The sequence below is a fragment of the Coturnix japonica genome, chromosome 2, assembly GCF_001577835.2.
Source record: "Coturnix japonica isolate 7356 chromosome 2, Coturnix japonica 2.1, whole genome shotgun sequence".
NCBI classification, from domain to species: domain Eukaryota; kingdom Metazoa; phylum Chordata; class Aves; order Galliformes; family Phasianidae; genus Coturnix; species Coturnix japonica.
In genome coordinates this window covers 59,904,665-59,976,753 of record NC_029517.1, presented here as the reverse complement: position 1 = coordinate 59,976,753, position 72,089 = coordinate 59,904,665, and the positions used below count along the sequence as shown (strand labels likewise).

The following is a 72,089-nucleotide window of genomic DNA, read 5'->3' as shown; positions in this document are numbered from 1 at the left end:
CAGTAGACCTCAGCAGTTAAATTATTTCTTGCTAGAGAAACAAAAACAAACAAAAACAAACAAAAACAAATGAATAGCCACCCCACCCCTGTTACTGCTTCCATGCCTGTGCAAATTTCTTGTTTCTAAAGAAAGAAAAAAGACACCTAAAAGAAGTATTCTGCTGAGGGAGATGCCTTCCAGATTTGAGGAGTGTCAAATAATTATGATAATTGGAATAATTATCATCTCATCTATGATGTAACAGACTACTTGCAATGGAAAGACAAGGAGCTTGGCAAGGAGAGTACAGCTGCATCTCTGAGGTCTTTTCTGGGGGCAGAGTGCACTGGGAATGCTTTCTGCAATCTGCAAGTTCTCAGGTATTAAGTCTGAAAGTAACAACCTGCCTTGCAAGGGCAGAGCAGAGGGAACTGTCTGGAAGATCTTCTACAAGTTTTCTGCTTCACTTCAACTACTCATTTTAATTTTCCATGGTGTAAGAATTCTGTTTTATTTTCTAATAAAACTAAGCTTTTTTGTAAGTTTTGTTTGTTTTGCTTTGCTTTGCTTTGTTTGTTTACATTTCCTTGGTCTTCTTCAAGGAAGTTCTTCTAAAGAGAAAGGTTATGAAGATAAATTCCAAACCTAGTTTAATCTGTCAGGACAATCTGTGATTATCAGTGTAAATTCTAAATTTACATTGAGTATGTCCAAATATCTTAACAACCTGTACATGTGTACAGTCAAAGTACTTCATTTGCACACATGGTCTCTGTAAGAATGTATACAATCATACTCGCTCTGTGCTAACACCTCTACAGATCTAGTTCTGAGAAGATCTTTAAATTTATCAGCTGAAGCATTTGCTTTTCTTATTTTAGATGTTCTCTTCTATCTTACTAGCTCACAGATTTGTTCAACATCAACATCAAAGGTTACAAATTTGGACTCTTACAGGTTACGTATATTCTAGCATACCAGTAGTTATTTTGTTCATGTAAAGTTTCAATGAATAATAAAATTATCATAATAATCAATTGTGTTAATGGAAAATCCATTTTCCAGTATATTTGCAAACAAAAATGTAATCACAGGACCAGACTGCTCAGTGTTTCATATGTTTTCCTCAAGAGTAACAGAGGGCACTTGTCTCAGTGAGGTAAACACATGCCATTCATTACACTTAAGCTTACCATTAGACACAGTCACATTTAAAATTGTTTCCTTTCTCCACCATATAAATTCTTTGAGTGATGCTAAGGTCACTTTATCAGTGTAGTGATCTAGGTTTGCTAGTCCCTGGATTTTACTTTACGAATTTCCAATCTTCTAATCTAATTGCTGTGGAATTAGCTGGATATGAGTTTGCTCATAAAAGTCATTGTGAAAAGGCCATGGTGACATCTAACTCAGAAATGTAAGATAGTGCAGTGAGTTTCATAAAAACATGGATTAAACATAATAATTTATTTATAGTTGCTCTTATTTGACTACTTTGGTATTATTTATGCAGCTACAGACATGTTTGTGAGGTAGAAGTTGACTGTATCAGCCAGATGCTTCCAAACATTGCAAAGACATGTATGAAGTTGTCCAGTTTGTATAGACAAAATTTTTCAGGGTCTCTGCTTCATGAATTCATGTTCAATTTGATATCAAACTCACCACTAACACTATTTAGCAAATTTTTTTATGAATTTGAAATATTTAATCAAAAGATGTCAGGAGTACAAAAAAATGTTTGCCTCCACTTCTAATGAAGTCTTCCAGTTTTTAAAGGAAGAAACTTCCTCTATTCCATCCCACTCCTTCCCTCATCTTAATCTCTTTTATTTACTTACACTTGCTTACCAAAGCTTTTACATGCAAAGAAGACTGAAAATGCCACTTAAAGAGACATTATTAATCAATACCATGTCAAAGTCTGCCACTCTTTTTGTAAAGCAGTCTTTTGCTCTATGGGTTAGAAAACATAAAGGTTAGATTTGGCTCCATATTTCTGAAGAAACAAAGTCTAAAAATGCTTAATGTAAATTCTAGTGAAGACGAAAATTATTAAGAAAATGGCAAAAATATCCATCTTGATTTCAATTCATTTTAGTTCTTTTCAAGTTATGTCAAATAAATAAAAAGATCAGGGAGAAAAAACCCACATGTTCTAAGTAGGAATAAGCACAGTTTAAAAGAAAAAAAAAAAGTCAGTTGTAACTCTTTGGTAGCTTCGGACAGATTTATACCAAGCTAATTCCTTTATTTATACAAGGATGTGAGCTGAATCCAACCAGTTGAATTGTACAGCCTACAATCCAAACATTTCAAATATCTCAGGTCTTCTTTCCAACCCCTAAAGGATTCTAGAATTTCCCTCTCTGCTCTGACAATTTCCAGGAGGAGAGGCATCTTTTGCTCCTTATTTAGCCTGGTATCTTACCTTCTTTCCACTCCTGACCTTTCAGTGTGCAGTGATTTATAGAGCAGAGAGATGGTAAGAAGAGAATGCCAAGCACAGTTCAAAAAACAGAAGCAAACTTTAGCTGACCTTTCCTGTAAGCAGACAAAATGGGGACAACTTCTTGTTTTCAGTTCACATCCAAAAAGATTGGTAAAAAACTAATTATTTAATAATCTATCCTCTCCACAGTGAAAAGAACAACATTTTGATAGCACTTTAAGAGAGTGCAAATAGCACATATCTCTGCCTGTGGTAAGATTTCACAACTACAGAAAATGTAGTTCAAGTTAGATAATGGAAGTTCCTTACTTTGTCAAATGCAAAAGTCTGGCATACTCTCTCCTGTCTCAGCCCATTACATCAGATGAAATGAGCAACATCATTATCTGTAGCTGTAATATTCTTTCCCAACAAATCTTTGTATGTGGAAGCTCTAGATGAACTTAATGCTAAAATGATCTGTAACTGTTACTACAATATTTTCCTGTATACTTTTAATGATACAGGAAAATATTTTGCCTGGAGCAGCGTATTCCTTACCCCCTTCCTTTCAATCCAGTTTCCCATGAGCTTCATTCCTGAGTTCTTTTGTTGCAGAAAAGAACCACACATGCAGACTACTGTGAGAATATAACTACGACAAACAGAATTCATGTTTTTGCTCTTCCTGTCTTTTACAATAACAATTACAGCAATAATAATACAGAAATAAAGAGAGGACTTACTGCTCCGTTTTACACTGTCACTAATTTTGCTCTCCTAAAAAACACAGAAATGCTGTGAAAACAACCTCACCAAATGAACCATTTTCCAGCAAGCAATAAATGGAAAATAAGTAAGAGATGGAAAAATCATAACAAAGAAGCAGACTCTGAAAATTTTTTAAAAAAAATAATTGTCTTTGATGATTTTTGTCCACTATAAGAGAACAAAGAAACTGCTGTGGAAAAAGAGGGAATGTCTTTGTTCTGTATTCCACTGATGAAAAACAGGAGCAATGGGGTGAGTGAGGAGCTTGTAGATATGAGGAGGGTTCACAGTAGTTCTAGAATTTATTGCTAACTTCTAAGGAGATATAATAACACAAACAGTGTTTTTCATATTATTCACACCATCAGTATTTTCTTTCACTTTCAGATGGTTCTCAGGTACACTAACAGATTTGCATACTCTGTACCCCAGGTTGCCTCTCTGGTGTCCTTTTTGTTTTATAATAGGGGAAAAACAGACAAGTCAGAATGATTTTCTTGGATCCATTTCTCTAGATTCACATGACCAATGGATCATTTGGGATCCAAATTCAAGCATTCTCAGAATGAATTTTATTATTATATCACCAAAGTTTCTTAAATTGAGTGCTGGAAATAGTTTGTTATTCATTCTTGCTACTTCACATTCCAGTGTTAAATATTTACAGCTACAGCAAAAACAACAAAAAATACCCCATGGAGTGAATGACATGATAGGACAACAATGCAAGAAACAATAAGCATTATCCTTGAAAGAAAATAGGGTAAATTTTGTTGCAATCCATTTTGGAACCAAAAGGGAAGCACAAATGTGAAAACCTGATTTTGATCAATAACCATAGTTATACTAAACATCAATCTTGTCTCCGAATTCACTGCGCAGAATTGCAGAACAGTGTAATTTCCTTGCCTTACATAAATTCTAATGAATTTGTTCTGATGGAAATTGTTAACTTAATACCTTAAACCCAATTCTCTATTTTCTGCCTGCGGTGGAAAGTTTTACAAAATGCATAAATATTTACAAAGTATACTTAAAAATTACGGCAGATTCGCAAAAGGACAAGATATTCAAGGAGAGTCACCAGTTTAAAATTTGTAAATTAGCCAGACTATGATTTTGAAACTGCTTGGCACTTCTTAGTCTCCCACTCCTCTCTGGGGCAGATGCCAGATATCATGGCTCTGCAGAGGGTTGCAGAATCCCTCTCACAGTTTAAAATTCACCCCTCTGAAAGTGTATCAAGGTTTAGGCTTGGGAACCTGACCCTTCTCACTGACATGACCCTGTTTGCCTGAAAAATGTCTTTTCTACTTTTTCTTCTAGATTTATTTTTTTTTTTTTTTCTTCAGAATTGTTCCTGTTTTGCCTGTCAGCTTTTATGGAGGAGTGAATGAATCATCTCAGAAAGCATGAAGGAGTAGGAAATTCTTTCCCAAAGTTGTCATATTATCTTCTGGCCACCTGGCCTGAAATTCAGACACATCAGAGAACATTTGAGTTTGGTATTTTAAACATAACACTATCATTGCTGCTTCAAGGTAATATAAAGACCTTTTCTGACTTTTGGGTGGGGTTGGAAAGAAGGAGTAAATTCATCATAGTTAAGACTAAAAAGACAGTATTACTCTGACCTTGACTACACATTTCATTAAACATGAACTATTTTCAGTTCAGATGCCTTTTCATATCAAAGCAGGAGGTCATTATGTATGTTTCTTCCCCCCTTCCCTTTCCTTGGAAAAAAAGACTCAGACTCAGACAGGAATTAGTTTTTGTTTGAAGGCAGATTAAAATAAAATATTTAGTCTAATTAATATCTGCATATCTTACTTTGATAAATCTCAGTTTTACCACTAGACATATACATCTGTAATTGCTCAGTTATACAAGTTGCCTGATGCTACTCCTGCTTTGGCTGGGCTGAAAAGACTACAGTAGTATAAATCCTGTTCCCCCCCAGTCCTCCCTTCCTTAATACAGCAATGGAGAATAACTGTGTAAATTTGCTGTTCCTCAGTTGGATGTGGAAACTTCAGTGGGGAGAGGGAGGGAGTGTATTTTCTACTAAGGTCAAATTAAGGCAGAATTGTATTTCATTCTTCAGGGCCTAGGTAAACAAAATATCTTCCTTAAATAAATCATGTAGGGGTCCCAACTGAGCTGTTATGCTGAAACATGCAAAATTAAGATTAAAAAGACAATAACTATTTTTATTGACTTACATGGATTTTTTTAAAAAGTCCTCATTCAAATAAAACCATTAGAACTATATAGGGTCCATAGAGTTTATAGTTGTCTTATAAACCTGTCTTATTCTTCAACAGACATTTTTTTCTGACTTTTGCTACTAAGATGAAAAGTGAGAAATGTATATAATTCTCATGATAATTCTTTATGTATATAGTATATATAAATCCATATCTATATAAATAAGACTTACTTTAACTAACTAACTAACTAAATATTTAAAAATTCTGACCTAAGAATATTTGAGAACTTTTCTACTGATGTCATAGATTCTTTATGTTTTTGTTTGTTGGTTTTGTTGTTTTGTTGTTGTTGTTTGTTTTGTTTTGTTTTTTAAGTAACTGTAATAGAATTAAAATTGGAAGCAAAAATACAAATTAATATAATCAAGTATTGATTCAGTACTGCTGTTGCTGCACACAAAACGTACTGGAAAATAAAAATTCATAACACTAATGAGGTTTCTAATGTAGCCTGATATAAATTGTATTTTACAGTTCTGAGGTCTCTGACAAAAAGAGCAGATTAGTCATTTAAATAATTATCTAAAAATATACAGGATCACTAAAATTCTATAGTATCAGTTTAGCAAATAGACCCAGGTAAAAATATAAATTACCTTAATAATTGGTTTCTTCAAATTTGAGGCATTACTGTATACAAGATAAATGTAACTAGCTAATTGCAAAGAGCTAGAAAAATGAGGGAGAGACTCTCCTTATTTGCCTTTTGCTGTTTCAAATATTGTTGTTAACATTCATGAAACTGCAGTGAGCTATTATATCTTTATAACAGTCAGAAACATAGCAAAACACATACAGATGTGAATTTAACTAGCACTTTTCATTAAGTACCCTGAAAATTAAGATGATGAAAAAAGTGTAGATTTGAAAAGACCTCTTTGTCAAGATGTACATTTTATTGAAGATTCCATACATTTTCATTCTTAGATTTGAGTATGCATGTCTTGTTCTTGTTTTTAGGACACTAGAGGAGGCTCAGGAGTCAGGACTGATTTTTGTTTGTTTGGTTGGTTGCTTTTTTTAACTAGGTTGAGCAAATTAGAATATAGTCAACTGGATGATGTGCTCTAAAAATGTACTTGTTTTTGATGCCTCAGCCTTCAGCTGTATTACACTGAATTTGATTCTGATCTTAGAGAACTAAACTTCTGGATATGTACATATTTAAGAATTTGAAGAAATGCTCTGTAATAATTCTTCTCCCCATGAAAACTTCACTAGCCTTTCCTCATCCTGCTCTAAAAGGAATAGGAAAGTGTTTGGGATTATTTTGAATTTAGTTGGTCTGTTTGTTTAACATTTTTCGTTATGGCTCTGTGTATAAGACTTCATTTATCATGCTAATTTATTTGCTATGGCAGCTGCTTGTAAATATTTTTACTGAAATATTATTTAAAACTAGATAGATCTAATTTCTCTCTTCTCTAAACTTAACTTTATTAACACTGAGTTTTTAGTGTATTTAGTAACACTTCATTATGAAATATAGTAAACAAGGTATTTTTAAAATGTATTCTACATAGAAACTAGCTTCTAGTATTAAAGATCCTGGCAGACCTTGATGCTATAAATATTTCATAAGACCTAGCAGTTAAAGGGCTTTCTGATCAAGACAATGATGTATATTTTCTACTAACAGTAAAATATATTGTACTTAAATTTTACAACAGAGCAATTTAGTATCTGACACTCTGAGCATATCTTCCCTTACCATTATCTTCTGTAAGTCTTTCTTCAGCATTACTACTGAATCATAGAAAAAAATACAGATGGGAAGGGTCTTCAGAGACTGTCCAGTACAATTTCCTACTCAAGGCATTCTCCACTCTGGTTAGGTTCTCTTCATGGCGTCCACCTGGGTTTAGGTATTGCCAAGAGCAGAGAACCCATAGCCTCTCCAGGCTCCTGCTCCACCTGTTTGATAGCTGGTAAAATGAAAAATTTTCTTTGCATCTTATCAGAATTTCTCATGTTCTAGCTTGCAACTATCGCATCTCCTTCTTCCCCTTTGCACCTCCATGAAAAGCCTGACTTCCTCTTGAGTATATTGTCACAGAATCAGGTCAGTTCAGTGCTGTTATACTGGAGACCTCAAGTGTGGACAAAAAACTTCATACGTGATCTTACAAAATTTGAGTTGGGGAAAAGTTTCTCTTCATTCAAAGTGCTGGTTGTCCTTTTGCTAATTCATCCAAGTATGTGGATGGTCTTCAATGCTGCAGAGGTGCATTACTGACTCCTATTCAGCTCGTTGTCCATCTGGACCTCCAGTCCTACATTCTGCAGAGTTGTTTTCTTGCCATCTGGCACCAGAACTGAAGTGCTGTATAGTTTTATTTCATCTCAGAAGGCTTTATTCACCAAAGTTGAACTTCATGTAGTTCTTGTCATCAGTTTTCTCTAGTCTTTGAAGCCTTTTGAATAGCATCCCTCCCTTGAGCCTTTCTTCAGGTCACCATAATCCAGAAACATACAGAAACTGTACTAATCAAATTTATTTAGTTTGTTTATGAAGACTTCCCAGGACATAAAATGAGGCCAAACACCCTGTAGACCCTGGATTCTTGTTCTTCCTCATCTTCAAGACATTAGCATCATTCCCTTTTTACAATGATCAACAAACTCACAAGGACTGTAGCTGGCTCTTTCAGAATCCTTGAATGCTTCCTCTATGGTATCTTAAGTGTACCCTTGCCAATTACAAGGGTACACTTGTAAAGGTAAATTGAAACTGAGTATTATGACTCTCTCCATGTCATTTGCCACTAGTTCTCCAGCTCCACTGAGCACTGGACCCAAATTTCCTTTGCCTTTCTTTGGTGCCAGTATATATAGAAGGTCTTATGGCTGTCCTTCACATCACTCATTGCTTCCAACTCCAGCTGAGCTTTGGATTTCCTAATTCCATCCCTGAACATTTGCACCATGGTCCTGTACTCCTCCTGGCTAACCTATACCTGCATTACAACTTCTGCGTTCTTACCTTAACTTTCTGCACTCAATCAGGAATTCCTTGCTTATCCATGCTGGCCTTCTGCCACATTTGCAATGATAGTGCTTGAAATATCAGTTCTCACACTGGACCAGATTCTCTGGCTTACTTTGAAATTTTAGCTTTTGAAGATCTGTTTTTGTTGTTGTTGTTTTGTTTTTTACATTTAAAAAAATCCTTTCATTTTAATTTAAGCTAATTTAATTTAGCTACTCTGATAGCTACAGGGAAACCAGTGAAGTTACACAATGGTGGAACAGGTGTGAAACATCAACAAAACAACTTAGCACAAACTCTTAACATTACCTGACTCTTCTTGTGGTCTACTGCTAAGTTAAAGAGAATTTTCACAAATCTCTAATATTTCAACCACTTGTGAAAGTTTTGGGGATGCTTCAGTTTTATGACAATAAAATTAATGAAAAAAAAAAAATCTAAATAAAAATTCAGGCAAACACCTTTTTCTAAAGCACATCCATATTTGACATGCAGTTTATTAGATGTCAGTTTTACTGTTTCTCTCAAAATCCATTCAGGTACTGAAAAAATTGATAAAACATGATTCCAGCCACTGAAGGGGAGTGGAAATGATAAGCAACAACATCTACTTCAAAGCAAATACTATCAGAGAGAATAGATTCCTATGAACTAATTGTCTCTGGGAGTGAGGCTTGAGCTACCGGTTCTGACAAGGGTGCCTCAAGAACCTGCTTCTCAAAGGTCCCCCCTTCCTACTTCACTGGCTTCACTCCACAGTGAGTGCCTTGTGAATCTCAGGAGGAGCACTTTTCTTCCCCTGTGCAAGGCAGAAGCTGTGGTTGAATTGCTCTTGGCATTTCAAATGTAATCATTTAATGGCAGAAATGAACGGAGCCTAACACTTGTATAGAAAAAAATAAAAATAAAAAAAAATACCAACACATAGTACCACTGATGCTGTTATAATGCATATCATAATTATATCACTGTCAAAATGTTTTCTTATAGGAAATTTTACTAATCTCAACACCTCATGATACAGTGTTTCTCGAATGTGGTAAAATTCATTTGACCAGGAACTACACAACCAGGAGAATTGGTAATGTCCTTCTGAAAGAAAATGGGAAGGTTCATCAAGTAACTCAGGTATTGGCATAGAAGAACACAAATAGCTAGGAATATTAGTGTAATGTAACAAAAATGAGTAACTTTACTGTAACATGCTTGAACCATGGCTCAGCATAAATGTGCACAGATTCAACATAACAAAGCATATTGCCAGTGTCGGTGAGATAGTGCTAAACTACTTCACCATACAGGTGGAGAGTGCAATTTTGATGACTACTGAACACTGTGAATCTCCCAGTGTATCACAATTACAGAAACACCTGTGTTAAATAAGTTTGAGCTGATTCACTATGAAAATGCATAGTGTTCAATAGTCCTTAGAATTAAATGCCTTGCCAACAAGCCACAGGTGTACACCACAGGAGCACATGATAATGTAATTGTGAAGGATGTGATGACAGCTCTCCATCCATAATACCACCTTCCCAAGATGCACTCATGCATTTGTTTTATATTTAGGTATTTTCTAACTATAGCTTCAGAGTCATCTAAGCATGCAGCAGCAATCCAAAAGGAGCACTAAACAGGAAGATAAATAAATAAATAAATAAAAATCAGACTTAAATTTGATTGAGCCCAGTCCAGAAAGGAAAAGGAAAAAGAAAACAACAACAACAACAACAAATCAAAAAGTAATACTTTAGACAGACTGGATAACTTGACATTTAATATTTGTAAAGTGAGGGCTTGCCAGATGCTTACCTTTTACCTTACAGAAAATGCTACAGAAACTAGACAAGATAAATACGTTGAATATGTTGATTAGCAGATTATTAATTCATCAAAATCAGGAGTTTAATTTTAAATTCTTTGGTCTCAATGATCTCCTGAGGTCCCTTCCAACCCTTGCAATCCTGTGTGATTCTATGGTTATTTTACCTTTCTATTGAACAAGAAAAAAAAAAAAAAAAAAGGTGATTTTTTAAAGGAATCTATTCCACCCTTCTTCTGGATGGTTTCAAAATTAATGAAAATACCAAAAACATAATATACATTATACCTGAGTTTTTTCAATCAGCAAAAGGAAAATTATGTTAGCGTTGTAAGAGATTCTGTAGGATGATAAAGCTATTTGTATCAGTTATCAAATCACACATCTATCCATATCCACAGAGACTTACTGCCCTTTGTTTTGATGCATTTTTGTGAAACCCAAGGTTAAGTCAGGAAGATTTAATTTTCTCATGATTACAGTTATAAGATCCTGCACAGCCAGCAAGAAGGACTAGAAGAATGTGAGCTCCATAAATATTTACAACTCAGGAATACATGTGAGTCTGGCAACAGTTAGTACAGAAAAGTGGTTAGCCAGATGGATTTGTTCTCCTTGTGTTTATCTGTGCTCTTGGCATGGCTTTTGATTTGAATATTTGCTATAAGTTTCATTTAGCTTAGAGCTACAAGTACAGGAACAGAAAAGTGTGTAGTATCAAAACTATTAAACATTTGCTCTAGTTGGTATGTTTTTACTATGTTTTAAATATAAAAATCCAGGGCAGTATCAACACAAGTAGGTACAGATTTGGGACTGTTTCAGTCCAAGTTGTTTCACAGTTAAGACTTTGTCTCCCCCTCCCTTGTGTTTGTCTGTTTACAGTAATAGTGACCCTCACTCACCTCTTATCCACAGCTAAATAATGAAAAAAATCAATAAAAATTCTGTGGGGTTAGAAATAAGCAAATCTGTCATTCCTCAGTCTGCAAATATGCTAAAGGACTGATGAAATGGAATCGTAGAAGAAAATCTTCCCCTCTTCTATAGCCACTGTCTGATTCATGTAATCGTATTACCATAAATGTGAGTCAGTAGCTTCTTCCATCAATTTTTAACTAATTGTCCATTTAAATCTGATGCAAGCTTTTTCCTCAAAACAATGAATATTTAGTAATACTGAGATTTTCCCTCATAATGCTGCTTTGTTAATTCCCCCTTTCTGCTTTTCTGGCTCTCATACATTAAGGATATCTAGACTGCCCTTTTAAAATCCCCTGTGGACATACGTGCATGCACACAGACTTACACCAGAGCATGCCATAGAAAAAAGCATTTAGCTTTTCCAAGCCTGGGGCACTCAGTGCAGGAGGTATTTGGAGTTGCTGGAGCAGGTCCAGAGAAGGGCCATTATGACGTTCAAAGGGCTGGAGCACCACTCCTATGAAGATAGGTCTGGAAGTTGGACTTGTTTATCTTGGAGAAGGCTCCAGGAAGGAAGGCTCATTGTGGCCTTCCAGTACTTGAAGACAGCTTACAACCAGATGAGGGGCTGACTTTTTGTACAGTCAGATAGTGAAAAGGGGGATTGGTTTTAAGTTAAAAGAAGGGAAATTCCAGTTAGATGTTAAGCAGAAGATCTTCAGTCAGAAGGCAGTGAGGCACTGAAATATGCTGCTCAGTGGCAGATGCCCTGTCCCTGGAGATGTTCAGTGTTTAGCAACCCTGCCCATGACATGGTGGTTAGAACTAGGACCCCTCCAACCTAAACTATTCTATGAATTTACGTCAAAGTTTTTAAAGTACTATTGTTTTAATAGACAGCAACTTGACTGATACCAAGGTTTAATAATGACAGACCTCAAGAGATAAAACTGTGAGACTGAAGTTGAAAAGCCAGGGTCTCTGAAATGGCTGCGGTCAATTGTGCTCACTGATTGATAGGCACTGTTGTATCACATAACTCACACTAACCAGGGTATTATGCAACTTCCTCTTAATTTCAGTAAATTTATTCATAAATCTTAAAAAGCACAACACATATTTGTTTTTTTTATTCAACTCCAAATACAGCTGATGCATCAACTCTGCTCTTTGTTTCTGTAGTATCGATATTTTCTTCAAATACTCTGCTTCTTTTCCCAGATTCTCCTTCTGCTTGATCTTCTGGTCAGTCCTTAATCCTGCTCTTTTCAACATCACAGCTGAAAATGATTTAGTATTATTCCTTCTTTTCTAATTCATAGAATAAGATAAGATAGGTCATGAGGAAACAAATCTTTCCTGACAAGTAAATATCTTTGATAACCTAACTGTCAAACATGACAAAAATCAAGAGACACTCAGAAATTGACTTAACTAAGTAATATTTCTTTTTTGCTTGCATGCTTCTGATCAGTGATTTCATTACGATATAGAACAAATTTTCCATTCTGGATTGGATGAAAAACAAGACTCAACTACAGGAACTAATATACCCAGGTTGAAATAGATCTATATTGCAGTCCAGCTTAACTGAAAGTCATAAAGGAGAAAGAAAGTTGGATGTGCATTTAAGTTTTGTGAGGATTGCAAACATAAACAACAACAACAACAACAATAACAAAACAAACAAATAAATAAACAAAACCCACAAAAATGGAACCTTGAAGTTAGTGAGACTGTGTTAATTTCTACTTATTGCCCAGAATATGGCAGTAAGATACTCCCAAAAGTGTGGTAAAGATTTTTAGAGGAATAATGTACAACATGCTATTAAAATTTCAATACATAGCACCTATCTTGATAAACAAACATTTGGAGCCTTAGTTAGAACATGTTTAAGAAGATAATCTATATTCAAGAATATAATTGTCATGGAATCAGGTGTACACTTTATTAATTTATGAAAATCATCTGCTGGCTAAGGTGTTTTAGGTGTTACTTAAGGGGTCTAAAAGCCAATATCAGTGTTGATAGGGTAAACCAGTTTCCAAGCAAACTGATTTGTTGAAACAAAGCACATATTTTAGCTATCATAGCATGAAGTTACTTTTTTGATTGCAAAAATTAACTAATCACTGTACTCATTGCTCACAGGCCTATGAGTAAGTACAATAGTATGCAAGAATTGTGTTTAAAGTAATTTCTGGTTTAGGATGGGTAAAACCTGAAAACTGGTACTTTAGAGTACCAGTTAGAGTACTTAAGAGGTACTTAAAGAGACCAAATGGACAACAGATGTGCAGTTAGACCTGTAATCATGACAAGAGTTAAAAATGAATTTAGCCTGTCTACACGATGGAAATTCATTCTGTGTCAAGGGACAAGAGTGTTAAATGAGTTTCATAAGATGGTTACATATTGAACTGATGAATTACTTTAGGAAGAGATGTTTCTTAAAGTAGCTGGATAGTTTTGGTTATTTCTCCCATGGTAAATAGAAGTAACTAAATTATGCTCTACAGCTCTTTAGATATTACATCAATGGCTTTGTTGTTTTCTAAAATATTAGCTGTACAAAATTAAATGTTGTTGCTTTCCTTTAATCTAAGGATGAAAGTGGCTACATTCTGGAAGAAGAAAACATAAGCACTGTGTTGGTGCAAGGCTCTAAATACCTAAATATTGGCAGCAGACCCAATTTCTATCACAAACATCCAAAGCATTGCTCATCAGAACATTCCTTATCAACCTTTCAGAAAATTTTACATCTAAAAAGACATATGTATAAGTACACTAGCAAACATATACACTCTGAATTATGTTGATCAGAAGATCAACTCATTTGCTCTTGAATTCCAGTTATCAACATTCACTTTCTACTACTGAAAACGAGTCTGATGATTTCATCTTAGTCTTTATTTGCACCTGTCAAAAAATACTGATGTTATTGTCTAATTCCTTCCAACAAATTACCAAAATCATCTTGCCTGAATGCAGGCAGAAGTTTTGAATACCAATATTTCTTCTTCGTTGAAATCTAAACGTAAGGAAAATATGTTAGAAAAATCAAAAAGAATCAAATATCAAAGAAGAAAAATTGGCAAACTGACAAGAAATGTTTTTCTTTTGTAGGAAATTCTTTGCACTTGAACTTATAAGGATGATATATGTATGAGGTATGAAAATTCTCCATCCTATTTCACTTATGAATGTGCCTTAATGCTAAACTATCTTATTACAGACACTACGCCTATCAGAGAAATAGAAAGGTTGGTTGTGTCATTGATACCATCTTATTTTCATCATGATCAAAATTTATTGCGCCATCTGATCTGAATCCTCAAGATTATACTTGAGATGGTATCTAAGAAGGCACCTTGATATACACATCCCCACACACCTTTCTCCCTCCTCTTGTCCCCTTTACCTTGGTTTTAAAAGCAGTAAAATGTAGTTGGCTCTCAGGCCTGGAAGACATTGCGAGTGTGGTCTGACAGCATCCCAGATAGGATCCTGTGGAAGCCAAGACTCCTATCCAGGCAATAGTAAAAACCTAGCACTTAACATGACACTAACCTTTTTTTTTTTTTTTTTTTTTTTTTTCTTTGCTCACAGACACCAATTTGAGGGTGTTAATACCTGGTTAAGATAGATAGAAATTAACAACTGTGAAGTGTCTCAGCACCATGACAACATGACAACACAATATTTGAGTGACCTGTCTCTTACTGTTACTGACTTTTGGTTTAATTAACTGCCTAAGAAAATGTAGCAAAGTTCGGAAACTGCACTCGATGTGCAGCCCTGTTGCCATTTTTGATGGCAGGTAATGCATAAAATTACAGTCTGTGATGTAGGATTTTCCTTTCCACTCTTTTTTTTTTTTTTTTTTTCTTTTTCCTTCCTCTCCTTTTCCCCTAGTATAGAAGAAAAATCCTTCAGAACAAATGTATATAACTGCCTCTGTGTGTTTGTAGAAAATGATAATATGCACCTTGGTAACCTTCATATAATCTTTGCATGCTGTGAGATTTAATAGGATTTTCATGCTGATCTTGTAATGGCATGTTTTTAACCTTGCTATTTCTCCTCAGAAGCAAGTGGCCTGTAGCTACAAGAACCCATAGTTAATAGCACTAGGTTATCTCCTGTCCATCCTCCAGATTAACTTGGAGCCAGGTATCTGTGTACACCAAAGTAATTCCTAGAATACCACAGCTAAACACCATGGATTCATTTGTTATACATGGCATCTTTGAGTCACAGGTCTGTAATGTTAATTCAAATATTTCAACAGATGGCAAAAGACAATTATAACCTGAGGATTTTTTTCCAGCCAAAGGGTAAAATCCAAGTTTTCATCACAAATTAGGTTATATTATATTAAACATGGAACATAAGAATGCTTTACTGTAAAGTAAACTATAGATGGAGAAGACTTTCACAGCTAATAGTTACACTGCTAAGTCAGATACATTATCAGAGCACCAAATGCCTTAATTTTCTTTAGAAACTGCGGAATTTGTTATTTTCCCCGTTCTCAGATATCTCTTTTTCATTGGACAATTAAAAAAGGATGCTGTCTATTATGTCTGGTAATATTTATCGGAAAGGACTGAGCAGTGAGTGGAAGTTGAAGGACTTTAAAGTCATTCACAGAATTATTTGAAAAATTCACTGTTCCAAAGACATTTTACTCCTGAGATCTGATGTAACCACTGAGATTATATATCTATATCTATATCTATAAAATTAAAAATAAATAAATAAAATAGCCCATTGTGGAGCACAAATGATAGTTTAAGAGCCTAAAAGAAGCCACAAGAAATGTTCAAAGAGAAAAATTAAGAAAAGAAAAAAAAGAAAATTATGATCAGGATGATCATCCATTAAATTTTCTCTGCTGTAGACAAAGTAGACATTTTCTATGCAGACAAAAGTACTTCAGGTTTCTGTAGCTCTTGTCTTTCTCCTTTTTTTTTCTTTTTCTTTTTTCTCACTTTTTTTTTTTTTTTTTTTTTTTACATTTAGAAAGAACTAGATAACATTTTTCAGCTCTCTGAGACCTTGATCTAGCACCATCTGAGGTAGTAGAAGTTTTTCTAGTTACCTCGATAGGCTGAAGATCAGGTAGACAAAGAAATGGTGTATGTGTACCAATAATAACAACAAATTCATCCCATACCTTGAAGGTGTATCTGATCCAATATCCTTCCCTTCCCCAAAGTATAAAATGAATTTTAAAAGATTGTAAGTGCACAGCTACAGCTGTGACATCAGAATAGACATCTCATTAGAAAAAAATATAGATCTACTAAAATGTCCCAGCATAAGTCATTTTTTCCTACAGGAAACAGGACATCACTACACAAACTCACAGAATCTTATAAACAGTAGTATTTACACTAAAGATACACACTTGCCCATTTTGTGGTATTAGATTTACCATATTCCTTATGAGCAAGTGAAAGAAAACATAATTGACATATGAATGCTTATTAAGCAGAAAACAGCAAGCAGCTGCAAAGAGCCATTTCTGACGTAACTACAGTGTGACACCACTAGATTTAAAGGAGACAATTAGAAAGGTGAATTAACAGTGGTTAGTCCCTGAAAATGGTAACTCTGTATTAGCCAGTGCAAGTCATCACGGTAATTGATTCTGCTCTTCAGCTCCTCATACGATCATTATATTGCAGATGGAAAACAACTTTTTGCCCTGTTAATTTTAAAAGGTGTCTGTAACCAGATACATAACTGCTCTTATTCTTTATTCATAGAGTTCTAATTATATCTTATGTTGATGATGGCTACAATACTTGCACTTGCCTTACATTTTACATTTAAATTCAGTACATTTATGTAAAGATTTAAAGCATCTGCTCTGATGTTATTTAATTTTTAGAATTAAAGGTTCACTTAAAAATGAAATACTTTCTAAAAAAACATCACATAATGATAAACTCAGTAGGCTTATTTGCAAACTATGTGTTAACTTTTTAAAAATATATTTACCCACATGAATGATTTAATGACTGTCTAGGATACTTGTCATGTTGTTAATAGATATTCATGCATAGCAGAACACCTCTGTTTACTGACCAAGCCCATGATTATAAAAGTCTACCACTTTAGAGATGAAAGCTGTGTTTTAAACAGACGATCACTAACTGTCAATTTTCATACTCAGATTTAATCTAAGAATTTATGTTGGACTTTTTGTAGGCTTAATATAATTTAAATATGTATAATTCCAAATGTTTGTAGTCTATTTTTGAACTTCATATTGACCATAAATCAAATACAGTTGAAAAAAATCATATATCATATCTATTCTCTTCCAAGTTGCTACATTTTTCATGGCTGTTAGGAAGACTCAACTGTGTGTTTCCTCAGTATCTCCAGGCTTTAACCAAGACAATAGGCACTGTGGTGAGAGAAACAATATCATCAGTTGCTTTCCTCGCACTTGTAGTCAATGGACTGAGATGTGCTCATAATTTATCTTTCTACACAGAGGTTTTCATTCAGGATCATGTTTAAACGCTGTAGTAACGTGTAGTAACCCACATAAATTGTATAAAAATGATAAATCAGAACTGGTGAAGAGCAGCATTTGTGCACCAGCCTTGAGTGGCTCTAAACACACCTATATCATTTTTAAAACTCCTCTTAGTGAAAATCCAAGAGAAATAACGTGCCACACAAGTGGACTTGACTTAATGGACAGTGCCTGAAATGTATGAACTGGTCTTAAGGTATGAGAAGTAAAATAAAAATAAAAGTTTTTGAAAAGTTAAAAGGTAAGCCAGAAAAAGAATATGTATACATCTTTGTGTATGTCCATTTACTCTCAAATTCAAATATTTAAAGATACAATGAGCATTACTTTATTGGAACGCTACAATCAAGAGTTCTCTCTTTTGACCTAAACAGTTGTGTGTGTAGAACAGTCAAATCAAAGCATCAAGTGTCCCACACTTCATGCATGAAGCCTTCAGATATTTTGTTTGTTTATTTATTTATTTATTTTCTGCTGAGACCAAGGAAGATGATATATCAGTTAACTTGGGAAATATTAAAAAAGAAAAAAATAAATAAATCAAAAACCCTTGAAACCGACACTGCAGTAAATGGCTACAAAGCATACACTTGAACTGTACAAGTATATCTCTTGAATCCAGAGGTGTTGTATGAAAGGTCAGAGTTGTTGTTCATTTACTTTAATCTATCAGTCGTAACTGTCTCTTCATGACTGATATAGAAACCCAGAAAATATAGAGGTTTTCCTGTCCTTTGTTTTGTTTGCACTTTTCCCACCACTCTGATCATACAGAGAGAGGTCTTTTCAATTGCTAGTATTTCTTACTTAGAATAGAGGTATTTTTTGTTTTCTTTATATTATTAAAACATGACTATGGGGAAAATATTTTCAGATTCACCTACTTTTCAATAAAAGATAATACAAGAAAATACAGTCCCTGCATAGTTCCTACAGTGAGAATAGTAGTATTCATGGGCTCTGAACTACACATATCAAAGGATCTGGATTTTACTTCAGTTTTTCCATGTCCATGATTATATTCACACTAGAGACTGATGCCTTCCTAAGAGGCATAATCCAAACAGAAACCTAAAACTTCTGACAACATGACAGACACAGACCATAAACTAAATGCATTCTTGATCTCTGGTATCTTCCTAAACAGAGTAAAGTATAATGAAAGGGTTCTGATACTGAATAAATAAATAAATAAATAAAATGGAGATAGGAATTTAAATAATCAACTTTCTACTGGATTCAGTGGTTATAGCTCCAGAAGTAAACAGAGGATTTGATCCTTTGTCTGTTATTAAAATAAATATATTTACTTCTACCACAGTACATCATTTGTATTGTAGATATTAATTGAGCCATCTTGTTGGACAAAGTTTTACACTTTCAATAGAAAGTAATTCAATCCAATTTTTGAGGTCTTAAAGATCCCTATAGCAACTGAATTTTGTGGTTTTTATCCACATTCCCTAGAGGATATAATTCCATCTCTCAAAACTTCATATATAATCGACAAATTTTTTTCTGTCAAGTTCAATTCTGCAGTCTGAAATATCTCTCACTTAGAAAGAAGAGACAATCCCTATAGGTCAGGTCTGAATCATGGATAAGATAAAGATGTTCAGAACCTCTCTGCCATTTGTGGTAATCCTACAGATAAATATAGGAGTTCCATGTTCACTGCTTTTATAATACCAAGAATTAAGCTTTATTCTGTAAAAAGGAGTCAGTCACACACTTTGAAATAACAGTGGAAATATGTGCTGTGAAGACTTCGGTGCTTAAATGGAATATTCTGGGAAAGAAACACTCTGCCTAAAAGATAAAAATCTTTTGATAACATAATATTGACACTTAACCTGCAATAAGTCTTCCTGAATATAGAAGGAACCACTTCCAGTGTAGAATAATTTCTATCACAGGGACAGTTTCTTATTCACACACAGTTTCCACTTGATCACAGCAGTTTAATTCGTGCATCTGTATATGGTCCTTACCTGCCAGCAAATTTAACTTTTTAGCTGATGTGACAAACCTACTTACACCCATGATGCAGTGTTTTGTGATGGAGAGAAGTACTGTACTCCATGGATGGAGCCAAGATGGAACACTTCTCCCAGGCTGTGGGATCTGTGTGCCTTTGTTTAGGCACAGTGGATAACCAGCTTAACAAAACATGGACACGTGAAAAGAAAAATTCTGGGGAATCATTGCTTACTATGCATGAAATTTATCAATCTATATCTATATTTCACAGTTTATTCTTTTGTTTAGAAAAAGCAGAAAACTTCTACACAAAAAGAAAGAAATATATTAATAGTTAATTTTTATCTATAGCATGGATGAATATCCACCTTGCTATATTGCTTGATATACATAAATATCATTGCTGAAAACTAATTTATTCAACCATGAAAAACCAATGCAAACATGATATTATTCCCCTTTCTATATATAGACAAGTATATGAGCACAATTTTTGTTAGTCTACCAAAAATCTACAAGAAGGTCTCAGAGAAATCAGTTACAACCTACAAACACATAGTTTCCTGTCAAACATTATTTTATTATGTTATTCTTGCACAGCAGTTTATTACTTTTTGTCCTTAATAAATAGTAATTTCCAATCATTTAATATTTTTATTCATGACAGGGAAGTCATGATTTGGGAAATTCCAAAACTGTATTTTTAGAATTCAATACAATGGAGGGAAACATTCAGAATAAATGAGATTAACTAAGTGATATACAGAAAGCCATAGAAAGAAGCTATGTGTTGGGGTAAAAAAAAAAAAAATAAAATAAAATAAAAAATAAAAATTAATAAGGTCACTGAGAATGCAAAACCAGAAGGCACTAGTAGAAAAAATGGCTAGAGAAAATGATTTAAAAACATCTAAAAATTCTGATACTCCTAAAATTAAACAGAAACAAATAAATAGATGAAATGCTTCATTAATATAAGTTTTAAGGATGTTGCAGGTGAACATTTTTCCTGAGCGCTAACGATATACACATAAATACATAAGAGGCTGAGGGAGAACAAAGAAAACTGAAAGAGCAGCAAAGTCATCAGGCAGATCAAATCCCAGAACTAGATCCAGAAAGGATAAAATAAAAACTTGAATGATAGTGAAGGTCAAAGAGGTGATATGTTTCTTGATGGGCAAAAAAAAAACAACAACAGAGAATTAAATACTGAGACACAGATGAGCACAAATGTTCACCAGACTAACAGAAAGGAAGACACATGAAGTATAATAGACATGTGATGACAGAATTGGAATTTCCTGAAAACAATAAATTCAATATGCCTACTGCCCATGAGGATATACATTCCTAATGTTCTGCTTTAAAATCATGTAAACACAATGCAAAAATAACAGCCTTTCAAAGTTTTCACTGATGTTCTCAATGGGGGGGAATAGTGCTGATGATTAAAGGCACAAACAAAGAATCTATTGGCATAAAAATATGATGATTATAAACATTTATTCTTTTAAATTACATTAAGCAACAACATTAGCAAGCCTAACATTTCATGATCATTAGCAAAACTGAAGACTTGAAATACCTTTTCAATGTCTTGACAGAACTGTTTTTTTAAAATTTATTTATTTTTAGCACCTCAAGCAGTTAAGATCATTTGCTGACACTGTGGCTCTGAATCTACAACAATTTCTAGCACCAGAAATATAGACTGGGGAAGGAGAGTTTAACATGGTTTTAACTGCCCTTGTGTGTGTTCATTTTATTGCTGTCCTGAGTTCAATATATAGATATTTTTGCATGTTTAGAGAGGTCTGATATTACAGCTATAAGTGAGAGCACAATGCAATACCTGTCTGGCTACTAGAAGATACTGGATGTCATATTTGCTTGTTTAATGTTGCAGACACCTAGGGGGAAAAAACAAACAAACACAACACTGCATTCCTCAGTTAACATGTACTTAACATCTCATGAAGAGAGAGGATTTCCTAAAGCTAAGAAAGATACAAATCTTAAGCTTCATCTCAAATGAAAAACAACAACAAACAAACAAAACAAACAAACAAAAGAACCAACCTTTTTTCTTACTGCAATGTACTTTGAAACTTGTTACTCTTTGTAGGAATTTATTTTATTTTATTTTATTTTATTTTATTTTATTTTATTTTATTTTATTTTATTTTATTTTATTTTATTTTATTTCATTTCATTTATTTATTTTACGATGTTCACATTTGTCTGGTGAAATCTCCAAAACATTCCAAAACTGACTAGGTTTTGAGTCACAATCTGTACAAGAGTGGGCTACAACAGACTAGTCTTTGTGGAGGCATCAGGGAGGAATTATTTTTGTTGGGCTGTTACAGTGGGAAGCAGGGAAAAACAGCAAGAACTTTTCCCTTTCCTTGCATACTTAAGAGAACAATGGAAGACAACAAAGAACAACAAAGTTGGAGGGCTCAGTTTCCATCCCTCCCTAGTTTCCCTAATCATCCCCATGCCCTCTTCCCAGGAAAGAGAGAGGAAGGCAGCAATGATCTTTAGACTGAGGATACTGTGTCTGGAGAGAAACTGTCTAGTAAGTACATTGCATCATTCTGAGAGCACCTTATGGCTTAGAAATTAAAGCTGGCTCATGTTCAGCCACACCACAAAGCACTGGAGCATATGGGTATCAGCATGCAAAGGATAGTGCAGAAATACCTTTTCTTCTTGCTCTTCAGTAGCTAAAAAGGACCACTTGTAACTAAAACATATTCAAGCCCACAAGACATTTAAAAAAAGTCTTAAATATTTTCCTGCAGCAGCAGTGCAACAATAATTTCTTGAATCCAATTCACTGAATTTACTGAGTATTCCTCAACAATAAATGTACTGGTTAGTTACTCCTAAACAGGCTTTAGTTGTTAATTATTGATGACAGAATAAACTGTAAGCACTCCTAAATGCCCCTCTGACATCAATGTTTCCTATGAGACTTCTCTACTCTCTCTTGAATCTCTGTATGTTAACTCAGTTTAGCTTCCTTTTGATGTTGAAATAAAAGAGTTTTCCTAATGGAGTTGAACTGTGGCAGTTACGAGTATAATATCAGACGCAGATTATGTAATTATAGTTTAGTTTAAAAAAAGCTCATCGCGGTATTGATAGATTTTCATATATGTTGGTTTCAGCACAGAAGTTGAATTAAGTCATAACATCAAAGTGCAATCAATATGCTATATGGCATATCATCCCTTCTTCCTTCTTCTTCATTAAGAGAACATATTGCTGACTGCTGAGAGAGACATTAATTTTCCACTGTTGCTTCAATAATATAAGACAAGGTGTTTCCCACAAGCTAAGGCATTTTCATCCTCAAGTGCTGCCTGTGCACTCATACTACTTGAAATATTCTTGAAGGAACAGTTGAACAGTGCAGTTTTATCACATGAAAGTGCTTCTAGGAGCACCAGTTTTGATATAACCTTTTGTGGAAAGAATTCAAAACGAATAAATATGATTTCATTTATTTACTAGAACAAAATCAGTTGTCTTAATTCTACAATTTTTATTACTTATAAGTTAACTGGTTTCAACGTATATGTTAACTATTATCGTAACAAAAGTTTAATGTGCTAATACACCATAAATCCTATAAAGAAATGAGAATTTCTAGGCACGATGGGAAGAAATTCTTTATGCTTTCAGAAAATGTTTTTTTCTGAAGTTTTATTTATATGAAATTTCAAAATTCTGCTTTTTTTATCACTCTTGTTCATAATGAAAAATAAATTTTAAAGTACTGAAATAAAGGGTAAGGAAAGACTGAACAACAGCTGAACAGCTGTACTGCATTAACAGTTTTTGCTATTTCTGGTTTTCTTCTTGACATCTTATTGAGTGTCTGACCAGCTCTGTTAAGCAGAGCCAAGAAGACCTCAAGATGAACAGCATTTTAACAATTATTCCAATTTGTGACAATATTCACAAGTGTATTTCATATTTCAAAATTTCCCATTTCTACAAATAAATATAACAGGACTAAGCATGTTTTCCTGGCATCGTATTATTTATTTCAATTAGGTTAATAATAATATAAATACTAGGTTACATGTTTGCATACTATGGTATAAGATGACAGACTTTTTTATGTTTTACCTAATACAGTTTTTCTTCTCTTTTCTTTCTCCTGGTCTGAATTTTGATAAACTTAAAAACTGTCTTCATAATCAAATGTTACTGAATTTGAAGAGCAAAAGAATGGTAACAATAACACTTTCCTCAGTCACTGAATTAAGTTAACAGAAGCCCTGGTGATTTTTGATTGGTATTGTGCATAGCTTTACATTGCTGTAATACAAAGCAAACATACAGTATTTTGGCTTATGATAATCTGTCTGTTTTCAAAAATTCCAAGGCAATGAATTGCATATACTTAAAACAGTCCTTGTTGCTTTAACGTTCTGGAAATTAAATCTGCATTGTAATGATGTAAATCAACGCCCAAAACATAGTGCAGGGAAACAGGCTTTTATAATGTTTTTGAATGTGTTTTATGCTTTACTTACATGCTATACCTCTGAGGAAAAAACAACAAGGCTCTCAGATGTCTGTCAGACCCTGGGAAGGCCCCAGCTGGGGCAGGGCACGGTTTGAGGAGGAAGAAGCAGCAGGGAGAGGCTGTCAGAGGCTAATCCTAGCCCCATTCCCCAGCCCTCTGTGACTAGGAAGAGGCGGGGGAAGATGTTGATTTAGTATTTGTCTTTGTTTCTCACGAGCTAACTTATTTTAATTGGCAATAAATTAAATTAATTTTCCCCAGTTCAAGTCTATTTTTCATTACCAAGTTACCCAGATGGCAAAGTCCTGGAGGATCGGGATCAGGCAGGAGGTCTGTATTCATGCATCTAAATTCTACTTCAGTTCTACTATTTCCAGCTGTTGGATTTACTGCTAAGAAGTTTAGTCAATAAGAAAATAGACCTTTGTACTTTGTTTGTCTGAATGGAGAAGAAATGGTTCATCCCTTAAAGTATATATATAAAAAAAGAGTCACTTCCATGTCTTGTGACAGTTGTATTTGATTTGTACTGCACTACGAACTGCTACAGGAATTAAGAATTCCTTGGACAATATTTTACCAGCTAAGGTACTCCTCATACTGCCCCAGTTTTTGCTGATGTCAATTTATTTCTTTTGCTGATGTGCACAAGGTCTCTTACTTCTGGAAAGACTAAATGAAATGATAATACGAAGCAGTCAAACTGCTGGTAGGGCTGTAAATAGGTTTGTACAGTCTGTCTGTGGGGAACTCAGAATCCAGTTAAAGTTGGTAGACATTTTAGTTCTAATGAATCAGTAATGGTTCATGAACCAGGCTTTCTTAATATTAATTATAGATTATTACATCTTCATTTATAGATCCAACCTAATAAAATGTTTTCATAGTGCACTGTAGAAAGATAAAGACTGAGAAAAGAAGGAAAAAAACCACTAAAATTTGTGAGGACTTATAACAGATCATGCTCCAAGGACAATAGCAGAAACTGAGAGAAAAAACAGTTTTTCCACCAATTTGTCTAGAAACCAGATCTAGCATGGAAACAGATGATTTAACACATAACATAGTGAATAGCTTTTAAGCAGATACTTTGTAATTTAATAAAGTGTCTGTGCTATATTTCTAAGTTGATGAGGGCAAACTCGGCTAGGATTGAATTTTTAATTAAAACTGTTACCACCTCTTTCCTCTTTTGGTGTCAAATAGATCATTTACATTTTCAACATAATTTCATTTAATGTCTAAATAAACGTTCCACTTAATGAAAGCATTTAAATAACATTTTAATGAAAAAGGGGAATATAATATATAGGGTTGAATTTAATTTCCCTGAGTTTTAACACACGTGTGGAACGTGTTCTGAGCTAAGGAAAATATTTTGAACCTGATGGGCTGTAAATTACAGCCCTTGGTGTATATTCTGTTTTTAATTAATTTTCATAGCCATTCTCCATAATCCTAATAGTTGCCTGAAAACAACAACAACAACCAAACAAACAAACACCACCAATAACAACATTATATTTATTATGTTAAAACCTCACATTTAAGGAACGTCACAGAAGCGGGTAGAGAAAAAAACATATTTTTGACCAAAATAGTCATATTAAACCGCAAGAGATGGTTGGGATGTTTAACATTTTAGATACAAACTATAATTAGGGAAAATTCAAGTCTGTTCAGAAATTCTACTTTAACCAGAACCAATGTAAACTTTGTAGAGGCATACTACTTAGTAGTACTTGTAGTAATTGTACTTACCTATGCACCTAGGTTTTCAGGTTCACTTCATATAAATACCACAGTATTGGATGAACTACAATGAAAACAATTTCCATTTAGTCTTGAATAGTGTTATATCATCTGAGGACAAATTAAATTGATATCTATGTGGTAATACTAAGACTGGATTTTCCCTTTCATTTGAGTTAAAGGTGCGAATGGTCAAGAATCTCATTGCTATGAAGATTTATCCTTTGACTGTTGTCAAGAGTATCCAAGAGTCTTACATGACACTGATGATAGGTTCAAGTACACCCTCCGTCATCAAGCTGAGCAGTATGGGTCTGTGTTAACCTAAGCATTAGGTTCAACATAGCAAAGTGCAAGGTTTTGCACTTGGGTTGGAGTAGTCCCAGATTCATACATAGCCTGGGAGAAAAGCTCTTAGAGAGTAGCCCTGTGGAGAAGAATTTGGGGGTCCTGGTGAATGAAAAACTGAACATGAGCCAGCAGTGCACTCTTGCAGCTCAGAAGGCCAATGGTATCCTGGGCTCCATCAGAAGAGGGGTGGCATGCAAGGACAGAGAAGGTGACAGTTCCTCTCTACTCTGCCCTTGAAAGGCCCTACTTGGAGTACTGAGTCTAAAACTGGGGCACCAATACATGAAAAATATAGAGATGTTGGGGAGGATTCAGAGGAGGGCCACAGAGATGATCAAAGAGCTTGTGTACCTCCCCTATGCAAACAGGCTGGGCTTGTTCAGCCTAGAGAAGAGAAGGCTGTGTGGAGACCTCATTGTAGCCTTCCAGTATTTAAAAGGGGGATATGAAAAAGGAGGGGAATAAACTTTTTACTTGTGCAGATAGTGATAGGACAAGGAAGAAAGATTTCAAGCTCAAGCAGAGAAGGTTTAGATTGTGTGACAGGGGGAATTTCCTTAGAGAGAGTGGCGAGGTGCTGGAACAGGCTGCCCAGAGAAGCAGTGGATGCTCTGTCTCTGGAGATGTTTAAGGCCAGGTTGGATGGACCACTGGACAACCTGGGCTAGCACCAGGTCTGGAGGTTGTTGGCTCTGCCTGTGGTAGGTGGCTTGGAAACTGATGATCCTTAGGGACCCTTTCAACCCAAGACATTCTATGAATCTTACAAAATTGTGGGAGAAGGAGAGGTCAGCTTGACCTCATTAAATGCTGACTTGCTGATAAAAAGGCACTGGGAAAGAGAGATGAAAAAAACAGAGATGTTTTGTAATTAGGCATAAGATAAGCTCTCTGCTGTTACGAAGATTTGTTATGGAATTTGCTTGCTTTCTAGCCAATAGATTGTTAGTGAAAATTTACTGAATACATGTGTTAGAATATAAAAGGCTTGCCTGGGAAAGTAAAAGATGATACAGAGAGTTAGCAATAAAGAAATCTTCCCTGAATGAGAACCCTGTGTCATGTTGCTAACTTGCGACACAAGAGCTAAGCATTTTATTGACTTTTAATAAGACTTCATTTTGTAGGGGAAGAAATTATATCAGGAGGTGGGGAAAGGGGAGAGGGAAGTGTCCTGAACATCCTAAGCAAAGGGATTCATTCAATTATCCCCACTGGAAGCAAAATCACTTTTGGGAGTAGATCAGTTTGCTCAGGCCATCTCCAAGTGCTCATAAAAAGTTATAAATATCTGAGAAGGTTGTTGTGTCTTTCTGTTACAAGGAGATACTGGGCCAGTCTGGCTTCTTTTCAGAAACAGTTTTTGGTGTGTGAAATCTGCAGGATGGTTTGGGTCTTTCTGTATAGCAAGGATTTTTAAATAACAAATCATGCTGAGGATGTTATCTTACACTCTCAGAACAGAAATTTCTTAGAAGGGGTAGAATAAATTATCATGGATGCTACAGATCTATTTGTTGAGTATCCAGAACTACAGAACAAATATTGGAAGGAAGAATCAGTAAATGACAAGTAGAGCAAAAATTATGAATGGCTTTAGCACATGTAGTTTGTGACATTTATCCAATAGTTTTCTTCTTTAAAAAATAAAGATTGATAGAGATTTGCTAGAGTAGGAAAATCTGTTTAATATAGGAAGGGAAGAATCTAAATTAGAGAAAACAATAGTTCATATTCAGAAGTGACATATCAGGCTCAAAGATAGTTTCTAACAATGTTTCTGAAGAACTGGGTCTTAGGTTCTGACTTATCCAGGTCCCTGGTATTAAATTTACCTTGCTAATTCTGTTGATTATGTGAAGTAGAGAGACTCTCAATACAGGAAATGATGAAAATATTACACTCTGAAAAAAATAAAAATAAAAGACCTTTTGGACTGGAACAGGGAAATGTTAGAAGATTTCATAGTAAAGTGCAAGGTCATGCTTTCAGGGATTAATAACAAGAATTTCCTCCTTCACATGGGAAGTCATTAGTTGGAAATGTCAGAGGAAGAGCAAGATCTAGGTGTATTAGTCAATTATAAGATTACTATGAACCATCACTGTGAAGTAGCCATGAAAATGTCAAAAGCAATCTTAGGATTTTTCAGGCAAGGTATTTCAAAAAGAAATATGGAAGTATTAATGTCACTGGAGCAAGCACTGCTAATATATCAGCTGGAATGCTGCATATAATGCAAGCCCATCATGTTCAAGGAAGATGTATTGAATCTCAGTTATATTTGTACTGAATGTTTAAACTCAAGCTCACTACCAGCAAGCCTACTTAACACCCCTGTGAAATTCCCAGTCAGGCACTGGTGTCAGCTGGGACGTGTAAGTTACACAGAGAATCCTTCTTTTCCTTTGTGGAGATGAAGTTCTGAAGTGGGCTGAATCAGAGAGCTGAACTGCAGGCACAGTTCACACAGTGCCGCCTAAACTCAACCTTGAACAGGGACAGAGATGAGTGACACTAAGGATCACAGGAGCAGTGACATAAAAGATCCTGGACTGATTAACATAAAAAATTCGGTGCTGAGATGGGATATGTTAAATCACTACATTCATTCAAAAGAATGAAATGAATATATTGAATACAGACATTAGAATACATTTTATAATCACCAAATGAGTGAGGGAAGCATGCTTTAAATGTAAACTGATCTTTACAGAATTAGATACTTCAGTTTTCAAACCCACTTTCCACACATATTGTCAGCCCCTCCCCCACCCCTGAGACACACGTGCAATCTTAGAGTGCACATAGACCAGGATGGCCACTAATTTTGAATGTTATAGTTTGACATTTATAAAGCTTTCAGTTGTTCAGTTGACTCAATGAAATATGGTAAGAGCTGCATTTTCCAATTGGAGTTAGCTGTAATGCACTGTATAACAGCTGCATTAAAATGTCACCATTGTTTCTGTTATTTATTGTCTTCTTACAGCCTTAAGTCTAATCAAACATCCACACAAAGTAGGTAAATGTGGCTGTAAAATATGAAACTTATTTTAGGTTTTATCTTTGCACATACTATTTGAAGAGAATAATAGCGTCAACATAGAAGGAATTCATAGAGTGTGTCTATAGCATTACACATACTCCTTCTGGAAAAATTACCCACCTACCAGGACACTTGCCACTGTTGGAGAAGCGGATAATGACTGGAACGATAAGCTAGGAGACTAACCTCCACCACAACACATGCGTGGCCCAAATGAAATAACCTGATCTTGTGCCAGTGTATCTCAGAATGGAGTTAAGTCAGATGGTTTATTATATACTAACAGCAGCTGTTAAAGCTGAATAATTTGCATTACCTTAAATAAAAGCATAAAGGCTTTGTGGGAGATACTTGTGAACTTAACTGTTGTAGTATACATTCAGCAGTAATTAATCTCTCAAGATTTCGTTCTCCAGTCCATAAAACGCTACAAAAAACTCTGAACAAATCATTTTGGAAGCACTTTTTTACTGGTAGAGGCCAATGCACTGACTGATATTCTCAGGCATTTACTCCTGAAAGTGCAGAAGAATGATTTTTCAGAATATGAAAATGGCCACATTTCCTATATCCTTCACTTTGAGAAGGCACTGGAAAGACAAGATAACGATGAATTGTAGACTGATGTTTTCTGTATGGGCTTTAGATTTCTTGAAGAAAATGAGAGTTGCACACTTTTATTACAGGCTCCAGACAAACTTTTTTTTCTTACACACTGTTGCTGCTACATCACAGTGTTAAGAAGTGGCACTCAGGACTATAATTTGCAAAATAAATTCTCATGATAGGTGGACTAAGTAGTGAGAATAACAATCTGCTGAGAGAAGTGTAATAACAAGAAGAATGAAGATCCTCCAAAATTAGAGGGTTAAACAGAGAATCTTACGTGGTAGCCCCAAGACACTTGTTGTGCACGCTCACAGTTCTTCACCTGAGGAACATGCAGAGTGTGTGCATGCCCACAAAAGCATAAATTACCTTGCCACTTCACATTGGAGCCTACCCGGGTCAGTTGCCACTAACCTTGCTATTTATACGCCTGAAAAGAAAACGGATTATGCACATAAGAACTATTTTAATTGCAAAATTGCTCTCTCCACTCATGCAGATGTATAATTACAAAAAATCCTTTCTGTGATTGACTCATATCAAAGCATTCAACAATAGTATTTTCCATGTTCCATTTCTAGCTATTATTTCATAAAATTTACTCTGATTTTCTTCAGTAAACCATTCTGTGAGCTTTGAAACCTCTCTCACTATTAATACTCCCACATTTTCCATCTGTTAACATTAACTTTAGTACTGATAATAAAGAGACAAAAGAACTACTCTTTCTAATAGAAAAGTTAGATTATTTAAATTTCACATTGATTTTTTCCCCCCCATTTTTACTTTTCAAATGCAAGAAGAATTGAAAGCTGTAATAAACAATTTACATTGTAAATAGGTTTAGATTTTGCTATGGGAATATTACATGAAAAGGTTTAGGAAAGCTTTCAATAGTTTAGAATGCTGTGTTGTAACAGAAATGAAGGCTATGCAGAATCTTCAAGAATGTATTCCATGAAGGTTTCATGTTTTGTTGTACACAGTCTTTGCTTCAAGGTGATTAAACAATGATACCAGTACAAAGTTCTTATTGATTTGTGTCTTCTGTATTTTGTATAGCTATACATAGCACCTTTGTATCATTAAATAATAGGCCCTATCTGAGGCTAAAAGATTTATTTTTGTGATTAAAACTGTTCTGTTTTAAAATAGCTGGTTGGATTAGGGATGAAAAGAACATGTTCACAGAGCCATAACATTTTGATTCTAATAGTTATGCACAGTGAATGTAAAAACTGTTCCCACAGATCCTCTTACTGTCCCATTGTCATCAAGACACCAAACTAATGAAGACTGAGCACAATATCTCAATTTTTTAGTGATGCAATTGAAACATTTTTTGCTATAGCAAAAATTTGGAAGATAAAGTAGCAAGAGAATAACATCAAAATATCAAGTATCTACATTAGATTCTAAGAATTTGGCAAAGTAAAATTAGGATTAAAATTGAACTAAACCAAATTCCAAATAACTAATTTAAAAATAGGTTATATTTCATAGACTATTTTAGTTACAGTTTGATTACTTTTGTCAAAATTACTGTTGTAACATCAGATGTACAAAACAAAGAGGGTTTCTTTCTGAAGTGTACACTTAACAGTTAATTTCACTTGAGTTCAGATATGCTTCAGGCAGCCGCTTTGGAAGGTTTCTATTAAATGTCATACATAATTACAAAAAACTTGTAAAAATTTATAATCATCATACTTTTGGATGCTTTCAAGATTCTGGAGAACCTCTCAAGCATTAATAGTCTGCTACTCAACTTTCCTGTTAAGCAGCCAGCTGCCTTGAAATTCAGTTTGAAATATGTTTTTCATTCATTTTCCAAGTAGTTAATTTAAACTTGAGCAAAAATATTGAATTGACTATGAAGAAATGTGGCTGCTACATACCACAACAGAATTTGGTAATTTGGCATGACTAGTAATTAGAGTTGGTTTTCTTAAATGGCATATTGCAAAATTTTTGGTTAAGAACATTTTGTTTGGTTTTGTCTTTCTTTTGTAGGTTTAAGAAAATCAATATATATGATTAAAAAAAAAAAAAGAAAAAACAAAAAACAAAAAACAGTAAAATGACCAACAGTGGGAGCAATGTTATCATAGTGGTAACTCCCAAAGGCTATTCTACAAACTAGATAGCCCAAAATTGTCATTTGTCAAAAGTACTGGCACCTTTGTTCTCAGAGGGCATGTAGTTAAAAAACTCTGTTTGAATTCAGTTTACACTGCTGAACAAAGAGTGATCAGCCTATCATTTAGTAGAAATATAAGGATCTGTGCCAGATGAGAGCTCTACAAGCTTAAATATCATTCTAGAAGGCATAAAATACTATTTTGCCTCAAAATAGCTCATCAAGGAAGCTAAAATGTATGAAGAAAGTGTATTACAATGTTTTAATTAAATTAACAATAAAAAAAGTAATCCTAATAGGTAGGTGAAGAGGATGCTCTGAGTACAAATTCTTTGTATTCAATATAAGTAAGTATTTTGACTGCAAGCAAGCAAAAAAATGTCTAAATCAGTGACCTCTTCAATGACAAAATGCACAAATATGCAGGGCTTACATAAATCACTTGCTCTGTAGATACACTAAAAATCAAGGAGAAAATGTCTTTTGGATAGTACACAGGAGGAACAGCTTCCTGAGTATTGATTAAAGGAGCAACAGACAAGCGTCCTTTGTTTCTGTCTTTCTTTGTATTATCCATAGTTAAATATCTGGCTCTACAGTACACACATTTGGATATACTTTTTAAATAAATAAGCTGTATTTTCATGCAAAGTTTTCCATTTTGTGTTATACTTAACGTGGCCTTGAATGTGACAAAAAGTTGTTCTGGGAGAATGTAGTTACACTGTACAATGCAATTGAGAACAATTCATCATCACCCTTCCTCCTTCTACAGTTTTATCTCTCAGTGCCCTGCCCTTCTTACGAACGAGGAAAAAAAATAAAAAATAATAATAATTAAAAAAAAAAAGAATACTAACCGCTTTGTAAGTGGAGAGATTTTCACACCAGCTTTGAATGTTAATGAAAAAAAAAAAAAATAAAGTCATTCACAAAGAAAAAGAGTGTAACAGGTGATGCTTCCAGTTTTCATGTACTGTTAATGAAAGACAGGCAAACAAAGCTTTCTTCTTCATACTAAAGTCTTTTAAGTCAAATAAGTCACAGTTTAGATCTACTCCAAATAAATAAATAAATAAATAATCACATCTGGATTTTCTTTAATTGGCTAAGCAAGAAAGTATTTGCCAATAAGATAAATATATATACATTTAATTGAAATAATCTCTATAGGCACATAATGAAGATATTCGCTGGTAAAAATAGACCCAGTTTTAGCAGTTCTTGGGGAAAAAAGTTCCTGGCTTTCCAGTTCAGGGCCAGTTTCTGCATGATGCAGATCAGACTCATGATGCCGTGGGAGAACCCAAGGATAAAACTTGCAACCTCAGCTGATGCTGGACTCAATAACATCTCAGTATTTGAGTAATTTGGAATCTCCGCTGCTGTCACCTCAGATGATCCTGAAATATATGTCAGAATCATTTTTTCACTTATCTCAGGGTACATATGCAATGCTATTTATTCCATCTCACCATGTTTGACTGCCTTAGTCATCACCATGCCATGTATTTAGGCATACAGCAGGAATACTCCCTGTGGGCCATGTACTTTGCATTGAACAACCATACCATCATAAACTTTCAGATCCTTAAAATGCCACTTCAGAATGAGTTTAGACTTCTGTTTCACCAGAATGCTTTCTTTGACTATGGGGAATACAATCAAGTACAGGAAGCATTCTTCTGTTTGATTGTTAACTCACCATCTGCTACAGAACACAGAACATTACATGCCGGCTGCAGTAAAAACATGAGGTTAGGATGGTCTGAGCCACATTAGGTAACCTCACACACTCATAGACTGATAGAATTATTTGGGTTGGAAGGCAATGTAAAGCCTACCCAGCTCCAACCCCATGCTGTGGTCAGGACTGCCTCCACCAGTTCTGACTGTCCAGGCCCCATTAAATCTGCACACCTCTAGGATGGGGCACGACAGATTCTCTGGGTAGCTATGCCAGGGCCTCATCATCCTTTGAGTAAAGAATTCGCTCCTAATGTCTCAACTAAATCTTCCCTCTTTAGTTCAAAACTGTTACCCCTTGTCCTGTCACTAAATTGCCTAATGAACAGACCATCTCCAGCTTTCTTGCGGGCCCCCTTTAGGTACTAGAATGCCTCCCTGAGGTGTTATGTAGATACTTGTGCAATTTCCAAATTTCCAAAAAGTGCTTCATCTGATACTTTTAAATTTATCTGTGAACTGACCCAGATTTCTGGTATACGTGAAGGTGTAAATCAGCTTCACATGAACTGGCATACAAAATGTGAGAGGTATCAATGTACACAATGGCAGAAAATTTAATTAGAGTTGTACATTAATTCATTTCCAAAATTTTAATCTGGAATTAAAGGAAGTGATCTGAGAAATTAGGCTGAGCAGATTTCTGGAGTTTGCTCCTGCAGAATTCTTTTCAGTTCCATCATCTGCTTCATTATGACCGTATGTTATTACAGAAGACATTGTAAATAGAAAACAACATCTGAACATGTAAGAAATAGTAATAATAATAATAACAATACTATAGAAACAGTACAGTGCAATTTTAGGATTGCTGGGTTTAGATAACCATAGGGACTATATGAAGTATAAGTATACTTAAATGCAACCAATGACCTGTAGCATACACTATTGTCATGTTTCTTAAACCTACTGCACCTTTTAATCTGCCTGAGCACTTCTTCATAGATTTCCCCTGAAAGACTCATAACAACAGCAACAAAAAAACAACAGTGGCCTTTCCCTAAGTAAAAATAATTTAAAAAAAAAAAAAAAAAAAAGCAGCTTTGGGTGCTCTGACTTTGCAAGTGCCAACAATATTTCTTTCAAAGACACCTGCTGTTACACATCAACTGCAGCCTGCAAAGGGCAGGGACAATGACAGCATCCTTTTTATTTTTATTTTTTTATGAAAACAGTTATGAATTGTATACAGATGTCTTTAATTTATTACATGAAAGCAAGCCTGGGCTTCCTTAACCTTCAAAATAATGAAACATAAGTGTTACCAAAGATGGTAAATGGAAACAAACAATTTCAATAGAAATTAACTCACAAAAATTTTTGTCATAGAAAAAATCACTGTTTTTCCAAGGAAAATAACTGAGCTTGAAGATGCAAGTTAGAGTCCCACATGCAAAATGCACAGATTAGCAGCCATTAGAATCACTGCTTCTTTAGTGTTTATCCAGGACCATTGACTTTGCTTTTACACAGGGATGAACCCTATGAGAACAGTGCCATCACAATGGATGCATCTTTACAGTTCCAGTTCCCATGGCAGCACATCTGAAAAGATGTTTTTGGTGGGAAATTAAGGGTTCATCATCACTGTGCTAGCAATTGGGATTACTACTGGAGCTGTCAGAGACACTTTCAAAATTTCTCTCTCTGAACAGTCTGCCATGATGGAGTCCTCCACATCCTTTTTCCTTTCTTCCTTTGTCTCTCATTTTTTTTAAATTTATTTTTAGCAAACACCTTCCTTTCTCTTTCCCTCCCTTTCCTTTCCCTTCCCTTCCCTTCCCTTCCTTCCCTTTCCCTTCCCTTTCCCTTCCCTTCCCTTCCCTCCCTCCCTTCCCTTCCCCTTCCCTTCCCTTCCCTTCCCTTCCCTTCCCTTCCCTTCCCTTCCCTTCCCTTCCCCCCTTTTATTTTTTCATCAGAATTTTCTAAATAAATCTGTATTCAAAATATACATTAGCAGTAATTTTCATTTTTGATTGGAATTGATGCTCCCATCATATTTGTTTTGTTAGAAAAGTTTGGAAGCCTGGACCCCAGCTGTTTGTTTTATGAGTATGCTGATAACCAGCATTTGCCTTACAGAGTCACTAAGAACAAGCAGAACAAAGACTAACAAAAATTGTAGGTTACCTGAGACCAGAAGAGCATTCTAAAACAATACCATGTAATCTCAGGATCTGATTTTTTTTTTTTTTCTGTTTACCTGGTGTCAGCCTTCACTGTGTTCAATTTGAAAACAAACTGAAGGACAATGAGGAGATGCAATAGAGCTTGATGGTTTTGACGCCTGAAACATACTTTCTCTTCAATATTTTTGTTGATTATGAGCTATATGTATTAGTCTGTTTTACAGCTGACACCTCTTAATTTCTCATGTGAAGTATTTATTTCATAGGATTTCTTCTCAACTTGAAAACATTGTCCAAATTTCTTTACGCTCATTCATACTCATATTGATAACAAAGAAAGCAAATGAAGCAGATTTTTAAAAAGTAATAAGACTTTTTGAACCCTGTTGTTTTGGAAAAAAGGAAGCCACATCCTGAAGAAAGTCTTTGAGTAGAGTCTTAATAATGTCAAAAGACACTTCATTTCCCATTAAGCAATTTCACTGAAAGAGAAAAAAAATTATTTCATTAAGGATTTTCTTTAAGTGTAACAATGTTCTTCTACAGTTTGGTTGGCAGAGCAAAGAACCCACCAGAACATTTATCCCTACAGCAGTTCTGAGAAGCAGAGACCACAATGATTACTAGACCAGAACAAGTGGTCTATCACATCCAATACAGTATTTGTAGTAATACATAACCCTGTAAAGCATAACCTCTTCATAGTGCTTTTTATGTTTGGTATTCCATGGACAGTGATTTCCTCTTGATCCCAGCTGTCAATGAATTTATTCCCTGAAGCAGTAAGAATAGCTGCTTTGAATTAGGTAGTACAGCCTCAAGTGTTACTGTGTTCATGTGGCTTTATATACTTTTTGAATTCTATAGAGCTGTTTAAACACTTTCCCATGACACCAGTTCTATAGGGAAATTTCAAGTTAGGGGGGGGGGAAAAAAAAGTGAGAATAATATTAAACAAACAAACAAAATAACAAAACAAAACAAAAACCCCTGCATTTTCTCAATTTAGCTAAATTTTCTATTTGTCTGAGTTCTTATTACTACACAAACAGAACTTAAATCAGTGGCTTTTTCCACTTTTTTTTTTTTTAAATTTATTATTATTTTCACTTTCTTGATCTCATATCTCTATTTATTGCTTTGTAATAACTTATAATCAATAGCAAATTGAGAGCCTGCTTATAAATACAGAAAAATAAAAGCCATTGTTTACCTTTCATGTTTTATTCATAGTTTGAGCATTACACGAGGAAGTATGTGCTGAGATTTATCTTTAATTTGAAAAGACAAAAGTGTGAATTTTGCCTACATTTCATTTTGTGCTGAAAAAAGATGTGAGTATTTTATTCTTTTTATTTATGAAAGAATAATTGGGTAGGAAGATAAAAAGGGCATTCTTACATTGAATCTTTTCTCACAAATTCATAGAAATAATTTCTACTAACAAAAGGGAAAATGATGTACAAACAGTATTCAATGTTTAGAATGTTCTAGTATTGTGAGAGGCTGAAATATAAATCTTCAAAGCACTCATGGGACTAGTTTCATTAATGGATCATTTTGCTATATCAAAGAACAATTAACTTATTCATTAAAAATTTAGAAACATCTAATTTTATTCATGAATATATCTAACACTTATTAATTAAATTTCTCATGTGAGCAAAAAACTATTCAAGTATGAGCTTAAGTGTTTTCTTACATACTTACATCTCTCTGAAGTCATTGAAAAGTAAGCAGGTGCTTTCATAACCAGTAATATTATCTTGTTATCTTGACTAATGAAAAATCTTTTTTCAAAATAATGCAAATAGTTGCTACTTTCAGAATTAGCTTTCCCTAAAATTATGTAAATGTTTTATTAAAAAAAAAAAAAAATAATAATTTAAAAAATAAATAAATAAAAATGAGTTAGAGTAATGACTTTATTCCCTAGACTTGAACATTAATTTACTTAGTGTGTTCAAGCTGGAGTCAGAACTTTGTGACTCAAACTCATCTGAGCAAATCAGAAAACATTAGTTTTCCTTGCTAACATAGCCTCACAGTTCAGCATTTGTACAAAAATGTGTTTTCCACTAAAACAATGGAGAAATATGCTTTTCTAAATTGGAGATTTGTTGGTGGTTCCATATAGTCCCTAACTATTTTGCAATCCCTTCAAATTCAGTCATATCTTTGCTGTGAATGCTCCCTAGTAGAAATGCAGAATCATCTAAGTTGGAAAAGACCTTCAAAATCATCAAGAATTATCACCATCCTGACCCATGAAGACCTATTACAAAAACAAAACAAAACAAAATAGAACATGTCCCTTAATGCCACACTCACATATCACAACTATTTTGAGAGACAGGGGCTCCACCAGTATCCTGGACAGTCTAACCATCCTCTCCATGAATAAACTTTTCTCAGTAGCCAATTTAAGTCTCTCCTGGCGCAAGTTGGCACTGTTTCCTCTAAGACTTTCACTTTTCACCTGAGAAAAGACACCAACACACTCCTAATTGCAACATGCCCTGCCTATAAAAACATTTTCTTCTCAGAGTTACAACAACATGAAATTTATAATCCCAAACATATTTTCTTACACAACAGAAATACTTACCTAAGAATTCCTTGGAAGTAAAGAAAAGCTGTTCTAGTAATACATTAATCTGGAGACAAAACATAATGTATCTGTACCATGTTTTGCCTCTGTTACATTGTGTTGGCTGTGCCACTGCAGCTGCTGATATCTAACCAATACACATGAATACTGAAGTGATTTTTTGTTAAGAATAACTCTTTTTGTTGTTCACCAATCCAGTCTATTGCACATCCTGTGAAGAGTAACATATGCACAACAGAGAGCATTTAACCTGCTTTCCTATCAAAAGAAATGTTTGTAGGACCGTGACATGCACTACTCAGACTCTCACAATTTTACTCAATCTCTTACATTTTTATTGTGTATTTCACAGTATATATAAAGAGACATCTTGTGTGGGATAAAAGAGGAAAAAGAAAAGAAAAGAAAAGAAAAGAAAAGAAAAGAAAAGAAAAAGAAAAGGAAAAGAAAAGGAAAAGAAAGGAAAAGAAAGGAAAAGAAAAGAAAAGAAAGGAAAAGAAAAGAAAAGAAAAGAAAAGAAAAGAAAAGAAAAGAAAAGAAAAGAAAAGAAAAGAAAAGAAAAGAAAAGAAAAAAAGTGTAATTCCCTAATTCCCTGTAAGTTTTAGGCAACATTATCTCTTGCTCTGTTATTGCAGAGTTCATTTAGTAGAGACACCAGCTACAGCAGAATTTGCTCTCAGGTCATACAGCAAAGTAATTATGGACTTTTTCCCATATGTTCTTTTGCACTGAGTAGTTACTGCTACACAGTCTCTTCTTTGTTACTGTCGTGGCCTAAGATGCCATCTCCCTGGTATTGTGAACATGTTTATAAAAATCTTTGAGTGCAAATTTGTTAATTTAAAATGCTAAACCGTATATCTGTTCAGAAATAAATAAGTGATCACAACGGCAGCTCAAATGAAAGATTCAACTGGACTGTCATAGGAAACAGGTTGAGTTTTTGCCTGGTTAGTCTCAGATCAAACCCTTCCTTCCCTTTGACTAGTTCTACATGTCTCAAAACAAACAAAAAGCAAGCAAACAAGCAAACAAACAAAAAATACAAAACAAAATACAACACAAATCAAGGAAAGAGGAATATAAGGAGAATGCAGTGAAACCCAAAGCTATAGACAAGAGTTTCTATTCACATACATATAAATATTTCCAAGCCAGTAATATGTTAAATAATAAAGGAGAATCGCAAGCTTTTCTTTGCAATATTGGAAATCTGAAGTTAGAAAGATCCTTAAGAAGCACCCATTTAATTATGATGGTTAGTTATTTATTCAAGGCTCATGGAGTGCAACAATTATTTTTAGCTTAGGTAGGTACAAGGCATCACTTTTATGAAAGAAAAAAGTTTTTAAAACACAAGAGTACTACAGTGAAATGCAAAGAGACATGACCAGATAAATATACCTCCCTGGAAAAAGTGCTATTGATTTGTGTAGTGTTTGTTCTGCAGGGATTTTTTATTCAGTCCTGGCAGCCATTCAAAATCTGCATTTAAACAGAATTTTTTAAAGTGATGATCCTGATCCATTTTCTCAATGCCAGGAAATAAAAGCGTATTCTTAATGAAAAAGGCACTCTAGGTATAAAATATTTAAAACCTCATGCTAGAATACTCACTGGTTAAAAATAATGGGTGGGGTTGCAGAGGACACAGTTGTTTTTGTGTACTAATGTCATCAAGAAATGAAGAGAAGAAAGAAAATCAACACTCTATCACAATCCACCAGACCCATATATTTTATTGAGGGTGATGTTTGAAAATTACTGATGACTCAATATGCAAACACTGTTTCAAGCTTCCAGTTTCCAGCTCTTATGATGAGAATGTCAACACAAAGATGTTTGTTCATTGATCTCACCCTGCTCCCTTTTGCTTCCCCCCCTTCCCTAGGAACTATTTAGCTGTTAGTGGGTCTCACTATATGTCAGATATTAACCAGGCAATGATGTCGTCGTGTAGCTAAAATTGTAGAACCTTATTGTTCAAATTAATCTTTTAATCTTTTTTTTTTTTTCCTTGCCAAATGTTCATGCACTGCAAAGTCTTTTCCACATTTGCCATTGATAAGTTTTATGCTAAAAGAAAAAAACAAAACCAAAACAAACTCTTTGTGCCTCTCACTCCTGCCTTCTTTCTGCACATACTCTAAAAACGTCTGATAAAAAAGCTATAATATGGAGATTTTTTTTTATTTTTATTTTTTCACTTGTTTGCCAATTTAGCTTTTATACGAAGAGGAAAAAAGGCCAAAATTTTATCTGATTTGCCCAAATATTTCAAATAGATCAATTTACTGTAGCAGACTACATTACAGCAATTCTAACCCCTTGCATTATATTTATGTACATCAAGAACACTTGCACAGTAGTAGAGATAACAGGATATGGATTCAGAGCAACCAGAGTACAGTTGACATCATAGAAAAGACTAAAAAGATAGCTGCAGGGATTGGGGTGAAAGGGAAAGGGAACTCTTTCCCTAGAGCAGCACCAATTGCCAATGACAGTCGCACTGATAACCTCCCACATGCAGTTCCCTTCCCCTTTCCTCTCTCCAACTCTACTCCTGTTCTTTTTGCAGTATCAAAGACTATCTTCCTTCCTTCCTTTCTACCTTTCTTCTTCCCTTTCTTCTCTCCTTCTTTTGTTGTTTTTTTGTTCATTTGTTTGGTTTTGTTTGGTTTTTTTTCCTCCACCCTTCCTTTCCTCTCTTCCTTCATCTCCTCCTTCCTTCCTTCCTTCCTTCCTTCCTCTTCCTTCCTTCCTTCCTCTCCTTCCTTTCCATCCTTCCCTTCCCTTCCTTCCTTCCTTCCTTCCTTCCCTTCTTCCTCCCTTCCTTCCCTTCCTTCCTTCCCTTCCTTCCTTCCTTCCTTCCTTCCTTCCTTCCTTCCTTCCTTGCCTTAACGTCTTCCTTCCTTCCTTCCTTCCTTCCTTCCTTCTTCCTTCCTTCCTTCCTTCCTTCCTTCCTTCCTTCGCTTTCTTTCCTTCCTTCTTTCCTTCCTTCTCATCTCCATCCCTTGCACACACTTCCCCCTCCCTCCCTCTCATGCAAAAGCAGCATAGGAGGCTCAGGAACCTGAACAGGCTCAGTCAGGAAAAGAATTGAAAAGAGAAAACTCTGAAATTTAAACTTGTTTAAACTTGTACTGAACTTTCAAGATAAGACTAATGAAAGGGGTTGTAAGCTACATTAGAAAGAGGGGGAAAATAAGACATCTTGTCCTTCTACTTCAACTCCTCACCCCCTCACCCAACTAACCTGAGTTTCCTACCTCTCCTTTACTGCTATATTTTACTGCAGTTACATTGATTTTATACATACTGAGGAAAGCCTTGTGATGCCTCTTTAGGGATCTACCATGGTGAGAGAGGCTTTAAATCCTGTGTCAAGTGCAGAAGCAGTTTGTCTGCTGCTGTCACCTATCCTTACTACAAGAGGGTTCACAGTATCGTTTACTTCAACTCTTGCCCTATAAGAACCTTATCTGGGGAGCTTACATTTAATCTTGCTAACCTTTATTCTGGAAGGCTGTACAAACAACTCTATGTATGTGTAAAAGGAAGCATGAATTACACTGTGCTGAGAAAGCAAGAGGAAAGTCAGTCATAACTAATATTACATCAAAATGAAAGCTACTTCCACTCAAACAAGTTCCTACTGCTGAGGAGTTGAATGTTCTCTGAGTTTTTTGCTCAGCGTATGTGGAGAACTAGTTGCGCACTTTGATCTGAACTCTGCTGAAACCTTCTGACAGGGGAAGTGACACAACACAGAGGAGAGAAGAAAAGAATTCCCACAAGATAGCAGTGTCATGTTTCCAATTGCAGCATCAAATCTACCTTGCAATTATATGTGCTCCTTGCAAAGCCTCTCCCAGGAATAAATACATCCATTCCACTGAAATAAGCTTCAGACTGAAATACACTAGGAGATTCCATCCAAGAACATTAAAAGCTGATCCAGACTGTAAAAACATTATTAGCAACAGCAGAAACTGCAATAGGAAAACTGAAGATTGTACCTTGCTTAGAAGTAGTATATTTAAAAGTAGTTTGGGATATATTACTTACCATCATATTATCACTTCATGTCATATGTGAGATTTCACTGGTGACTGTTCTAAATGCATAAAAATAATTGCATGTGTAGTTTTCTGTAAGATCAGCATCATCTAGCCTCTTTTAACCATATGAAGTCAGAAAAGAATTTCAGTTACAAATAGCTTGGTGAAGAGAGATGTTACATACAGCAAGTCTTAATTTCTACTGATTTATTTTTTCTTTGTCTAAGGGCTGAGGTTTTGACTGTACTTACCTAAAAACAAAACATTAACACATATTAATCAACAAAATTGACCGTGGAGTTAAAATTATTCTGTTTTTCACAACAGCAAAATTCTTCTCAAATTATTTATATCTTTAACCAGGAGCCTTTATTTTAAAAGGAAATGGTATAAAGGAGCATTATCCACAGCATATTTTATAGGACAGAATCTTAAGCTTGACAGCAAGCTATGGTCATTTTGTTTTCAGTGAGTGCCTTCCTGGAGTATAGCACAGTGGGAGATGGGATCAAAGTTGTTCAGTGTTGTTTTGGCAGACAGTGCTGGTAGCGTGCTCTTGCCTACTGGACAGTGATTTTTATGCTATGCAATCAAACAGCGACAGCAAGAACAGCAACAGCAGGTTTCTCTTCTGGCATGGGGAGTGTGAGACTGTTCTTAATGCAGATGCTTGAAGTGGTTCACTGGGTCAAAAAAAAAAAAAAAGAAAACAGTACATAGGCCACCCTGAAAGTAGTGCCTTCTATTTATTTCCATGGAAACTACAAGAGATGCAAAGAGAGTAATAATACAACTTGATAGAGCAAATTCTTGTCTACACAACAATATTTTTCAACAGAGTTACCACCAGTAGCTATGCATTTTCTCCAGCCATGAGCAAGAGCCTGTATGTCACACTCATAAAAATCAGTACCGATTGAGGTAATTCACTGTTTCACAGCTAGTGTGACAATGCCATTGCTGAAACACACCACCACTGCCTCACTGTGCTTATATCTACTGTTTGGTCTCCAAAACTGTTCAGCAAGTGCTATTGAGTGCCATTTTTTCCACATGGAGGAATTCAATGACACACCTTTGTTTCATATGCATTTCCTTGTCAGATGCCATTCTGTCAGTCTGTCCCTCTGCTGCCATCTGTCACATAGAGACAAAACACCACAGAATATTGGTGGGAAGGTTCAGTCTCAACTGCCATACTACCAACATCTGCCTCTGATCTCATGACCCAATGTAACAAACTAGGAAGCATTACTTTTGAAGAAGCCCTCATAGAAGCAAATGTAAAAAAATTTCCAGACACTGAGAAATCGAACTTTTCCTTAAGCTGGTTAGTGAGGAAGAAAACAACAGGTAAAACAATGTACTAGTGACTTGTAAGAGAGAAGGACATGAGACAGTTGTAGCTGTCAGTGTAAATATATATATTAAATAAATAAATAAATAAAAGATCTGTTGTTGACAACAGTTTAAAAATTATGGTTGATATCAATAATAGCACTTTCTGAGACAGAGCACTGAAAACACATATGGTAATCAGTACAAAAAAGTCAAATCTAGAATGAATTATGCACATTTTTAAAACAATCCAGGAATTCCCTCAGTTATCCCCTGAAGAAATGTTATGAATAAGAAATAATCCTACCAAGAATTTAAGCCAGATAGCCTCAAAAATACAGGATATAGGAGCAACAGATATGTAGTAAAAGAATTGCAAGATGAATTTCCATCAAAGAATGCCAACTCTGGCTTGGATTTCATTTAGCAATTATTTCTTTCCCTATTAGCAGGATCTTTGATGAATGTACTCACTGTGTTATTTCAATAGCACTCTGGACTACACCTCCTTGGTAGGAGGTTTTGCCAGACCAACCCAGCAGTACAGAACTGGGGTTACTTAGTTAAATCACAGGAATAAAGAAGCCCACTACCTCAAGGATTATGTGCTGGGCAGTCTTTGTAAAATACAAAGCCAAGAGGCATTGCTTTTATTCTAAGTAAAGTTAATAATGTCCCCAAAGGCTTTTTTAGCTTCCCAGCTGGAATATCCTCCTTGATCTGAAACATCGGAAGCAGCTAAGTCTAGATAAGCTCAAAATTTTAAAGAGAGTTTGGTTTCACTCATGAGAGAGGAACATGGTGTTCTGGAGGCACTGGAGCAGCCCCGTTTATGCTTCTCCTTTGAAGCTTGTGATGCATTAAAAGAACAGAGATGGTGAATTTGCTGTCTACATTCCTTTGGCTAACAAGAACTATGTAAATAGATGAGAAACTTTAGAACTTTTTACTTTGCACTTACTGTTGCTCAGCTTAGATTTGTCAGTCTGTGTGACCATGGCAGTCTTAAAAGCACTTAGTACTTCAGTAACAACAGAGAACAAACAAGAAGAAGATTAAAAGCTCTTCTTTTTTCCTCATATTTTATTGAGAAACAATCTACACTGGGAAACCACACATAACTTAGGTCTGGCTGTCAGGAATAAAGTATCCCAGAAATATATATATATATATATATATATCAGAAAACTAAAAGCAAACATTCAAAAATGAATGAATTTAAGCTGTTAAGAAATCATGCTTCATTTTTTTTTCTTTGACTCTAGATTGCTTCAGAGTAACTGTCTTTTGAATATCAGAAATCTGCTCCTAACATTTATGATCAAGAGTCTGCAAGGGAAGATGTATGAGGAGCAGAGGAGATGAGGGGGGGCCTCATGGTGGCTGTAGCTCCTCACAAGGAGCAGAGGGGCAGTGCTTAGCTCTGCTCTGTGTGACAGTGAGAGGACCTGAGGGAACGGCATGGAGCTGTGTCAGAGGAAGACCAGGTCAGGGATTAGGAGGAGGATCTTTATGCAAGGGTGGTGAGCATGGAACAGACTGCCCAGGGCAGTGAGCAAAGCCCAAGGTACCAGAGTTCAAGGAGCCTCTGGACAGCACTGTCAGAAATATGCATTGGTGGTTGTGTGAGGTTCCAGGTGTTGAACTCAGTGATCCTTATGGGCACCTTGCAACTCAGGATATTCTGCGATTTATCTTAATTGACCTAACTGGAAAGCAGTAGATTGGCACCAAAGAAAAAACATCTAAGAAACTAATTCTGCACACCCAATTTTATGTGTATTCTTTTCTTCTTGAGCACAGTTAGGGATTTTGGCTTTCTATGCTAAGTCATCATCATCCTGTTGCTGGAAGTCCAAAGGGTAAAAATCATTTTGTAGGACACCTTGTAATGGTTAACAGGCAGACAAGTGTTGCAAACATGTTCTCTTCCTTCTGGTGGCATTAAGTGGAAAGGAAAGCATCCAGGAAGTACACTGATACTGTGATTAAAGGCTCACCAAAAGAGTGCTTAATAGGAAATGAATCTGTATGCTTTTAAATCTCTTAGTCTTAAACAAGCATAATTGAAATCTTCTGTCTGGAATACAAACAGACCGTGTTTTACCTCAGTAAGCAGACATGATTACTGCTGCTCTGTTGAAGCGCTGTTGCTTAACTGTCTTGGGTTTTCAAATCAAATTATACATCCTCTCCCTCCACTGCACTGAAAGATGATAAAATAAACAAGGCAGTCACAAAACACACTCTCATTCTTTTCCCCATTGGTCTAGTAGAATCCAAAGGAGAATGAGGTTGAAAGAGAGAGTGGATAAATCCCCTCTGGACCCTTTGTATTAGATAAAGCAAGCTAACAGAGAGAGAAGTGATCACTTTACAACAGAGATGAACTTCTCAGAAGAAGTTTGATAAATTGACATCATTCCAGGCAATTTGAGGTAATACAATCTTCATGTCTGAACAGTGTAATTACAGGATATGTTTCCAGCATACAGAAACACTCTGTATCAATCACCACGAACAGTTTTACCAACCAGCTTTTGTTAGGTAAGAAGGAGGAGGAAAAAAGAAGGGAGGGGGGAGCTAAACAGTAATTTAAACATCCTTTAGCATTAAACAAACTAATATAGCTGGCAGAAACATCTGCCACCTCAGTCTGAGGCAGCTAAGAGGGGGAAGACTGGATGCAAGTGAGATGGGCTCAACATAGAGGCAGAAGTCTGGTGCTAGGTAGTGTCTCATTTTTTGAGGGAGGTACGGTGATAGGAATAAAGCATAAATAAATCCACGAAGTGTGTGTATGCACCCTAGTTTGAGTGCAAGTAGGTAGTTTCTACCACCCATTCCAAAGAGAGAAGTAAAACCAAGTCAGCTAAAAAAAAAAAAAAACCACAAATAAAAAATAACAAGAGCAACTGAGCTTTGACTTTTTGTCTCCCACCTAAAGGGAAATGTTTGCCCCAATGACATGCTGGATTAATTTCCAGCAGCATGTTTTCAAATAACTTATTTTTATTCAGCTCCATAGCACAGGCATGAGGTTAATTTTTCAAACTACATATAAGGTTGCAATAATTCATTTTTCATTTATAGTGACATTTATCAAAGTGGCAAGAACTGCCACTAAAACTTGTACTAATTGACTTTCCGTTATTTATAATGTCAGATAAGAGGCAAGGAACAAAAACCAAACCACTATTTCATTTGGTCCATGCAAAATGTATTTGTCAGAATTTGTTCTGAATATACAGTGGTTAACTATGAATAGGCTCTGAACCATGTTTAGAAATGTCTGGACTGAGCTCCTGCAAATTTCAATTCTTAAAAAAAAGACAGGTAAAGGGATCATGCTTCTCCCTATTCACAACAGCCTGCTGCATTCAGATCTGCTTCTTCATGTACATGGCTAAGAGAAGCAGTTCAGTCCTGAGCTTGGTTGCAAATCCCAAGGAATAAAGGTAAGCAGGTACAGAGCTGCTCATCAGAATATTATAAAACTGAGATTTAATGCCCAAGATAGGATTTTATTTTATTTTATTTTATTTTATTTTATTTTATTTTATTTTATTTTATTTTATTTTATTTTATTTTATTTTTCCTCTCCAGTCTTTTCAGTTACTATGGAAGATTTAGGCTCTGGAAAATAAACGTGACTGGCATTAATTAATTTGGAGTAAGTAGTATCAGTCTTACCACACAAAATAATATGTGATCATCTGCAAACAACCAGAACAAATAAAGCACAAAAATGCTCTTTCTTTTTTTACTGTTTTAGGGAAGAGATCACTTTGACTTCTGCAGACAGAAAAGGAAAGCAAGGAGGCTTTTCATTGTATAGATGAGTGGAAACTAAGCTAAAGGAATACCTACTCAATAAAGCAATTGTGGAAATGTTTGTATGCCAATTATTTAACATATAGGAATAAATCTCATTCTTCAGTCTAGTCTTAAATGTATGATCTAAATAGAATTTCTTTATTTTGGTAATGCACTAGTAGTAATGAAGAAGTCCAAATCTGAGGGCAAGTCTAAGAGAAGGTGAAAGGCGGTGCTACTATACACAGCAGAATTTTGTCTATTGGATGGGAAATGAATTTCTTCATTAAAACGTCCATCATGGTAGTTAAAAAAACATATGTATTCAAAGGAAAAAGGCAAAAGGATATAATTAGAAGACTTCATTATGGAAAAACTGCAATAGTTTCAAATTTCTATGAGCTACATGTTAATCTGCTGCTGGGGTTGTGAGGACAGACCATTTTTCAAAGCTTTACTAAAATATTTTATTTGACTTTGCACATGTATTTGGAGACTTAGCTTCAAAATTTTTAGTAGAAATACTGTGAAGATTCATAAGAACCTCTCTTCAATAAGTGAATATATGCTAGAGTTCATATTTATATATAAATTATAATAATTTATAGCAGAAACTGTGTCTGCAAAGATATTTTCTTCACATTTATCCACATCACTGTATCCCTAACTTTATTCTGATAAATTCACAGAATTTCACATTTATAAAGCAAATCAGTTTTAAAGCAATCTCTGGCTGTAAATGCTTTACACATTCCTAGAACAACTAGATACTCTGTACTGATAATCTCCTTGATAAGGAAGGCTGTTCCAGTAACTGTGGTCTCTTCTAGCTTCTCAATTAGCATTTCAGGATGTTAGAAAAACTAACCTGTGTTTATTGCAATTTAAAGTGGCCAGAGAATGAATTGAAGTTTAGGAGTAGGGACAAAGCTTTAGCATACACATTGATAGGGAATGAACTGAATTGAACTAACTGAATGTAACAAAGCACATAGTAGCAGTGCGCAGGAGACATTACATCCTTTGAAAACAGTAAAATCATGATTGAAGTAAACTATTTCACAGCTTCCATTAAGTATTATCATACAGACAGATATTTATATATACACATAATTACATGCTCATTTGCATCTATGTGTGCTTGAATATATGCTAATTCTCCAACCGTTTTAAGTAACGAAGAAATACATACAATGTACACACTGACAATATTACAATGATAAATAATAACTTCTTAGAAGTTACAATTAAAAATCTGTTTGACTTTTGTATATAATTAAGTTAACTGGTGAACATACCTGCTGCAATTTTATCGTAGCCTTAAAACATAAAAAACTCTAACCTATAAGTAAAATTAATTGTAGTTTCAACAGAATTCTCATACTCTGATTTTTAAAGCTGTGTCAATGAATAGAGTGCCCATATGGTTTAAAAATTTTCCTCCAGTATCACGTGTATAGGATGAGATGAGAACTTTCTTTTAATATGACTGTTTTTGCTGAAAAAATACCAACTACCTTTGAAAGAACCTCAAAATTATTCCTAGGCACAATATAAGAATGTAAATATTGCATTATAAGTAAACCAGAAATGAAGGTTTCCACTTACTGGTTAAGTATTGCCCTTCTAATATTAAACTGCTTTTGATTTTTGCCTAATTTCCATTAGTCACAGCTCACTTAATTGAGAAACTTCTTGAGGAAAATTGTTAAGAGACAATCTGTTCTTCTAAACAAATTTGTTCACTTTGAAATCCTTATTTTGTATCCCTTATAAGTTTCAAGATGAACATGATTTAATTAACCTAAACATTATCTTCACTTCTGAAATGGCTAAGCAAACTTTTGGTCTATAGTCTATAACATAAGTTGCAGTGATTAAACTGAGGTTTAAGTGAAAATTTTATTTATTCTTTAGAAATCTTAATAATATTTTTCTGTGATATCAGCAATATGTCATTTCCTGGTATATTCCTTACACACACATTTCTTTTAAAAAGGCTTATGTATCAAGGAAAATAAATTTGAGGAAAAAAACCTTTAAAAGTAAGAAAAATGATTTATCAAACAATATCAAACAATATTGGAGACCAGTCATGAGTGGTGTTCCCCAGGGGTTGGTGCTGGGGCCTGTCCTCTTCAACATCTTTATGGATGACTTGGATGAGGGCATTGAGTGCACCCTCAGTAAGTTCGTGGATGACATGAAATTGGCTGGGAGTGTCGATCTGCCTGGGGGTAGCGAGGCCTTACAGAGGGATCTGGATAGGCTGGAGAGCTGGGCCGAAGCCAAAAGGATGAGGTCCAACAAGACCAAATGCCAGGTCCTGCATTTTGGCCACAACAACCCCAGGCAGCGCTATAGGCTTGGGGCGGAGTGGCTGGAGGATTGTGTGGAGGAAACTGACCTGGGGGTACTGATTGATGTTCGGCTGAACATGAGCCGACAGTGTGCCTGGGTGGCCAAGAAGGCCAACGGCATCCTGTCTTGCATCAAAGACAGTGTTACTAGCAGGAACAGGGAGGTAATTGTCCCCCTGTCCTCGGAATTCGTGCAGCTGCACCTTGAGTACTGTGTTCAGTTTTGGGCCTCTCACTGCAAGAAAGACATTGAGGCCCTGGACTGTGTTCAGAGGAGGGCTACAAAGCTGGTGAGGGGTCTGGAGCACAGGCCTTATGAGGAGCGGCTGAGGGAGCTGGGATTGTTCAGCCTGGAGAAGAGGAGGCTCAGGGGAGACCTTATTGCTTTCTATAACTTCCTGAAGGGAGGTTGTAGTGAGCTGAGGGTTGGCCTCTTCTCTCATGTAATCAGTGACAGAACTAGAGGGAATGGTTTTAAGCTGTGCTAGGGGAGATTAGGCTGGTTAGAAGTATTACTCTTCCGGAAAGGTTGTAGTCAGGCATTGGAATTGCGACTGCCCAGGGAGGTGGTGGAGTCACCAACCATGGGAGTGTTCAAGATCGTGTGGATGTTGTGTGAGGAATATGATTTAGCTGGAAATATTGGTAATGGTTGGACTAGATGATCTTCTAGGTCTTTTCCAACCTTGATAATTCTGTGATTCTGTGATCTGCACCACTATAATACATAGCACCACATATATTTTTATGTATTTGTGTATATGGTATATATTTGCATATGCACATGCATATATACACGCATACACATACTTGCTTTTATATGTTCATATAAGTCAACATACATACAATGTTCATATGAAGTACTTCTATACTTATACTTTCTATATGTGTTTGGATATACATGTGTGTGCACCTTCCTAAAATAATTTTACAACAATAGAAAAAGTCAGTTCCAAATAGTGACAGGAACAGAAACTTCAAGTAATGATAACAGAAAATAATTACACACTTGGTATCACTTAAGTAGAGCTGAGGACTGTAAAGATTTTAGTTGTCTACCTTTAAATGACACACAAAAAAACGTGGCAAAAGAGAGTGTACAATAATAACAAGTATAAAAAGCTAAAGAATTGCCTTCCTTTTCCTTATAAAGCATTTTCTTTTGTGGAATAACCACAGACATTATATAATCCATTAGGGCAAGAGTCATGCATAGATTTAGAAGTAGATTCTTGCTATGAGAAAACACTCCTATAACAGGTTATTATATTTAGCAATACTGATCTCCAGAAATAACGTATCTTCAGTTATGTGGAACTTATGTTAAAATAATCTGAAATTTTAAACAAAATTGTTAGTATAGTGGTTCCTAGTAAATTGGCTGAGGATCATCATAATCGTTATAAAAGATTAATATACCCTGTTTATAGAGGACAGGAGGAGAGATCATCTAATGTTCAGAAGATACATGAATAACTGGATATAATTATCTGGCATCTTTAGAATGGAAATTACCTTCAGCACTATTGTTTCTCAACTCTTGTGTTTAACTAGAGGAATAACAACTAAATGTTATTAGGGCAGTGGGGTTATTATTCCTCTCCACTGCTCTAAAGTCATGCCTATGCTATCACACAGTATGGATCTCCTAGTGTAATGGTTTTGTAATTTTTTGCTATTGGTATTCCACATCATAGCATCATGTGGAACACAGAGAAGAACTACAAGTTCCAGAGGACCTCACATTCAGAGAGGGAAATACGTCAATGAAGTAACACCAACTCTCTCACTGCCTGGCAGCAGGTGTGGGTGTGCTTCCAAGCTGTGAACCTTCACATTCAAAGTAGGCTTCTCGGTCTTCAGAAAACTCTCTCTTATTTTACTTATTAGCCTCAATTTTAATTAGACTGTATTATATTGTGTTATCTTGCATTCCAATATCATAGTAAAATAAGTTTTCCTCCTTAGATCATTGCTGCTTCTCTGTTGGTTTCCTTGAGCCCAGCTCCCATCTCCCTACCCCTTTCCCTTCCCACAGGCCTACTGGCCTACTGCCCGCCCCCCCCCCCAACATGGGCATAGACTGATCTAGAAAACTCTGTGACACCTAGTAGCTATGTTAGGCTCTGTGATTTGCTTACAGTTTGCACTGTCTTAATGTAACTGAACCTGCTTCTTGTGTGACTGTGGGATGTCACAATCACACAAACAATCCAACAAGCTGTAGGCACCCTGAAGAAGCATGGTTCACTTCTGCATTGTGATCAAATGGCAAACAACCTGAAGCCCAGTTAAGGCAGATATAACAATTAACTGGAAGCCTTTGGAAATAAAACTTAAAAAATAAATAATCTGAAGTTAGAAACAGCATTGAGCATAGCAGCTGTTATGATCAATATTCTTATTCAACCCTTTAGCATGAGAGTTTGACAAGATGGCAATAGGATACACAAGATTCATTACTTAGCTTTAATAAACATAGTAAAGAGGCAAGGGAGCTAAGAATGAGACATTTTCACGACTACCAGCATTCACAGGAATAGATGATGTCCAGTTTCAGAGTCTATTAAATTAAGAACAGTGTATTCTGATTATTGATATTTTTCTTCCACTGCATTTTTTTTTTTTTTTACAGAAATATTTACAGATGTCATCTATTTGAGAGCATTCTCTTTTCATAAAGCTTTCAAGAAGCTAGAGCGCATGGATGTTTTCTAGGTCCCTGACTTTGATCTGTGCACGTGCATGCAAAAGCATATATGTAAGAGGTGGGAGGAGGTCAATCTGCCAAAGCAGGAACTCTTGTAATGATTCACAGTTTTCAGAGATGTTGAAGTTAGAGCTATTGAAAAGTTACCCATAAAGAAAAAATGAATCTTTCCTTTTCTGGGACATTTAGCACTAAAACCTAATTCTTTTTCCCATTCACCTCCTTGTTAGACACCATAGACAATATCACTTAACAATAGAAGTCTTCACATACAGTGAAATATATGCACTTATCGCCCTCCCCTATGATTCCTAAATATTTAGCTTCAGGTTTAAAAAAAAAAATAAAAATACAGTAACACTTTTTAATATTCTTATACTAGAAACATTATTTAGAGCCCCCCTTCCATCCTTTTCTACCAATTAGCATGAACTAGCTTGCTAACTGGCCTGTATGCTTCCCCCACTATTCACGTATTAAAAGGACTACACTCTATTCCATTTTCTCTTTTTGCTGAGGAAGAACTGAACCATCAGTACAACAGACAAAGCTGTTTTAAAGCTTTTCATAAATATCTACATGATTCACTGTAGGTTATTTTTGTCAGCCGTTGCCAAAACTTTCAACAATCACTTTCCATTCCTGAGAAGCACATAAATAGAAGTTGAATTCGCACTGAAAACTAAATAATTTTATTTACACAAATATCCATTATTTGAATGCTGTATCATATGTTTTAATAATTTAATGAAATACTCCACAGAGTCCTGATGCAGAGCAAAGAATAGCAATTATAAAAATAAGAAAAAAAAAAAAGAGAGAGAGAAGTCACGCAGTGCAGGCACTCCAGTTACATGTATACTTAAAGTCTGCCCAAGCAATTCTGTTATTCAGAAAGCTTCATTGCATGATAATTAATTTGGATTTCAGTGTCTGCAAAAGGAACATTTTTTTCTCATAACAGCTCTGAACCCAGCAGGTCTATAGAACATCAGTGGTCCATGGTTTTTAGTCTGATTAAACTTTTAAGCCCATACTGTGTGGGACTCACTAATGATAAGACTTGTAAAGCATATATGCACATAAAAAGGGGGTGGTATGATTTGTTTTGAGGCAAACCAGCTTTCAGATACAAAATGATGAAAGAACAATTTTATTCCTTGAGCAGATCATACTTTAAAAAGTAATGTACATATACGTCCTTAAATCAATTGCTAAAATGCTCAAAAATATATAATTACGTTGTTTGGAGTGTTAAGCAATTATTGCCAGTTTCAAGTCTTTGCTACTATAACATGCCTAAGGCAAATACTCTGTGTTCATTAATATTGGAAAGAGCAAGTCATAAATCTATAAACTGAACATAAACATCTTTCAAGTTGCATGTAGTCTAGGGGCTTTTACTAGTAGAAACATATTTCATTCTGAGTCTGCTGATTTTATTTGCCTTCCTCTGCTTTCCTAATTTCATAGTTCATACAGAATTTCTACATGCATTCATCTATACACTTGGTACTTTCTGAATTCATAAAAACTAGCAAGAAATGGAGGATGACAAGGATACTGTGCATCTGACATTGCACATAGATCTCAGTGATGCAACTACAGCAGAGATATTTTTTTCTTGGTTCTTCGAAAGAACACATGGCACAATTCACACTTTTGACTGCATCAGGCAACAATATACCAAGAGGTAAATGAATGTTTCTATAACATTAGAGAAATTTAATTCTTGGAAACAGATGCAGTATTAGACAATTTTCTCTGATCAAATATGGAGTAATATGCAAATTAAGCAATACTAATGAAAAAAACCTGGAGCATTAGTTTAGACAGCTGCATTATTCTTTTCCAGAGGAAGCGGTGACTACTTCTGAAGGAAATTACCTTGAATACACACTTCCTCACAGACCTAGTCTGTGAATTTTGTGGTATTTTGTATAGACTTCCCAGCTGAATTTCAGTTTAGGGTTGAAACCAAACATTTCTTTTGTCCTTCCTGAAAAGCTTATATTCATTATATACAGCTGATGGAAAACGAAGAAGAGAAGGAAGGATATAAACTTTTTTCTTAAGCATGTCCCCTAAAGATAAAGTAAAATGACACTAAGAACAGAGAGGTTCTCCAGAGGCTTTCTTCTGCTCCGAAGTCACTCTTTTCATTGGAAATTCAAATAGTAAGCCTATGTCCAATCACAGCCTGAATGTAGAGAAGTGGGTGCAGAAATTTTCTATGAATATAATGAATAAGGATGTAAATGCTCTAATTAAATAGAGTCAATTACAATGCAAACAGCTGTGTGCTGTCATCCATACGAACTTCAGGGGACCTAAGTACTGCTTCACATTACCAAGTCTTTCAGTATGCTATTCACAAGGTACTTTGTTTCATCTCCTTCCAAGGGAAATAATTCATACATGAAAAACAGCTATGCCTGAAAGACTCATCTCTGGTAAGCACCTGAAAACTTATTGGGGATCTCAGTGATAGATTCATAGTTACACATGTTGCTCCAAAAGTAATGCCTCCTATTTATTTCCACGGAAACTACAATAGATACAAAGAGCACAATAACACTATTTGATAGAGCAAATTCTCAGTTACAGAACACTACTTTCCAACACTCATCATCATTACTTATGCATTTTCACCAGTGAAGCATAAGAGCCTGCAGGCTGCATTCATAAAAGTCCACACAGCCATATGAAGCATGGCTTATTTTTCCCTTTTTCTGTTGTGAATGCTGAAACACCACCCATTGCCTCACCACTCTCACATCCACTGTTTGAACCAAATAAATGTCCACCATGCATAAATGACTATCAATGAATGATTTTATTTTTTCCCCCCCTCCACTGCATGAAAGAATTCAATGACAAATCTTTGTTTCATACATACTTCCATGTCAGATGCCATTCTGCCAGACTGCCCCTCTGCTTTCATCTGTCACATGGTGACAAAATGTAACAGAATATTGGTGGGAAGGTTCAAACTCTACTGCCTTACCACCACCATCTGCCTCTGACATAATAGACCAGTGTAATAAAATAGGAGGTGTGACTTTAGAAACATCCCTCATACAGTTAAGAATACACATGCAAAAATCCTCCTAAAACTAGGACACAATGAAGAACTTATCTTAGTCAATGACTGGAGTTAAGCCTCCTGTGCCCTGTGCCACACACTTCCTACATGGCAACACACTGTCTTGAGGAACTTACATATTGAATGGTTTCTAGAGCCAGCAATACAGTGTACAATTTGAAGTAACTATAGTTTATTTACTGAGAGCATGAACAGATTTATCACCTAAGGTATTTTATGAATACTATAGCTTGAGTGAATTAGATTGCATTTCAGATACAAAGCAAGAATAAACTGAAAATAGAAGTGAAAGAACTGTAGCCAAAACAACAGCAGATAGTAGTTCTTTGTGAAACGTTTAGTCTGCTCTGCCAAACACAGCTTCAGCTGCCTTTCTAGTCAACACATGAACACATTAAGTCACAAAAAACACACTTGCTACACATTTCACTCAACATGTGAATGTGAAAATAAAACAGGACTAGAAGAATTTCCTTAATTCCACCTCCTTCATTAACTGAACTGCTTCAAGTGAAAAGTGTTAATTCACTTTTCACTTTATAAATTTAATGTCAGTACTTTTAAACTCTTACACTCTGATCCTTATGATATTTTTGAATCTCTTACACATCCATCATTTTCACTGTATCAAACAAGTACTTGTAGTGTAAGTCAAGGATTTAGTTATTCTATAGTGAATACAAAGAAAGGCTCAAGATTCAAAATTCAGAGAAAACCCCGGTTTTATAAAACCAATTTTTTACCATTATTGGTGCTTCAGATCAAAGTATATTAAAAAGAAGAAAAATATAACATGTTTGTATATTAAGTCTGACCAATTTCACTTAAGAAAATTTGGATTTGGTTTCCTTCTAAAAGAATGTGGTAATTCTCCAGGACAATTTACTGGTAAAGACAGAAATTAGAAAGCAAAAGAGAATCTGTGGATTCACAAAATAAACAAACAAACAAACAAACTGACCTCAAATATAGTCTCTATTTTCCTATAAATAAATTAATTATTTTGAAGTCTGATTTTGGTTTTCCTAGACCAGGATGAATTCTTACAAGCTGCATTAGGTCAAATCACTAACCCTGCATCATCCTACATAAACACCACAGGATATCTTTTAAAACCGCTCTTCAGAAAATAGAGCAAAAAGGTTTAGTTTCCAATTAAATATGAAAGCACATCATCTGCTGGTAGAAAAAGCATTGAAAAAAAAAACAAACATAATACTAAAAATCCATCAAATATATTTAAAATGCTGGGGTTTTTTTGTCATCAAAACTTGATGTTTAGTCAAACATTTCTTGTCCAATGATAGTCCATTCTCTCTTCTCATTAATAATTAAATAGTTCGAAACACCAATTCTTTACTAAATGAACATCTATGGAATTTACAGTGAACTTGCATAAGAGTTACAGTGCAAATAGACAAAAAAACTCTGAAAGCTTATATGCTGGCAAAAATATCTACTCATTCAGCTTTTTCAATTATCTGTTGTTAACCATCCTGACAGCCTTTCTCCCATTCTTTTAGAACAAACCCACTTACTCTCTGAGCTTTCAGAAATCCACACATACAAGTGAATTACTGACAGAGGAAATAGTTCCTCACCCCTCCTAAAACAGAAACATACAAACAAACAAGGTGAATCCCAAATATCACAAAATATCACATCTAATGGTAGTCATCTGCTTTTCCTCCCATGCACAGCTGTTTTCAAAGGCGGGGTCTGAATAGCAACATTCATCAAAATAGTTAGATTCTCTCCTCTGCAACTTCTTTGCAATTCCTGATACAGCATCCAAGTATTACATTCGTATATCTTGGGGAAAACTTGGGGCAGCACAGGGGTTCAGATTAAGGTAATAGAGACTTATTTGCTCTCTTAGTCATCTGCTCTATGAAACTACTAAAGTTAAAGAGTTATAAAAAATTCAGAACATTCTGATATAAAATACAAGGGCAAGGGAAATGTAGGAAAAAGCAGACACACATATGCACTGAGATGTTCAGCTGAAACTCAGAAATAACAATACACTCCACAAGGCAGCCCACAATGCCATAGCTTTAATATCAACATGGAACATGTATCTGAGTAAGGGAAGGTCATTATGAGAAATTAAACTAATAGGTGTGACATTAAAGAACTAGTTTAAGAAAGTTCAAAGAGAAAGCTTGGTGATTTCAATGGAATTTGAAAAAAGAAGTCTTTGGAAACATGAAATGACTAAATATATTCAATTGATAAGGACAATTAATTAGTGGAAGTTTTCAAAGGATTTGCTATTACTGCATCTATCAGATGTGAAAGGGAGAAAGTAAATTTCTGAGAACTTGCTAAAATGAAAGCAACAGGAGTTTCCTGGCTTGAAAAGAAAAAAATAATATATTTTATAACAAAAAATATAAACACAATGAAACTGGAACAATAGGATAATAAAAATACTGGGGAGGAATGACTGCTTTCAAAAAGAAGCAAATTGCTCATTAAAAACAGATAAATCTAATTTCTTGCTGAAGAGTTGCATTCTTAAATAAAGGAGTTCAAGTTTCCTTGAGAATGGAATTAAAAACTGGAAACATCTGTTACTGTAATTATTGCTTATTACCTGTATAACGATAGTGCCTGAGGCCCCAATTAAAGTCTGCTCATCATTATGCCAAATAGTTATAAATACGTGATAATCTCACTCCAAAGACTTCGTGGAAGGAAGTAAATAAACGGAGGAAGAACTGCAAATTCTGTTTTATGCTCAGGGAATGAAAGGACAGAGGTTAAGTGCCTGCTCCAGTTTGCAAAGTTGGACATAGGTGTCTAAAATTCAGAAAATTCTACCTGGAATTGCAGATGAGAAAACAACACCATGTGGGGTGAAGAGAGATCACTGATTCATTTCCCAACCATTGTGACTGCATAAATATAGTGGCTGGATTTTCCATTTCACTTTTGAAAGAGATCATAGAGGATTTCCTTGATGACCATGAGTTTGTTCTGAAGAGAAGTCAGATTTCAAACATCTTTGAATATGGGAGTGAAGGGTCAAAATGAGGATGTTGTTTTTGTTTTTACAAGTATTCCAGGAACACAAGAGCGTTATGTAACTTTGAGAGAGGCTACAAAATTAGTGGAAATCTCTTGTTTATGAATGAAATTAATCTTTTTTCATCACCTGTTGTAACATATCATTCTGCAGTGTAACAAATAATGCAGAAGAGCTCCAGAGAGCAAGCAAATTACCCCAAATTTATCCACAGGTATTTCTTAGTTGAAACATTTTTGCAGCAGTGTCTCATCACTTCCAAGAAAAATGGACTTCTCTAGAAATAGAAAGAAAAAAAAAAAAGAAAAAAAAAAAAAAAAAAAAAGAAAAAAAAAACAACTTCAGAGAAAAAGAAAATTCCTGTTTTCTTAAACAACTTATATTGCAGAGATACCCGAGCATTGCTAAGATATCTCTCCATGAGAAACCATGTTGGTTACATGAAGCTTAAATCTCTTTTACATGAAAACTGGGCTTTCAACACATGGATTGATGAAGTTAATTAGAAATTTTCCAAGATTTTTTTATGTACTATAACTACTACTTTGAACAGAGGCAGTTAGATCCTGTGCATATATATAAATATATGTATTCATTCCAATATAAATTCTTTGCTACACTTTTACCAAGATATCTAAATTCTCAGACCCTCAATGGGAACTGTACATAGTGATGATGAGTCAAAATCTTTTTCTTCATGTTCTTTCCAGTCCTGTGAAAGATGTTCTTGAGCCCAAGTCAGATACCTTAGTACATTGTCAAATTAACAGAGATGGATGTACAGAAGGATTCAACTTTCTAAGTTGGATAATCCACAAGATAGGAAGTAAAAATGTCATAGAAAGAGATGAACGGTGACATTGCCTCCTGCTTTTAAGTGTCCAATTGCAACCCATGTAACGTGCTTATGTGAAAGTTGGATTCACAGCCTGGAATCCCATTTGCACTCAAAACTGGAAAATTGGTTCACTCTTTTTATTGAAAGCCTGTCTGTCAAAGGAGGAGGAAGAAAAGGAATGCTAAAATAGACTAGAGATTACAACAGTTTCTAAGGAAACTAAAGTCAGTGCCCTCCTCTTTCAGAATGATCTGAAATTCAAATACCTAAACTCCTCAGGGAGTGCCCCTCAGTTTCTTACCTCCATTACTTACCTACAGCAAGAGCTAAGCCTAATGCTAAGACACATGTCAAAGAGAGCAAATACAAAGCAGATTCTGTATGGTAACTGTCCAGGTGCATGCTCTCTAATCCCATTAAAAGTCCTTTGAGGCTGTAATCCTATTCTTTGAGGTGATCACTGAGAGGAAAAAAAAAAACAAGCAAACAAAAATAAAACACCTTTATCTGCTACTGTTACAATGTTTAAATTTCAGACAAAAAGCAAAGGTTAGGAAAAAGCTAACAACACGGAGAAATGGGGCAAACAGTGGGAATGCAATAAAACTATAGAAAAGCTTCCAAGAAATATAAGAATAAGATATTCTTGCCAGGAACAATGCTCAAAACACTGTAACAAATGAAGATTTTTTTTCCCTCTTTTAGAGTAAAAATATGCTGAGGGTTATTTACTTTTTAATTAACAACTGAGAAACTAAAGCTGAAATAAAGCCAGAAAAACTAATGTTCTCCTGTAGAGAACTTAAACATTCAGTAATAAGAAACTAAATGATGTAGTGAATCACATACCTCAGACTTCTTCTCATCCATTTTTTAGTATTCTGACTGAATTGCACACAAAGGAGGGTGTACACTCTCGCACTTTCTTTCTCCATTGTTGTACCTATAGAAACTTTTCCTTTTTTAGACACTTAACCAAGTCCAGTTCCATTTGGGCCCTGGCCTTCCTGACCATATCTCTACACAACCTAGCAGCTTCCCCAGGTTTCCTGTCTCTGCTTCTACTACCTGTGCATTTTTTTCCTCACTATCCAGTTTGACCAGCAGGTCCCAGATCAGCCATGCCAATCTATTGCCTTCCTTTTCTGACTTCCTACACCCAGGGAAGGAGAGTTCTTCTGCTTTAAAGAAAACATCTTTAAAGACTTTCCAGTTCTTCTCCCTTGCCACTGAGGACAAATTCCTAGGGAGTTCCATTGACTAACACTCTGAAGACCTGGAATTTGTCTTACCTAAAATTAAACATCTCAAATTTACTCTTTGCCTGTCTGATCTCTCTCAAGAGTGTGAACACCACCATTACACATTACACATTACACTAAACCCAAGCAGCCTCCGATTCTGATATCATCAACCATTCAGTTCACTAGCATTGGCGAGAAACAGGTCTTGTCAATTTCTTGAAGGATAACTCCTGAATTCCTATGAACTATTTACTTTCAGTTTCCCTGTCACTTTTTCATCATTATAAGATTTCAAGTGTGTAGAAGGCTGAGGGCTCGTTATCACCTTGTCCCTCTAACTTAGCTGTGCCATCCCATACCTTGTCATGGACATTCTATCACCTCTCATCCCCTTCCAACCTAGTTGAATCACTGGCAGTGAGCCCAGAGGAATCCCAGGCCCAATTCCTCCTCCCACTTTGACCCAGTTAGACCCCATCTATTGTCAGGAGGCCTAGCACTAAATAAACCACCCCATTATAAAAAGAAGAGTTCTTCAGATGGCACCAGTGTTTTAGCCATATTTTGAGCAGGTAGATCTTCTTGCTGCTCTACCCAACCACCTTCCTGGGGAGCCTATTCTATTGTTTAACAATCCTTTCCAAGTGTTTCCTGATATCAAAACTAGATTTCACTTAAACTTAAGGCCATTTCCCCTCATCCTGTCACCAGTGAGGAGAGACCAGCTCTGCTCTTACTGTAAGCACCTTACAGGTATTGGAAGAGAGCAATAAGATTCCCTCAGCCTCCTTTTCCCCAGACTAAACAGCCCCAGTTCCTTCAGTCGCTTCTCACAGGGTGTATTCTCCAAGCCCTTCACAAGCCTTGTTGCTCCTTTTTGGACCTGCTCCAGCATCTCAACATCCTTTCTGCACTGAGGTGCACAAAACTGAACACAGTATTTGAGGTGAGGCCTCACCAATGCCAAGTACAGAGGCAGGATGACCTCCCTAGTCCTTCTCACCACGCCATGCTCATATAAACCAGGATGCTAGTAGCCTTTTGGGGCACACTGCTGGCTCATATGCCACTGAGGCTTTCCTCATTTTTGTTTCTTTTATCTTATTTTCTATTCCACCTCTGTCCCAAGAAAACTGTATTCTTCCCTTTGCAGTTTTCTTACATTCCTTGAAAGCAGACTACTCAGAAAGTCGACTTAGCTTTATGTACATGTTTAAATGTACATAAATGAACATTCCTAAATGCAAAACTGACAGGGACTGTAAATAGTAGCCATCTGTCATTAAGCAACAAGATGCACATAAAGCAAAGTAAAAATCAATAGGAAGAGCTCCTACAAGGAAGAAATTTCATTTTTAGAAGGAGAGAAGCATAGTATTCTAGTCTTCTATAACTTGGTGGAAGACCTGCTGTTTGCTTAGAAATATTACAAACCATCTTACAGAAAAGGACAAAAATACAAGACCTTCAGTAACTACATCATGCAAAATGTGGCTAGAAAATTCTGCTTAATAATGACACAATTGTGTTACATTTTGTTTTTAAAAGCTAATTGTTTTTAAACTTAATTTGCCGTCATTTTTACAGCATTATTAATTCTTGAATGTTGATTATTGAGTTAAACCTTATCACAGTGATTTGACATTTGAAATGTCCTAATAAGAGTTACACCAATACCCAATAAGTAGCTTACATGTGCAAAGTTTTCCATAGTAAACAGGACGATACAATTCAAAAATATTTACTATTACAGTTACTAAAACCACAGAAAAGAAATAAAAGATTTCAAAAGAAATGGAGAGTGGATTGAATAATATTCCGAAATGTAAGCAAAGATTGTATTCCACTCTAAAACTGTATGATGGTAGGTTTTGTTGTGTTTTTTTTTGTTTGTTTGTTTTTGTTTTTTTTTGTTCCCCCCCAAATATTCTTCTTAGCTTAATACATGAGCAAACCTTATTCTCTACTCATATGAGTAAGTCTCTTAACTGCTGTGGGTGTCTGAGTTACTGGAAATGTTTAGTTTGGCATTTTTTAACCTTAAAGAAGCTTAAACATGATAGCATATACTTTGAGCAGAGAAGGGTGGAAGTATAAGAACTTCATGAATTTGCCCATGTATAGGAAAGAACAAGCTAGTTCAGTCTCCACTTTCAGTATGGTGGACACAAGGTACATTCAGACAGTTTCAGATGATGACCTGAAAGTGTGGCTTCAGACAGAACTCCAGCTATCTGCATCTTAAAGAACATATGCACCCTTAGGGATAACAGGAGCCTTTCCCACTCAGCCTGATGTGAAAGGTTATTTTCTGATTTGATTGGGAATAAAGATAACCCAGTTGTTATATAGTCTTGTTTACATCAAGAAACTACAAGAAATATTAAATTTAATACTAATGTTCATTGCAAATTGACAGATCTCTCCAGATCTTTATCCCTTTATCTCCATTTTCACTTTTTACATGCTCTAAATCTTTGACTAATATTAAGAGATAAGAAATCATTAAGTCAGAATGAAGATCTTACATTTACACATATACATAAACGTCTTGCAAAGATGAAAATGCTCTAAGATGCAGAATGTGGATGTAATTCAGCTTCAGAACATTTTAAAGTTTTTTTCCCCCCTCATCTTCACTAATTTCATTTCATTTACAATTAACATCATTTCTCTGAAATATTTAGATTTTTTTTGCCCTTCTTAGAACTGAAATAGTGTCACCAAAGAACAAATAAGAGATAGGAGTCCACTAAAAGATCATAATACAACAGCAAATCTGACACTGAATCCGCATGTTTAAATTCAATGTGTTTTATAAATGATACTGTGGCTGATGGAACTTCTAAGATCACAATAATACACAAATTATCAGTTTTAAAATGTTTATTTTACTCTACAGTGAGGAGGAAAAAAATTAACTAAAGAAATCAAAGACAGACATTTTGTAAAAATAAAATAAAAATATAAATATAATCCATAGGGAAAAAAAAAATTAAACAATTAAAGTCAAAGCATTAAACAAAAGTTTGATGTTTAATTTCCAGGAAGAAGCTCAAAACATAGTTGGAATATTGCAGTTATGGCTCACTAAAATATCATCATCAAAACTTTCTTTTCCTAGTTGCTAACCACATACAACAAAATTCATGAAATTGCCTATTTTAGCAAGAAAATCTTTAGAGGAAAAATTATTGAAGTTCACAATGGAGTTTTGCCACAAAAAGCTTAGCAACTGAAACTCTTTATCTGCCATCAAGGTGGAATGATTGAGACCCCAAATCAAGTACTTTGCTCCCCCTTACCACTCAGGCAAATGTTTTGACTCCATAATATTTTTTGACAAATCTTTTTTTTTAGTAAATATTTCTAATAATATTTCATAGTCAAAATAAGAGGGACAATTTGATAGATGTGAACAGCAAAGATGGTTTTCATTATGCAAGAAGAAAAATTCTCATTTGGCTTCTTCAATTCTTCATGATTTTTTTTCCCCCATTTTCTTGTTTTATTTTACAGCAGGTTGCAACTGTTCTGTTCAATAGAATCATATTTAATTGTTTTTATCTCAATTCTCTTAGACAACCCAAAAAAGTAAACAGTCATTTCATGAAGTGTAGAAAATATCTTTTCAACAAAACTGCAAAAATGTTTGAAGAGGCACCTGTGAAATGGTAATATCATCCCCTTGATTCTCCTAATGTTTCATCCTATAAAATTATTTTAGCCTGTGACATATTATAGCATTGCCTTGCAAATAGAAGTGTCCAAAGGCTATATTCTCTTATGCATTTTGGAAAAAAAACCCAAAAAAACAAAACAAAAAAACCCACTCCAAATACAAACCACACCTCACATGCTGCTTTTACAGCACACGCATTCTCTTCCTCCAACACTTTTCCTATCCCAGTGTTTGATAGATAAGGGGTCCTGTAAAATTTATGGCTTAGTCTGCCTCTGAAAGCTGTTGCTGTGATACCTTACAAATTTATGTCCAGAAAGATCTGCATAACAGTTTACCATCCTGCTCTGAGAGAACAAACTCGACTAAGTTTTCCACAGCTTCTCTGACCTTCTCTGTCCATTCTTACTGTGCAAACAATTCATCTTCTCCCATGCAGTTTGCAAGCAGAACTCTATTGAGCCAGTTGACTGGTGTCAGGGATCTCCCTTGCTAGCTACCCCTTTGCTCTTTTCTCTGTGCTGTCACAGCAGAGAAATGACTGTGTGGCAGACTAAGGCTGATATTTTGTTATGAAGGGTATAAATTGGGCAGGAAAGGAAAGAAGAAATAACAGTGTGTGTGTTTGCTTTGAGGAAGGAAAAAAGCCTTGACTGTTCCACATTCAAAAGGACAATATAAGCTACCATTTTTATGTTGTGTAGGTTAAAGTTCAGCTACAAATGAAAACATAGCATGCCAGTGGATTACAACCTTTGAAGTAACTTTATATTTTTTGTAAGTCCTGAGAGGCTTGAATAGGAGTATAAAACTATTTTTAATATAAAATTAGATAGCTTTGTTAGCATGTAGTAAAGCCGCCGGCGAAATATCCTGCATGTAGCATGAATGGAAATTCTTCAGAAGAAATGTATTTGTTCCTCTAATATAAAAGCTGAGATCAAATCAGCTTAAAGAGTAATAGACTGAAATGGTCATGCCACTATGTTATGACTATCTTCTAATAAACTAGAAAGATGAAATACGTTCTAAGGTACATGTGCTCACTTTTTTGCATATATGACAAATTCCGGATTTTTACCCTTTTCAATGAAAAATAAAATAGGCTAAGTATGTTTGGATACATTCATAGAGCTCAGGTTATAATAAATCCTTTCTTATCTACTACAAAGATAACTAGCATTAAAAGGACAAAAGAACAAGGAAGTACAGATTAGTTAAATCTGCTGCAGAGCTTAGCTTCCTTTTTGTAATGAATAATTTGAGTCTACTGGCTTTCCTACACTTTGTTATCCATGAGTTAAATGCTAGGATATTTGTTTAATGTGGTTGATCCAATAGAAGAGTTTCTTTTACTACAAATATTTCACATTTATTTGGCCAAATGAACAAATATAGAGGCTAAATTCTGATTTTTCCCCCCCTTAAAGTACTGCTACACCATAACAGTTCAGAACAAGGGTATATAAATTAAACAAAATAATTTAATAGACACAGAACTCAGGAGAATTTCATATTCCAGAAAAAGTATTTAATCCCACCTAAATTTGCACTGTTTCTTTCTTCAGCTGTACATGTCTCTAGTCAATATGAAAACTTCTTGAAAAATCCTTCCAAAGCTATATTGTTTCTATAACATTGTTGTCTGGAATCAAACCTACAAGCACAATTCTAAAGCTGCAATTCTGAAGTTTTAGAGTGTTAAATATGAAAACCCTTCTATAATGCTGCCCATATCTTCTGATATCTTTTTCTGAAGTTAAAAATAGGATGTATAAACATACTTCTGATATCTAACTCAATGTGATGCCATCTTAATTTGAGACTAAATACTATAAAAATATTAGACACCAAGTTGTACAGGTTCATAGTAGGTGAGAGCCTAGCAGTTACACTTCAAGTGTGCATTTTGTCTGTGATTGTGATCACTCCATATTTTAATGCTGCACTGGACTTAATCTCTCTCATGCCTAGGATGACAAGTGTGCATGGCTGGAAGTGCAGCAGCTGAAGGGGAGCCAGTTGGCAGAGCTGTAATCAGCAGCAACAGGCCAAAGGACAGTGTTGGACAGTAACAGAACAGTCACAGACAGACACAGGATCCCACATCAGTCAGCATCAGAAGAATAAAGCATCACCATAGCAAGGTCCCATATGACATGCGACAAGAAGTGGTTAAAGACGCCGCCTTGCAACACTGGGGCCCGGAGTTTGAATCCCCCCTGTGGCGCAAGTGGTAGAAGTGCCGCTCTGCTACACAGAGGCTCGAATTCCGGGGGCTGGACTCGATGATCTCTAAGGTCCCTTCCAACCCGCACGAAACTATGAAACTATGAAACTATGAAACTAGCTGTCAACACTCGCAAAGTACAGAAGCCACATGCTAATTAAAATGACTAAGGAATGATTCACTATACATTAAGTTCTTCTGATTCATAAGGCTGAAAAAGGAAAACAACAACAACCAAAAAATGAACACCCATGGGAATTCAATATTTTAGGAATTCGTAAAGCAATGCAAAAGATACCCCCTCCTCCCAGTGTAATTCACATTGAGACTTATATGATCAGGGCATTCTTTTGACCTTATGTTCAAATTACACAAGGTCTAGCAAAACATTTTGTCAAAAAAGGGCATCAGAGAGATGAAAATTCTGGCCAATCAAGTGTATTAACACAGAGAATATGGCTGGAAACTAAGGGAAAATCCCAGGAGAAATACTTAAAAATATTTTTAACACAAGAAGTGCAAATAAAATAAAAAAGGACCAACAATACTAAGACCTAATTCACAGCTTATAAGCAGCAGGACAGTTAAACTTTGCTTTCAGCAGAACTACATTAACAATGTCCTGCGTGTCAGAGTGCCACCCAGGCAGTATCCCCAGCACAAGCTTGTAGGTCAGCCTATAAACACTGTGTCTGTAAAAGTTATGTTGAAGACAGAGACATGCACACAAACATACATACTACCTAAGACATTTGGAAGATTTACCTGTAACCTGCTCCATTTCCATGATCTTGTTTGCTGTAGTCCCACAGATGATTGCTTTGGGGAAAAACTGTGGGATAGTGAATTCTAACAGCTGCAGTAATGAGTAGTCCCAAGTCAGTGGAGGGAGCAAAGTATTTTTCTTATCCAGATTACTCTGTGGGGGGAAAAAAAAAAAAAAAAGAATAATGCATAACTTAATTTTGAGAATATAAGCTTGTTATCACTTAACACATTAAATCGGATATACTAACAGAAAACCTATCCTGTATACTGGCCACTGAATTTTGGCATCAATGGCTTGAAGAGAGGATCAATTTAGAAATATCTTTATTAAAGCACGTATTACAAATAAATGCATGTTCAATAATTTGAAATGAAGTTACAACCCCTGCACAGATAACCTTTGAAGGAAAGAACAGATCAATGTTCAGCTTGTTTTACTTCTCTGCTGTACGCTAAGGAAGATTCCCTGTGGAAAGTATCATGTACACAGCTGAGAGGGCTCTGAAAATCCTTTTGCAGCATAGGTACCATAGTTGCTGCTCTGTCAGACAGCTCTCAAACAGCACTAGGCTACATTAACTCATCAGATCAGAGGAATATGCTACCTAAGAACATCAGTGTTTTAATTTCCATCTCCAAAATGCAGACCTCAAAGCCCTGAAGTTAAAAATGAACCAGAATCTATCAATTTTGATGCATTCGAACCAATTCAACATGAAACGGAATATAAAGGCAATTAAACAAAGTTTATTTTTTTTTTAAGAAACACCAACTGCTAGACCTTCAACCACATTTATTTACATACCAGACAGATCCTTATCACCAGTTCCAGATGCTTTGCCTTGTCTAGTAATCACAAGAATGCAGGCAGCATGGCTCAGCTCATTCCACACACCAGATAAAAGCATTCTATCACTAGCTGGTACCTGGATCTACAACCATATCAAGAAGTGTGGACATGAAGGAATAGAAACCAAGCAGAAATACAAACTCACATACTACTAAGACAAAAATTACTGATCTCTTTGGATAGATTATATATCTGCTGAAGTTTTAACAACATCCTCAAATATAAACAGTGCTAAACATAATGCCATATAACCAAGACCGATACACTTTCAGTAACATATTATATAGAAATACATAAATATTTTTCTTCAACATTTTATTTTGAGTTTAATCAATTAAAGAACCACAAATGAACAACCAGTATCTTGGAGTATTTTAAACTGATAAAGCACTTTGATCCTTCATATCTACTGCCATGAGGCTTTTATATGACTTACTAAGGCAATCCTTCTAGAAGTAAGACACTCTACAAGTGAATATAATTACATCACTCATCTGAAAAATACTGGTCTTATGTTAATATTTACATAAAGAAAGACTGTTAAGTCACCTTCCTCAACTACAACAAAAGTTATTAAATATATACAATTAATTTGAAAACTAGTAACAAACCTAGTTATCAATTATGTACTAATATTTCTGCCACTTAAGACCAAGCAGCAAAGAAAGAAGTGCAAAATAACATAAGAAAGAAGTGGTAAAATGTTCAGGAATACAAAATCCTCAACATAACCAGTTTTCTTCTTAAGGTTAAGCAATTATTCTTAGTGGTTTCTAAATATATCCTATATTTTTTAATCTTTAAACAGTAGATTGTGTGTTGTTGTTTTTTTCCCCACATAAGTGCAAAGACTCCTCATGATGTGTGCCATTTTAAAATATGCGACCTTGTAGCTTCTCTTGTTATTTTCATTTAAAATATGACATTAGAGTTTTGAGCATAGACTCAGGTGTTTAGCATATTACAAATATATAATGAACACAACATAGTTTTATGTTATATGCTTCTAGGTACTCAGATAAAATATTTCTTTCTTAAACACAAATGCATTTGTTAAGCAGTCAGTTTCTAAGTACAACTGAATCTAATTTTTCTTACTTTCTTTGTGGCTATCTCTAATTACCATGAAAAATGCAAATCACTTGTTTTAAATCTCCTTCCATTCTGTCTTCATTTTCAGAACTATATCCAGAGCACCTGTCTTTCATAGTAAATGAAAATAAGCAACTCACTGTCACATATCCATCTCTTTAAATTCTAAAAGGTACGGTGTTATTGTGTACTCAGTGAAATACCTCTCTCTTCTCAGGAATCACACCCATTTAAGGTTAATAAAATCCTTCTTGAAGGCAAACTAGATGTTTCAAATAAATACTAAAACCTTTTCTTTGTAAGCATGTCATTGCCTCAAATCTTTCCTGTCAGTTTCTTATTCTCTCTTTTCTTTTGAAACTCAAGCTACACTGATTTACCTTCACAAATGTATTAATGCTGGAGATACACAATAGCAGTTCTTTCCTTGATAACCGCTATTTCCACTTAAAATAGATGCTAGGTTGGGAATGTTTTAGCCAGGCTACAGGTGGCCCATCACAATTCACAGCCTGCACCCTGCTGCCATGTCATCATAGCAGCAGCTATGACCTGGCCTGCCTGCTCAACACCACTGAGCATCAGCACACTATTAAACTCACCTGGGCTGAAACCAGAGCATGAGACACAGTGCAATACTGATTCAAGGTATGGCAGATAATTTCACTTACTTTGATACATAGGCTAAGCACAGCCCTGCAAACAGAAATATATATATATATATGCTGCCAAGCTTTCTAATCAATTTTGAGAAGAGACTTCAAGTCTACCAATAAAATATTTTGTTGTTGCTGTTCATTTGCAACTCCATTTCTTGTTAACATAAATATACTACTTTTGATTTTTCATACAGAATTTACAGAACTGTATTCTAAAACTTGATCATGTCTCTTAACCAGACTTCTATAAGCCCTCTTACCAGAGAGAGATTCTCCTCAATTCACAGTCATGACTTGTTTGTATTACACCTTTTGGTAATATGTACATTTGTGAAAAACTGTTTTGAAGGATGAAGTACAGACAGTAAAACTGCATGAAAAGTCTCTGAACACCTTGAGAGCTAAGAATCACAACTACTGCCATCAAACCAGCCTGATGCATTAGTTTCACAAAAGCAAAGACAAGAAACCCACTAGCCTTAAGCTTCTTTCTTGTTCTCAATATATGTTTTAATATAAAACATTAAAATTAAAGTAAATTTTGCTACTTTCTATAGACTAACTGCATATTTTATGAGGGCTGCTCAGAAAGTAATACTACCTAATTGGAGAACAAAAAGAAGGCAATAACTGTACCTGCTAGTGGGATAAAAACTCTACAGGAAAAGTAGCAAGTGAAAAAAAGAAGGAAAATCAGCTCAAAAAAAAATATTTCAATATCTGTGTAAGAAAAACATATAGCATACTTATAATTTCTTCACATTTTTTGGAGGCATCTCATTACCTTGAAAGAGCTTCTGATATGACAAAAGGTGACAGTGACTTGCCAGGCAACATCTTTGTAAACATTTTTCAAGGTTGCTGATCTAATTTTCTCACAGCTCCTAAAACATCTGTCATGAGTGATTAAAAAATGTAAGAATTCATAATGCTCTGTTTGAGAAAAAATAATTAAACATGTTCCAATAAAATGAGAATTACGTGAACTTGATGAGAGCTTCCTTGATGTTTAAAAAAGTTAGGGTCTTTTTATGTATTTTCCTTTTACATAGCTTTACATAGCTTTTAAATTTTCAACTATAAATTCTGATCCAATTGGAACAGAAGTATGAAATGTAGTGATGAAGCATTACTGTAGTAGCACTGACCTCTGAGAAAGCAAGCCCCCGCAATTTCATTAACCTCTGTGTTCCCATGTACTTTAGAGACAACACAAAGTGATGTAAATAGTTTGGGTAATCATTATGTTATTACATGACATTTGAATGGAAATTCCGTCCACTATGAAGATTACTTTTCACATGTGAAATGAGATAAAATATTATTCATACATCTGCAAGGTTTATCAAAGTTAGAGTTAATTTATGTTGTGGTGTAACCCAGGAGCAACTCAGTACCAGTCACCTATTAGCTCACTCCTCACCTAGTGGGAGTAAACTGGAGACAAAATAGAACTTGTGGATTGAGATAAAAACTATTTACTAAGACAGAAAAGGAAAATGGAAACAAAAATGCAATGATAACAGTATATACATAACCACAATACAATTACTCTCCAGTGCACTGCTAACAATACAACTGCCCATTGACTTACAGCCCACTAGCAACTCAGCATGTCACCGCTGACACC

General features: G+C 35.3%; 1 long non-coding RNA gene across 1 annotated transcript; it reads right to left on the bottom strand.

Moving 5' to 3' along the window:
• Positions 1-12,302: 12,302 nt before the first annotated feature.
• Positions 12,303-68,004, bottom strand: LOC107309561. Its single transcript, XR_004306100.1, has 4 exons — positions 67,856-68,004; positions 26,045-26,099; positions 21,590-21,647; positions 12,303-12,472 (listed from the first exon to the last, which is right to left on the bottom strand). It is a non-coding gene; the product is annotated as an uncharacterized LOC107309561 (long non-coding RNA).
• Positions 68,005-72,089: the final 4,085 nt, after the last annotated feature.